Source organism: Ovis aries, chromosome 20 (assembly GCF_016772045.2).
Source record: "Ovis aries strain OAR_USU_Benz2616 breed Rambouillet chromosome 20, ARS-UI_Ramb_v3.0, whole genome shotgun sequence".
Taxonomy (NCBI): Eukaryota; Metazoa; Chordata; class Mammalia; order Artiodactyla; family Bovidae; genus Ovis; species Ovis aries.
This window is the reverse complement of record NC_056073.1, coordinates 28,257,676-28,329,764: the sequence shown is the minus strand read 5'-3', so window position 1 is coordinate 28,329,764 and position 72,089 is coordinate 28,257,676. Positions and strand designations below refer to the sequence as shown.

Here is a 72,089-nt window from a genome sequence, read left to right as displayed (position 1 = left end):
TCTGGTTCTTCTGCCTTTTCTAAAACCAGCTTGACCATCTGGAAGTTCATGGTTCAGGTACTGTTGAAGCCTGACTTGAAGAATTTTGAGTATTACTCTACTAGTGTGTGAGATGAGTGCAATTCTGCAGTAGTTTGAGCATTCTTTGGCATTCCCTTTCTTTGGGATTGGAATGAAAACTGACCTTTTCCAGTCTTGTGGCCACTGCTGAGTTTTCAAATTTGCTGGCATATTGAGTGCAGCATTTTCACAGCATCATCTTTTAGGATTTGAAATAACTCAACTGGAATTCCATCAACTCCCCTAGCTTTGTTCGTAGTGATGCTTCCTAAGGCCCACTTGACTTCACATTCCAGGATGTCTGATTCTAGGTGAGTGATAGCACCATCATGATTATCTGGATTGTGAAGATTTTTTTGTATAGTTCTGTGTATTCTTGCCACCTCTTCTAGTATCTTCTGCTTCTGTTAGGTCCATACCATTTCTGTCCTTTATTGTGCCCATCTTTGCATGAAATGTTCCCTTGGTACCTCTAATTTTCTTGAAGAGCTCTCTGGTCCGTCACATTCTATCAAATGGAAATATTGAATGATAAGCAGGCCAGGCTTTTCAAAGGATGGAGTCACAGCAAAAGCAGCTATTTTGGTTGGGCCACAGAACTTCAACTGGCCCCATCAAGGCCACAACCAATCCATCCACCATTAAGCCAGATAGACAGGCTATGTCCACCAGCTCCAAGTACCATCTGGGAGTGGCGGAGAGGGTAATAATTACTACTAGCGATTATATCCTTTGACAACCACCCAGAAGCATCCAGCTATCCTGGGAGAGTCAAAGATAAAGAACTGGATCAAGCAACCAGTCATAGAAATAAATACCTCCTGCAGGAAGCCCTCTAGCATTTTTGGCATCACTTTAAAGATGTAGGGGAGAAAAAAAAGAAAAGATGTGGAGATTGTCAATGAAGGAGAGAAATACAAATATATGGACTCAGAACAATCATTTACACAATGAGTATACAATAATTCTTATTGATTTGTATTCTATTCATAGCATATCCTAAAACAAGAAATTATTAATGTGATGAATATGTAATGAGTTTCGGCAAAGCAAGAAAAATAAATTGCAGTAGAAAGATACATAAAGTACATGGCATTCATAACTGTAATTAGAAAACTTTGATAGATGTTAGATCACATACAAGTACTCCTTCAATGAATCAGATAAATTATTTTTACCAAAAGGATATACGAAGTGAAGATACACATTGGAGAGACCAGCCTCATTCTCCCAGAGAGAAATGTGAGCTCAGTTCAGTTCAGTTCAGTTCAGTCGCTCAGTCGTGTCCGACTCTTTGCTACCCATGAATTGCAGCACTCCAGGCCTCCCTGTCTGTCACCAACTCCCGGAGTTCACTCACACTCACCTCCATCAAGTCCGTGATGCCATCCAGCCATCTCATCCTCTGTCGTCCCCTTCTCCTCCTGCCCCCAATCCCTCCCAGCATCAGAGTCTTTTCCAATGAGTCAACTCTTCGCATGAGGTGGCCAAAGTACTGGAGTTTCAGCTTTAGCATCATTCCCTCCAAAGAAATCCCAGGGTTGATCTTCAGAATGGACTGGTTGGATCTCCTTGCAGTCCAAGGGACTCTCAAGAGTCTTCTCCAACACCACAGTTCAAAAGCATCAATTCTTCGGCACTCAGCCTTCTTCACAGTCCAACTCTCACATCCATACATGACCACAGGAAAAACCATAGCCTTGACTAGACATACCTTTGTTGGCAAAGTAATGTCTCTGCTTTTCAATATGCTATCTAGGTTGGTCATAACTTTTCTTCCAAGGAGTAGGCGTCTTTTAATTTCACGGCTGCAATCACCATCTGCAGTGATTTTAGAGCCCCCAAAAATGAAGTCTGACACTGTTTCCACTGTTTCCCCATCTATTTGCCATGAAGTGATGGGACCAGATGCCATGATCTTCGTTTGAGCCCAAATTTAAAGAAAATATTTTAGTGTTAATACCAACAGTGAAGAATCAGATTTAGAAGAAACAAAAACAATACTACTTCTCCATATTCCTCTTTTTTTTTTTTTGTTTTCCATAGAACCACAGTAATAAATGAGCAAAATATTTAAAAGGTATTTAAATACAGAAATCTTTCTGTATGGATCAATGGGATATCACTGGCCCTCATTCTTTAACTGTCATTGCTCAGTTTCCTTCCATTTCATACAGAGTTTTTGAAGGAAAGTGCCCAAGATAAGAAAGTGCATCCAAACCTCTGGTCCCAGGAAATGAAAGGTAATTTGAGAAAACACAAGGTCATTGTGAATGGTCTCAAATTCTTTGTGGTTCTAAAACTAAGAAAGAAACACAGTAAACGAAGAAAATAGGAACAACAACAAAAATGGAACTCAAGATAATGAATTCCCCGAGGAGAACTGTTTCATATTGCAAGGAAAGAAAGGTAACATGTTAATTTTTATAATAATCTTCACAAACCCAGGGGACACTCTCTCTTAGGGATGATATGTTTAAAGATCCATGGATCATAAAAACAGGCAGAATTTCAGCAAGAAGAGGTTTTAGAAGATGAAGAGCTTATGCTGTAATCCCAATATAAACCATCACGTCAAATATTTTTCTACTCTTTATTTTTCAAGTATTTTTATACCATTTACTTTTCAGGAGTGTCAACCTGATAATCCTTCTTAACTGTGAATTTGAACACTCAACCAGGTAGGAAAATGAACTAGGAGACAAGCTGGAGAGTTGTTCATATTATGTGTCTTCTTGCCTGTACTAAATTTACAAGCCAAGGATTTAGACTTGTTTCTTATCTTATAATGAACCTTGTGTTTGTAGATTATGAAGGTTCTTTACTGCCTACAATTTTATTTCCATATCTCTAGATAGTCTTAAAAGTAGATATGTAATCTCTAAACATTTATGATGCAGTGAAATAAATCATTTAGTACAGAAAGTTTCATTGTTATTTTTTTAATGTTAGGAAAAGGGTTTTTCTACAAATGAATTTTTGATACTATTATGTTTTGTGTAGAGAACCAAAAATAATATCTGGCATGACAATTATATCTTAAGCAGGAGTGACAGAGTTTAACAATTTACAAAATATACTTGGTTGTTAAGGAAAATTAATAATAATTATTAATTTCCCTGATGCTGGGAAAGATTAAAGGTGGGAGGAGAAGGGGATGACAGAGGATGAGATAGTTGGATGGCATCACTGACTCAATGGACATGAGTTTGAGTAAACTTTGGGAGTTGGTGACGGACAGGGAGGCCTGGCATGCTGCAGTCCATGGGGTCGCAAAGAGCTGGACGTGACTGAGTGACTGAACTGGACTGATTAAGGAAAATTACTCTGAATCCCTTGAAGCCAGTCTTTCAGAAAGGTGTAATAAAAGTTAGATAATTTCTCAAATCTTTATTTAGTTCTAAAGCCTAGAAATCCCCAGGATCCCTAGAAATGTCCCCTAATTCACCTTCTTATTTTAGTCACTTAAAATCTTTTGTCTCTCCTCTCAGGGATTTTCCAAACTTTAAATGATTTCCTTTTTATAGGGAGCACTTTAATGTTTGCATCTCTATCCAGATTCTTATAGCTCTTATTATTCTCTCATTGTCTATTTTTCTGAAGTGAAACCCTTCAGGTGGTTTCCTACTAAGTCAAGAGACAGCAGTGGGGAGTGCTTAAAAGTTTACCCTCTGTTAGAGCTGACTTGGGATGACAAAAGGGAACTTGTATCAGAATGTTGAAGTTCAGAGCCAGATAAGATGGTAGGCTGGCAACATGCTCTGAACCTCTGGGTGAAGGAAAAATAATAATGATAAACCTAATAAAGAAAAAAGTGGTTAGGAAACAGTCCATTACCAACATGTGACCTTAATATTTATGAAGTTAATGGTCCAAATATTATACAACTTCTGGTGCTGTAAATGTTTAAAATAAAAATGCTCTCCCTCAAAATACAGTGTCTAGGTAGGAAAATCCTCAGCAGGAGGCCTTTGGTTCTGATGAAAGTGAAAGTGGCTCGGCCATGTCCAGCTCTTTGAATTCTCCTGGCCAGAATACTGGAGTGGGTAGCTGTTCTCTTCTCCAGGGACTCTTCCCAACCCAGGGATCAAACCTAGGTCTCCCGCATTGCAGGTGGATTCTTTACCAGCTGAGCCACCAGGGAAGCCCATAGGAGATAGCATTTCATTCTTGTTTTGTCTTTTAAGTGATGCTGAATCAAACCTCAGTCACTGAATTTTTCCTCCTGGGAGTGACAGACATCCAAGTACTGCAGCCTGTTCTCTTCGTGGTTTTCCTTACAATTTACTTTCTCAATTTGGCTGGAAATGGAGCCATCCTGATGGTTGTCATCTCTGATTCAAGACTCCATTCTCCTATGTATTTTTTCCTGGGAAACCTGTCATGTCTAGATATCTGCTACTCCACGGTGACTCTGCCAAAGATGCTGGAGAACTTCCTCTCTACACACAAAACAATTTCTTTCTCGGAATGCATAAGTCAGCTTCATTTCTTCCACTTTCTGGGTAGTACAGAGGCCATGCTGGTGCCCGTGATGGCCTTTGACCGCTTTGTGGCTATCTGCAAACCACTTCATTACACTCTTATCATGAGTCATCAGGTCTGTACCCAGATGGCTGTCACTATCTGGATTATTGGGTTTTTCCATGCCCTGCTGCACTCAGTAATGACATCTCGCTTAAACTTCTGTGGTTCCAACCACATCCATCACTTCTTCTGTGACGTTAAGCCATTGCTAGAGTTGGCCTGTGGGAACACTGAGCTCAATGAGTGGCTGCTTCATACTGTCACAGAGACCATTGCCATGGGCTCATTCTTTCTAACCCTTCTCTCCTATTTCTATATTATTATTTATCTTTTCTTTAAGACCCATTCTTGTAGCATGCTTCATAAAGCACTGTCCACTTGCGCCTCTCACTTCATGGTAGTTGTTCTTTTATTCGGTCCTGTTTTCTTCATTTATATTCATCCTGCCTCAGGTAGCTCCATGGACCGGGAACGGTACATTGCCATCATGTACAGTGTGGTCACTCCCGTACTAAATCCACTGATCTATACTTTGAGGAACAAGGAAGTGAAGGAGGCATTGAGGAGGGTGATCAGAAGGAACCTCTAACTTGAAGAAGTCTATGATATCTTCTGAAGTGTAAACAGGCAATGAGACAGTTGAAATGTGAAATTATATTGCTTCTCAAATTGCTTATCAAATATATGAATACATATAGATAGATAGATATGAATACATATATATATATATATATATATATATATATATATGCATACATGCTAAGTCACTTCTGTCATGTCTGACTCTGTGACCCTTTGGACTGTAGCCCTCCAGGCTCCTCTGTCCATGGAATTTTCCAGGCAAGAATACTGGAGTGGATTGCCATTTCCTCCTCCAGGGGATCTTCCAGATCCACAGACTGAATCCACGTCTCTTACTTCTCTTGCATTGCCAGGAGGGTTCTTTACCACTAGCGCCACCTGGGAAGCCCATCTATGCATGTGTACCTGAAAAAGGCTTGTCTAGTGTTCAACAATGCATTCTTAGGTAATAGAAAGGAAATGTGAGCAAATGAAACATCAGCCATGGAAGTCTAATGCTGAGTTTGTTTTTGAGATACCAGTGATAAAATAGATTTGCTATATATATCAACAAACTCTTCTCTGGATTTACTTATAGAAATTTCCCTCTATTGCCCATGTAACGTGTACAGTTTTTAAAGCCTGTCTAAATGACCCCTCCAAGTTAGCACGTTTTAATGTGAGAGGTAAAATTATTATGCTTTCAGATTATGAGAATTTTAATTTAGGACATAATTACTCAGAAAATTAAATGTTAACTCACCATTTAACATACTATTTAAGGGGAATTTTTAAGAGGTACATCATTTCTTGTTATCCAAGCAGGGAGACAAAATAATAAATAAAATTATATTGCAATCATGAATGAACAGAAAATAACCAGTAATTTAACTTCAAATAATTTCAATATTTTTAGAACTCAATGGTCAAACTCTCAATTACTATGAAGTGTTATTAAAAATGGAGGCAGGTTGAAAAGACATCTCAAGAACATCTTCTATCTTATTTGTGGTTTATTTCTTTTTCTCAACTTCTGGTCATGGAAAATGATGATTTACAGAACTTTTTCTAATCTTTTGTTTTGCTTTTATGTTCTACCCTTATTTCAACAAACTGTAAAGCAGTGTGACTTGATGTAATATAAAAGAAATATTAAGAATAAACAAATTATTATATTCTTTCACTTCTCTATTCTTGGTCTTATACTTAGTGGCTTTAACTGGTAACATTTTCATTATCACTGCAGCTTCCATGGATGGCAGTCTCTGTTTACCCATATATTTCTTCCTGAAACATCTCTCCTTCTTGGACCTATGCTATGTTTCTGTGACTGTACCAAGGTTCATTTGCAACTTGACTATGCACAGTAGCAATATTCCCCTCTGAGAATGCATATTGCAGTGCTATGCTTTCACTCTCTGTGGTTCTGCTGAGATGGCCATGCTCACAGTGATGCCTTATGATCGCTACGTGGCCATCTGTCTGCCTTCATCTGCGCTCTGAAATCGTCATGAATGTCAACATCTGTACTCATGAAATCTTAGTCATTTGGATCAGTGAGGTCATCTCTGAAGTTATGCATACATTTGCTACTTTCTCCATCACTTCTATGGTGCCAATATCATTTACAAACTCTTCTGTGATATCTCCCAGCTCCTAAAACTCACTTGTTCCAATGAGTATGTCAGTGAGCTTGGGGTTACTGGCTTCCTGTCCTTGATGGCATTTCTTTGCTTCATTTCCATTTGATTCACACACTCACACACACACACACACACACATATTCTCTGCTGTGTTGAGGATCCTATCTGCTGAGGGCAGAGCAAAGGCCTCTTCCACCTGCCCCCTCCACCAGCTATCATCATACTGTTTTCTCTACTGGTGTCTTTTGAGTTTCTAAAGCCACATACTGACTCTCCGACTGCATTAGACTTTACTTGAAAGTGAAAGTCGTTCAGTCATGTCTGACTTTTTGTGACCCCATGGACTAATGCAGTCATTGGAGTTCTCTAGGCCCGAAAACTGGAGTGGATAGCCTTTCCCTTCTCCGGGGGATCTTCCCAACCCAAGGATCAAACCCCAATCTCCCACATTGCAGGGAGATTCTTTACCAGCTGAACCACAAGGGAAGCCCAAGAATATTGGAGCGAGTAGCCTATCCCTTCTTCAGTGGATCTTCCTGACTCAGGAGTCGAACCATTCTCCTTCATTGCAGGCAAATTCTTTACCAACTGAGAGAAGCCTACTATTTTTATATTGTTTTTTATAATATTTTGCTTCCAACACTTAATCTGATGACCTAAAGCCTGAGAAACAAAGCCATGAAGGCAGCTCTAATAAAGTTTTCAAGAAAAGAAAAGCCTACGTCTTTTGCTGAGTCACATCTATTCATTCCTTACTGAGAAACAAATCAAAATATATTGGAAAAATATGGCAGAGTCAGTCAAGAGCTTAAAGCTTAAGCATAACTCATTATAAGGAAAGTCATACCAATGGACTTTCTCTGAGCAATAATAACATATACATAGAGTTATCTAAAAACTGTTCTTATAAATACAGTAGATTTAAATCTCACTGTACAATGCCAAGGATGAAGAAAATATAAATTTTTTTAACTGTGAAGACTCCAACTTAATTATCCTTTCTGACTCATTTCTTTTTTTCTTTTTTCTCTTTTGGTTTTCCTGTTTAATTTTTTTTATTTTCACTTTGACTCATACTTTATCTCAGGTTATTATTATCTCCTGTGCTTTCTTTCCTTGGTACACATCTGTCTTTTCCTTCATTGTTAATTTTTCTGGGTCCCTTTGCTTTAGTCAAGACTCTTATTAAATAATGTATAGACAGACTTTCGTTCTGTCTCAGCTCTGTTTCTGAAGAGGGTCCCTCTTCAGTAATAAGGTAATTCCTTCAAAATTTCTGTACCACATTTTGTCTAATTTTTGTTCCATTGTTTACTGTGCTTCTAATCTCTTATTTTCTTATCATTGTCTTTGTCATATGTCATTCACCTTTGTCATATTTTATCTTTGTCATATGTTCTTTTTCTTCGAGGACAGTGATTGTAAGGGCATCTGTACATTGCTTTCTGGCTCATCTCTGTCAAAGAAAAGAACAACTCATTCTTTTTTCTGAGTTACAATCAAGTTTGGAATACTATATAGTATGTAAACACATAAGAGAACCACCTGGCCCTCAGTGTTTTCTGTTTAAGGGCCCACCTAATGTTCTATTTATCTTCCAGGTCTTCAGCTGGTAACACACATGGTCACCAGGGAAAAGTCTGGTTATATCACTTGTGTTTCATCCTTGTCTTTCATGTGAGTGAGAAGGTGAAAAAATACAAACAATAAATGACTCATGAAATGCTTATAGGAAGAAATACAAACACAGTTAAACTAATATGTTTTTAAAAGGCAGATTTGAAAAATAAGCAAAAAACATCATGTCAATATAATATACAGTGACCAAAATATAAAAGAATGGATAGTATAAGTATAAGCAGCAGATAAAATGCAAGAAAAGGCAGAAGCCAGCTGACAAATCCAAGAATTTCTCACAGAATGAGAAAAAAAAATTTTAAAGCATGAAAAAGAGCTTAGTTTTTATAAGAGATACAAAAAAATATTCTATATCTGTCTAATAATGGTTCCAGAAAGATCTACTTTCCATGCAATTGAGGGAATGTGTGACAGGCAATATTCAGAGAAATAACTTTAAAGGCTTTTTTCCCAGAATTCATAGAAATGTAGATCATCAGGTTTGAGAAGCACAACAAAAATTGGCAAGTACAAGTAAAATGAGTATAAATGTAGTTATATCTTTCTGAACCTATAAAATAGTGAAAACAGAAATTTTAAAAATCTTAAAGCAGAAAAACTGTTTTAAAAATACCAATGTTATATCCTAGAAGCTTTATTATTTTACCTTTTCTATTTAGTCCCATAATCCATTGAAAAACAATTTTTGTGATGGCATAAGGTGGATGTCATTGTTCACTTTACTCATTGATATCCAGTTAACTACAATAATTAATTGGAAACAAACTTTTCCCCCCAAAGAATTGCAGTTGGTGCCTTTGTAAAAAGTTTAGTAATTGTATATGTATGGGAGTCTCTCGTCTGTTCAATGGATTTATGTATTTATGCTTATTCTATTAAGCTCTATTAATTATTGCAGCTATACAGTTTTTTTGGAGAAGGCAATGGCACCTCACTCCAGTACTTTTGCCTGGAAAATCCCAGGGATGGAGGAGCCTGGTAGGCTGTAGTCCATGGGGTCGCTGAGTCAGACACGACTGAGCAACTTCCCTTTCACTTTTCACTTGCATGCATTGGAGAAGGAAATGGCAACCCACTCCAGTGTTTTTGCCTGGAGAATCTCAGGGACGGGAGAGCCTGGTGGGCTGCCGTCTATGGGGTCACGCAGAGTCGGACACGACTGAAGCGACTTAGCAGCAGCAGCAGCATACAGTTTTTTGTATTAAGTCTGTAAGTTTTCTTACTCTGCTCCTTCAGATCTTATGGTCTACTCCAAGTCTTTTGTTTATCCATATGTTTTAGAAACAATCTTTTAATTAAAAAAAAAAAAAAAAAGATGTTGACTGAAGTACATTGAATCCATAGATCAAACTGAACAATCTTCTTTAAAAGTTTGCATCTTCTAATTTATATAAACAGGATAATTTATGAACAGGGTATTTTTCTGCACTTCTTTAGGTTTTTAAAAATTCTGTCAGAAATTATGTATAATTTTGAACAGAGCAGTTTCAGACATCTTTTATTTGATTTATCTCTATGTATTTGATGATATTTTAAGTTGTAATTTTAAAATTTTAATTGTCTAATTTTTGTGATCAGTATGTAGAAATCCAATAGATTTTTGTACATTAACCTTATATTCATTGATCTTCCCTATATATATATATATATATATATATATATATATATACTTCCTAATAGATCTTTATAGATTCTTTTAAATTTCTATTATACATTGTTATCTGTGAATGAAGAGCTTTATTTCTTAATGTCCAAAATTTAAAACTTTCATTTTTTGCCCTTGCTATTGGGCTGGCTGGGGTCAGATTAGGATCTAATTATGGTTCAGTTATTCCTAACAATGTAATCATGAGCAAACGGCTTATTTTTTCTGAAACTTTTGTTTTCTCTGTAACACATGGATGTGATACTTACCTTGAGAAACAATTGAAATGATGTTTGTGATGTGTTGCACAGATCTTTGCAAAGATCTACTATTTTGTCCCATAAATAGTAGATTCTAGTGGAAAAAATATAGTCAAATGCTGAATATTCTAATATTGTAATGGTGATTAAGTCACTTTAATATGAAAAGATAGAAGTATTTCAAATTACTATAGAAGAGTGATTTCACCAAGATGGCAACATAGATTGTTCCCAACTCTACTCACTCTGGCAAAAAGAACAGCTAACAAGTATTCATGGATAGACATCACTGAGAAAATTATGAATCACAGAATTGAGGCCAAAGCACCACAGAGACCAACACAAACTGTATTAGAAGGGTAAGAGGAATGGCTACCTGCTGACTGCATTGACTCTCCCCCAGGTCAGTGGAGAATCACAGTGAGAGCCTAGGTTTGAGCAATCTTGAGAAAGAACAACAAAGCTGGACATATTACTCTCCCGGATTTCAGATATTACAAACCTATAGTAGTCAAAGCAATATGATAGTGGCATCAAAATGAATGTATAGATCAATGAAACCAAAGAGAGTATCCAGAAATAAGGGATTAAGTTCTAGGCAATTAGATGTGGAAAATTTTCTCCAGGAAAATAGCATGATTACCAAAACTAATACAGCTCCAACCATTGACCTTGAGGATAAAAATCATATGCTAAGGACAGAGAGAGTTTTACTGTATAATGACCCACCACATCCTCACCAGACTACCTACCTTAACTTAACTTACATTAGAGACAAATGAACTTCTACTTGTTTATAACTCCATATTGATAGTCTTCAATGGCTGAATGTGATTCTTTTATGAACTCAAGAAATGATATACCACAAACCTTGTTATTAAAATGGTAAATATCAGACTCAGTTCAGTTCAGTCGCTCAGTCATATCCGACTTTGCAACCCCATGAATCGCAGCACGCCAGGCCTCCCTGTCTGTCACCAACTCCCAGAGTTCACTCAGTCTCATGTCCATTGAGTCAGTGATGTCATCCAGCCATCTCATCCTCTGTCGTCCCCTTCTCCTCCTGCCCCCAATCCCTCCCAGCATCAGAGTCTCTTCCAATGAGTCAACTCTTCGCATGAGGTGGCCAAAGTACTGGAGTTTCAGCTTCAGCATCATTCCCTCCAAAGAAATCCCAGGGCTGATCTCCCTCAGAATGGACTGGTTGGATCTCCTTGCAGTCCAAGCAACTCTCAAGAGTCTTCTCCAACACCACAGTTCAAAAGCATCAATTCTTCAGCGCTCAGCTTTCTTCACAGTCCAACTCTCACATCCATACATGACCACAGGAAAAACCATAGCCTTGACTAGACGGACCTTTGTTGGCAAAGTAATGCCTCTGCTTTTCAATATGCTATCTAGGTTGGTCATAACTTTCTTTCCAAGGAGTAAGTGTCTTTTAATTCCATGGCTGCAATCACCATCTGCAGTGATTTTAGAGCCCCCCAAAATAAAGTCTGACACTGTTTCCACTGTTTCCCCATCTATTTCCCATGAAGTGATGGGACCAGATGCCATAAGTTTAAGAGACTGGGGCATTCTCATTTAGATAGAATTAAAATTGAGATGCTTGTCAGATGTCCAAAGGTAGATGACATATGCACAGTCTTAATATTTCAGTCTCTCAATCTATTTATACAAAAGACAGAAAAAGGATTACTCAAAAAATATATATATGCATGTATATATATATAAATATTAAGGGTTATGAAATGTTATGGTCATATGTTCACCTCTTCAAAATAATCTGACTTAACAAAGCAGAGCAGGAACCAGAGAGAAATTGTGAGTTTTAGATAATCATTCTGATTTTACTTCCGTTATTCTTAGTAACAGACCTCTGTTAATTATCGACTTTATTTCTCAGCACCATTTATAGCCAACTTTTTCTATGGAAAATTCCTCAAAAATTGCCATTAATGAGTAACTCTGGGAACAGTCTCCAAGGACAAGAAAGATTCCTAATGCTAACCAACCCTTTCCAATCCCAAGAGACATGAATATTGTTAATACTCAGCTCCTGAGCTACATCTTTGCTAGCTATGAACATCACCTCACCAATGCAGGCGAAGGATTCTGGAATCTCTGGACTATCCCACTTGCTTAATAATAGCACTGGATAGAAGACATATATCAAATGATAGAACACATAGATCAACTCATGGGTTGAAGATTATGAACGCCAGTAGATAAGTGTGGAAGGTAGCATTTGACAAATAGAGTAACAGGCTCAGACTTCAGAGTGGAACATAGTGGATGAAAGTTCTGTGCTTGAAGTCTACATCTGTATCTGTTTCTAAGAAGTGAAGTGAAGTGAAGTCGCTCTGTCGTGTCCGACTCTTTGCGACCCCATGGACGGATTCTCCAGGCAAGAACACTGGAGTGGGTTACCATTTCCTTCTCCAGGGGATCTTCCCAACCCAGGGATCGAACCTGGGTCTCCCACATTGGAGGCAGATGCTTTAACCTCTTAGCCACCAGGGAAGCCCTGTTTCTAAATCCATATGTAAATCAGTTGAGCTGTAAGAAATGTCTGAGACAGTAAAACTTCTAACAGACATTCATAAGGACATATCTAATAGGAAGTTAAATATACGAGTCTAGAGTTTAGAAAAGAAGATGGATTTGAAGATATCTAGTTAAAAGTTCTCTTTTAACTAGTTATCTAGTTATGACAGAAATAGACTCACACACTTAGAGAACAAACTTACAGTTGCTGGAGGGGAGGGATAGTTAGAGTGTTTGGGATGGACATGTATACACTGCTGTATTTAAAATGGATAATTAACAAGGACCTACTGTATAGCACATAGAACTCTGCTCAATGTTATGTGGCAGCCTAGATGGGAGAGGAGTTTGGGGGAGAATGGATACATGTACATGTCTGACCCACTTCAGTCAGCCTATTGCTCTTAACATTCCATTGAAATCACTCTCATCGATGTCAAAGTTCAATTTTCAGTCCTTAAGTTACTTGATCTCTCAATAAGACTTTTCCCATCTGACTTCTCTTACTTCAAATACTCTTTATTGCTGGCTTTCAGGACATCCTTACAGTCTCCTAGGTATGCCATGATCTCACTGATGGCTCCTTGGTCTCTTTGTCTGGCTCCTCCTCTTTCTTACTATTCATTTTTAGACCTATTCTTTTATTTATAGTTTCAGACTTCAAATGTTTATAAACAAATGGCTTTTTAACTTTTATTTTTGTTTTAGGGTATAGCCAATTAACAATGTTTGTGATAGTTTCAGGTGAACAGCTTGACTGAAGATGGTTTATAAAAAGCATGGAAGGTAAAATAACAAATTTGGAGAGTAATGGACAATGCGTGATGGAGAAAAGTAGCTTTTTGAAGGATCTGTCATAAAGAGTGGAGAAGTGGAGGAGTAGCTGAAGAAGGCTGAGGGGAAACAGTAGGATATTAGGGCATTGTCCATCTGAGGCTGAGATTTTAGACAGTTAGGACGTCACAATTTTAGATAGTTAAGACCTCGTATATTTTCGATGCTGAAATATGATTCTGATAACCTCAGTTTTAAACCACTCCTGGTCTATCTGAGATCCAACACGAATGATTATTTTCAGATGAATTATCAGGAGGTGGATATAAAAGCAGAAAGGTTATTCAAGCAAAAGTATCAGGAAGATTCAACCTGGGAAAGGATGTAAAAATGTGAGAGGTATGGTCAGAGAGAACATGCACTCAACTTCTTGACTGTTGGTTTAAACAAATTATATATATATATATATATATATATATATATATGATTCTACTTTCAGTGTATTTATAATATAATTGATACAAGAAAATCTGTATGTTGTAAACATTTAAAAAACATCCTAAGATAATATTCAATTAAGGACTATATTATCCTGTGTGTATATCAGTGTGTGAAAGCATAAGTGAGAATATTCATGAAGTTATCACATGATCAGCTCGAGGAGAAAGAAGACTAAACAGTGATAAAAAGTAGAAAATCATGTTTATTGGTAAGTGGGTACAAAGATAGAAATTCTCAATAACCAGACACAGATATGTATAAGTGATGCATTTTGTATGCATGCTCATTTGCTCAGTCTTGTCCTACTCTTTGTGACCCCGTGGACTATATAGCCTTCCAGGCTCCTCCATCCATGGAATTTTCCAGGCAAGAATACCAGAGCGAGTTGCCATTTCCTTCTCCAGGGGATCTTTCCAACCCAGTGATGGAATCAGCATCTCTTATGTCTCCTGCATTGGCAGGTGGGTTCTTTACCATTAGTACCACCTGGGAAGTGATACATTAGAAATAAGATATTAGAGATATTCGAGCAAGGGAGCATCAGGCCAAAACCATAAAGCTATATGATTTCTGGAATCAATAAAGCCGGTAAAGCTGCTGATGAAGTAACTGGGAGCGAGTTGTTGAAAGTACAAAGACGGTAACTGTGAAAAAGTTGAGAAAAAGACAAAAATGAGGATCATTTTGTAGTTTAAAAAAAAGTGTTATACTACTAATTAGGGATGAAATAAAAAGATGAATCAGTGATTCCAGTCTTATTAGGAGAATATTTGGAGGAAAAAACTTTTATTCATAAAATATTGAAATGAAAGGAAGAACATTTCAGCAATTGGGGAAGAACACATATGACCCTCTCCGTTCCTCACTCAATTAATTTATTATTCATCTTGTGACAAACACTGTTTCATGGATGCTGACACTGGGGACACAAGGGAGAAGAAAACCAGATACAGTTTTTGCCTTAATGCACTATATGGCCCTGTGAAAGAGTCCAACACTAACTAAATATCTTAAATAAATATTTAAACAAAATAAATATGAACAACGTTGTCCATATGACACCGATAGCAATTCTATGAAGCTGCTACCTGTGGTAGCATATGAAAAGTAGGTTTGACTCAATCAAAGAGGCAAGGGAAAATTTTCCTAAGAAAGTCACTAATTGATCTGAGACTGTGAAAGGATGAACAGGAGTTGACTCAGAATGAAGCAAAGGGACATAGTGCACAGGAAGAAATGCAAGGCAGCCAGAGTGGCGAGCGAGCAGAGAATGAGGGGACTGTAGTGTAAGATGAAGCTGCTGAGACATCACGTGGTCAAGACAGATTGAGCTTTGTTAGATAGGGTGGGGATTTTTGTTCCTTCACAGGCCCAAAGGTTCTCCAGACATCTGATTTTAAGCAAGTAACAGACGTGATCAGAATTTCTTTTTTGAAAAGATCACTCTGGTGGCAGTGTGGAGAATATATTGAATGAGGCAAGAGTGGGACTATTCAAGCAGCTCAGAAGTTAGCAGGATCTAGTCAGTAACAATAACTTAAACTAGAGTAGTGACTGTGTAGATGGGTAGGAGTGTTCACCAAGCTCCTATGATGAGCCAAGCACTAAGCTAAGTACTGAGATGCAGTCTTTGCCTTAGTAGGCTCATGTTCTTGTAATAAAAACTGATTCATATACAAGTACCTATGCCATCCAATAATATGAACTCTTTCACCCTTAAAAGACTCCAAGAAGCTCCGGGTGTTCCCTTCATTCCCTCATCTTTGTGCCTCCTCACTTAGATCATCCTTCAGAAAGTGCAAATTCTGACCCTCTCATTGCTGATTGAGTTTCTTTTCTTCATTCCTCATATTTGTGGTATAAGGAAACCAACTGATAAGAGAACCATCGAGGTTAGCTACAATACATTTCAGTAGCTAACTGTAGTGAATCCTCTTCATGCTGATTCTTTTCCTGTAACCCATCAAGACCTGAAATGAACTGCAGCAAGAACCCTGACTTTGTCCTCTCAGGACTGTCCTCTGACCCAGACAAACCACAGCTCCTCTTTGGTCTCTTCCTGGCCCTCTACTTGCTCAGTCTCTTAGGAAACTCACTACTGCTGCTGGCTATTGGCGCTGACATCCACCTCCACAGCCCCATGTACTTCTTCCTCAGCCAGCTCTCCCTGGTCAAACTCTGCTCCACTACCACCACAGCCACCAAAATGCTGGAGACTTTGTGGACCAGTAATGGACTGATCTCCTCTGAGTGCCTGGCCCAGTTATATTTCTTCACAATTTTGCTGATACGGACAACCTGCTTTTGATGGCCACGGCTATCGACCGCTACGCTGCCATCTGCCATCCCCTGCACTACCCACTCCTAATGACTCCTTGCAGATGTGCACTGCTGGTGGGTGGGTCATGGGGAGTGGCCGACTCTGTCTCTCTTCTCCGTGCCCTGTTGCTACCGCAGCTCTGATTCTATGCTAATCAAGAAATTCCCCACTTTTTCTGTGATTTTGGACCACTCTTTAGACTTTCCTGCTCTGATACCCACCTCAATGAGGACCTGATGATGGTTCTGACAGGACTCTTAGGAATCAGCCCTCTCCTCTGCATCATAAGCTCCTATGCCCATATTTTCCTTGCTGTATCTCAGGTCCCATCAGCACAGGGGAAAACGAAAGCCCTGGCCACATGCAGCTCGCACCTCTCCACGGTCATCCTCTTCTACAGCTCGGTCTTTGCCACCTACCTGAAGTCCCTGTCAGCTTCTCATGCCTCTGGGGAGCTGGGTGCTGCTATCATGTATGCCCTGGTAACCCCCACTCTCAATCCTTTCATTTATAGTCTAAGAAATAAGGAACTGAAGAGATCCCTGAAAAGGATTCTAGGCATAGAGAGTTCATGGCATTAGGAATAATTCCAAAAAACAAGTGTTTGGGGAAAAAAAAAAAAAAACCACATTCTTCACCACCACACTGATAAAGTGAGTCAGTCAACACCAAGGCTTTCACATGTCACACTGTATGATAAGGTATATTGGATATAACACTACATAGAAATTTAGAGAACTAGCTTCCAGGTCCCAGTCTAGGGGCAAGCTTGTATATGTATTCCAGCTATAGGTATATATATTATTTATTATCTATATTATTATCTCAAAACATTGTATCAGTAATATGTCAAAGTGAAAGTGAAAGTGAAGTCATGTCCAACTCTTTGCGACCCCATGGACTGTAGCCTACCAGGCTTCTCCATCCATGGGATTTTCCAGGCAAAAATACTGGAGTGGGTTGCCATTTCCTTCTCCAGGAGATCTTCCTGACCCAGGGATTGAAACCGGATCTCCTGAATTGTAGGCAGACACTTTAACATCTGAGCCACCAGGGAAGTCAAAGGAAGTATAACACACATTACATTATATTATATAATTAAGTATATTATATATATAATATTCTTTAGAGTTGATTGGATGAGCTGCTCTTTAAGTTTCCTTGTAAATATAATACTATTGAGACGTGATCACCTATTCCCATCACTACCAACATTTTGATCACTATTGCCATTTCAATCACCAGTTTAATAATGAAGATCATCACCATCAGCTTTAGTCAATATCATCTTTTTGTCAGCAGAGTCACCTTACAAATTACCTTCTTCAGTTCTCTCCCCATCAGTAACACCAGTATCATCATCATAAGTAAGAGAATAGAAACTGGTCCTATGCACTTTTCCCCCTTTTAATGCCTTATTTTTCAGAATGTTCTATTAATTTGTGTTTTTGTGCTATCTTGATAATTGTGGGAAATATCATCATGGCATGGTGGATAAAAATGTCTTCATAAATTTGAAAGCATAATAAATATTTGCCCTGGGAATACAAGATTACATAACTTACACAGCACAATATATGTGGGCTCCCTAGGTGGTGCAGTAGTAAAGAATCTGCCTGCACAATATATACACAATGTCTAAAATTTTCTTTAAAATTTTCCAGGGAAAAAAAAGGAATGGTAGATGGTAGGCACAATACAGGCAAAACATTGACATCAAAGCTGGATGATAGGTACATAAGGGTCTATTACACTACCAACTCTACTTCTCTGAATGTTTGACATTTTCTACAATAAAAAGTTAAAATGACAATCCCAAGCTCCCCATCTATTCCCTTACTTTCCCCTCTGATAACCATAAATTCATTCTCTAAGTCTGTGAATTTCTTTCTGTTTTGTAAATAAGTTCATTAGCATCCTTTTTAGGCTGTATGAGATATTATATGATATTTGTCTTCGCTGACTTACATCACTCAGTATGATAATCCCCAGATCCATCCATTTTACTGCAAATGGCATTATTTCATTCTTTTGAATGGCTGCTAATATTCCATTGAATGTATGTTCCACTTCACCTTTATCCATTCATCAGTCAATGGACAGATGGGGTTGACATTTAAACACCGCTATATTTAAAATAGATAACCAACAAAGACCTACAGTAAAAAGATAAAACTAAAGCAAAAAGTTAAAATGAATAAGTGAAGTGCATTCAGCTTTAAATATTTTTAAAATATCTGTATACTTAGACATTGCAATCAAACCATGAAGAGTACATTAAAGTAAATTCTGGAAATAATGCTTGTGAAAGAATGGAATGCAGCTAGTGGAATACAACAGTGAAAGAATGGAATACAACTAAAAAACCCAATGGCAAAAGAATATTTAAGAATGTCATGTTTAGCCATATTATAAAGCCCCAAATAATAAAACATTGAATTGGCCACAAAGTTCATTCAGTTTTTTCCTGCCAAACCAGTATGTATTTGTTGATCTTGAGAAAGAATTGTCCTCAAGGTTTTCACTGGAACATCGGATTATAAACTTAATGATCCAACTGCTGTTATTTATACATATGCATAGAATGCAATTCTGATTCCTCCAGTTCCATTCTTCTTTCTCAAGATTGCTTTGGCTATTCGAGGTTTTTTGTATTTCCATACAAATCTTGAAATTATTTGTTCTAGTTCTGTGAAAAATATGGCTGGTAGCTTGATAGGGATTGCATTGAATTTGTAAATTGCTCTGGGTAGTATACTCATTTTCACTATATTGATTCTTCCGATCCATGAACATGGTATATTTCTCCATCTATTAGTGTCCTCTTTGATTTCTTTCATCAGTGTTTTATAGTTTTCTATATATAGGTCTTTAGTTTCTTTAGGTAGATATATTCCTAAGTATTTTATTCTTTTCGTTGCAATGGTGAATGGAATTGTTTCCTTAATTTCTTTTTCTACTTTCTCATTATTCGTGTATAGGAATGCAAGGGATTTCTGTGTGTTGATTTTATATCCTGCAACTTTACTATATTCATTGATGAGCTCTAGTAATTTTCTGGTGGAGTCTGTAGGGTTTTCCATGTAGAGGATCATGTCATCTGCAAACAGTGAGAGTTTTACTTCTTCTTTTCTAATTTGGATTCCTTTTATTTCTTTTTCTGCTCTGATCGCTGTGGCCAAAACTTCCAGAACTATGTTGAATAGTAGCGGTGAAAGTGGACACCTTTGTCTTGTTCCTGACTTTAGGGGAAATGCTTTCAATTTTTCACCCTTGAGGATAATGTTTGCTGTGGGTTTGTCATAGATAGCTTTTATTATGTTGAGGTATGTTCCTTCTATTCCTGCTTTCTGGAGAGTTTTTATCATAAATGGATGTTGAATTTTGTCAAAGGCCTTCTCTGCATCTATTGAGATAATCATATGGTTTTTATTTTTCAATTTGTTAATGTGGTGTATTACATTGATTGATTTGCGGATATTGAAGAATCCTTGCATCCCTGGGATAAAGCCCACTTGGTCATGGTGTATGATCTTTTTAATGTGTTGTTGGATTCTGATTGCTAGAATTTTGTTGAGGATTTTTGCATCTATGTTCATCAGTGATATTGGCCTGTAGTTTTCTTTTTTTGTGACATCTTTGTCAGGTTTTGGTATTAGGGTAATGGTGGCCTCATTGAATGAGTTTGGAAGTTTACCTTCCTCTGCAATTTTCTGGAAGAGTTTGAGGAGGATATTCAGGCTCTACTACAAAGCCACAGTCATCAAGACAGTATGGTACTGGCGCAAAGACAGACATATAGATCAATGGAACAAAATAGAAAGCCCAGAGATAAATCCACACACATATGGACACCTTATCTTTGACAAAGGAGGCAAGAATATACAATGGAGTAAAGACAATCTCTTTAACAAGTGGTGCTGGGAAAACTGGTCAACCACTTGTAAAAGAATGAAACTAGATCACTTTCTAACACCACACACAAAAATAAACTTAAAATGGATTAAAGATCTAAATGTAAGATCAGAAACTATAAAACTCCTAGAGGAGAACATAGGCAAAACACTCTCCGACATAAATCACAGCAGGATCCTCTATGATCCACCTCCCAGAACTCTGGAAATAAAAGCAAAAATAAACAAATGGGATCTAATTAAAATTAAAAGCTTCTGCACAACAAAGGAAAATATAAGCAAGGTGAAAAGACAGCCCTCTGAATGGGAGAAAATAATAGCAAATGAAGCAACTGACAAACAACTAATCTCAAAAATATACAAGCAACTTATGCAGCTCAATTCCAGAAAAATAAACGACCCAATCAAAAAATGGGCCAAAGAACTAAATAGACATTTCTCCAAAGAAGACACACGGATGGCTAACAAACACATGAAAAGATGCTCAACATCACTCATTATTAGAGAAATGCAAATCAAAACCACAATGAGGTACCACTTCACACCAGTCAGAATGGCTGCGATCCAAAAATCTGCAAGCAATAAATGCTGGAAAGGGTGTGGAGAAAGGGAACCCTCCTACACTGTTGGTGGGAATGCAAACTAGTACAGCCACTATGGAGAACAGTGTGGAGATTCCTTAAAAAATTGTAAATAGAACTACCTTATGACCCAGCAATCCCACTGCTGGGCATACACACCGAGGAAACCAGAATTGAAAGAGACACATGTACCCCAATGTTCATTGCAGCACTGTTTATAATAGCCAGGATATGGAAACAACCTAGATGTCCATCAGCAGATGAATGGATAAGAAAGCTGTGGTACATATACACAATGGAATATTACTCAGCCATTAAAAAGAATTCATTTGAATCAGTTCTAATGAGATGGATGAAACTGGAGCCGATTATACAGAGTGAAGTAAGCCAGAAAGAAAAACACCAATACAGTATACTAACACATATATATGGAATTTAGGAAGATTGCAATGACGACCCTGTATGCAAGACAGGAAAAAAGACACAGATGTGTATAACGGACTTTTGGACTCAGAGGGAGAGGGAGAGGGTGGGATGATTTGGGAGAATGGCATTCTATCATGTATACTATCATGTAAGAATTGAATCGCCAGTCTATGTCTGACGCAGGATACAGCATGCTTGGGGCTGGTGCATGGGGATGACCCAGAGAGATGTTATGGGGAGGGAGGTGGGGGTGGGGGGGTTCATGTTTGGGAACGCATGTAAGAATTAAAGATTTTAAAATTTAAAAAATAAAAAACTAAAAAAATTTAAAAAAAAGAATGCAATTCTGATGTCATAAAACAATGCTATAAATAAACAGTATTTCTAGGTTTCTTTTAGTGATACTATTTGTCATTGTTTTTCTATATAAAATATTCATGACCTATTTAATAGAGAAATAATAGAATTTAAAATAAAAAAATTTAATCTAACACAAAAATTACCATACTTGCCTCACTCTTAGAGGAACCATAGAAAGACTAGAGGGGAACAAGAAAATGGACAAAGGTATGGTTTTTTTCAAACATTCTTGGAAGTTTTCTCAGTGGAAAAATCTGCACTCCCCCCCCCAAAAATATCAACACCCTCCTTTATAAGTCAAGTGTGTGTGTTTCCTTATGCGAGCTGCCTCCTCAGTGCTTAATGAGCCAACTTGCTCCAAATAGGGTAGATCAGAGGATTCAAGATGGTGGTGACCATCAAATAGAGCAAGGTAATACGGTTTTTCCAATGGTCATGTGAGTTGGACTGTGAAGAAAGCTGAGCGCTGAAGAATTGATGCTTTTGAACTGTGGTGTTGGAGAAGACTCTTGAGAGTCCCTTGGACTGCAAGGAGATCCAACCAGTTCATTCTGAAGATCATCCCTGGGATTTCTTTGGAAGGAATGATGCTAATGCTGAAACTCCAGTACTTTGGCCACCTCATGCAAAGAGTTGACTCATTGGAAAAGACTGATGCTGGGAGGGATTGGGGGCAGGAGGAGAAGGGGACGACCGAGGATGAGATGGCTGGATGGCATCACTGACTCGATGGATGTGAGTCTGAGTGAACTCCGGGAGTTGGTGCCGGACAGGGAGGCCTGCGAGCTGCGATTCATGTGGTCTCAAAGAGTCGGACACGACTGAGCCACTGAACTGAACTGAACTGAAAAACTTGAATGGGGACTGAGCAGCAGAGACTGTAGTGTAAACAACCATGAGAATTTCACAGCATGTGAACATTATAGCCAGGTAGGAGGACCATGATGGTGAGCCTTTCTCTTGCTGACCACAGCAAGAACTGCCAATACAATCACTACAATCCAGGCATAAGATATCAGAATCAGTCCAAAAGGAATAATGAGATAACCACACAATGAATGAATGAATGTTGTCACCTGGATCACTCACTCTAGGATCTGAGCAGGCCAGTCTTAACAAAGGTGTGAAGTCACAGTAAAATTGGCTAATGTGATTGGGCCACTGGACCTCTGCTAGGCCATCAGGCCCACAACCTAGCCATATACCATGAAGCCAAAGAGCCAGGCTATGCCCACCAGCCCCAAGTACTGTCAGGGAGTGAGTGGCAGTGAGGGTAACAATTATTCAGTACTGATTATATTCCTTTACCACTAGTCAGGAGCATCCAGTTGTCCCTAGAGAGCCAAAGATAAAGAACTGGGTCAAGCAACCAATCATAGAGATGAATGCCTTCTGCAGGAAGTCCTCCAGCACTTTTGACATCACTTTACACATTTAGAAGGAAGGATGGAAATACAAATACATAGACTCAGAAACATCACTTACACAATGAGCACACAATCATTGCTATTCACTTGTATTATATTCATAGCATATACTAGAACAAGAAATTATTAATGTGATGAATATACAATGAACTTCTGCATAGCAAAAGAAAAATGCGATTTGCAATAGAAAGATGGACAAAGGACATGGCATTTACAATTGGAATTAAAGCTTGGATAGATGTCAGAACACATATAGATATCCTTTGGATAAGGCAGATAGAATATTTTTACCTAAACGGTATAGCAAGAAGTAAAGATACACAATGAGAGATCAGCTTCATTCTCCTAGAGGGAAATGTGAGCTTGGGAATTCCAAAATTAAAGGAAATAATTTAGTGTTAATACCAACAGTGAAAAGTCAGATTGAAAAGAAGCAAAGCACTACTACTTTTCCTTATTCCTCTATTTTCCATAGAGCCACAGTAATAAATGAGGGGAATATTGAAAGGTAATCATCTTTCTGTATGGATTAAAGAAATATGACTGACCCTCATGCCTTAAATGTCGTAGCCCAATTTCCTTCCATTTTATAGTTTTTCCAAGGAAGGTTCAAAGATGAGAAAATATATCCATACCTCTGTCCCAGAAAATGAAAGATAATTTAAGAAAATTTGAGGCCACTGAGAATTGTACTGCCTGTGGTTCCGAAACTAAGAAAGAAACAGGAAAGAAAAGAGGAAAAATGGGACAAATGGAACTCAAGATAGGAATTCCCCAAGGAGAATTCTCTTCTATTGCAGGTATAGAAAGGTAACTTGTTTATTCTTACAACACTCCTCTCAAACCCAGGGGACACCCTCTCTCAGAGTTTATGTATCTGAAGAACCATGGATCAAAAACAAAAGGAAGAATTTCAGAGAGAAGAGGTTTTGGAATATGAAGAGCTTATACTATAATCCCAATACAAACTATCACTTCAACATTTTTCTATTCTTTATTTTTCATAGCTTTCTAATGTTTATTTTTCAGAAGTCAACCTTCTGAAAAAGGTAAGAAGTAAAAAGGTAAGAAGTAAACCTGGTCAACTTTCTTAACTATAGCTTTGAACACTGAATCAGGTAGGAGAATGAAACAGGCTCAAAGTTGCCCATAGTCTCCGATTTCTTGTTAGGGTTGAATTTACATACCAAGGACTTAGAGTTGGTTTCTTATTTAATGATGAACATTGTATTGGTGGATTTGAAGGCAATCTACTGCCTACATTTTAGTGGCATACCTGTAAATATTCATCAAAGTAAATGAGTAATCTCTAAAAGATGCAGTGAAATAAATTACTTAGTACAGAAAGTCTGATTACTGTTTTGTTTAAACGTTAGGAAAAGATTTTTTTCCCCAAATGAATTTTTGATACAATTTTGTTTTGTGGGTAGAGAACCAAAAATAACCCTTGGCATATCATGTGTATCTTAAGCAGGAGTGATAACGTTTAACAATATACAAAATACACATGGTTATTAAGGAAAGCTACTCTGAATTCTTGGTGCCAGCCTTCAGTCAAGGTGTAATAAAGGTGAGATAATTACTCAAAATATTCTCTAGCTATAAAGATGAATGTCCCATGGGATCCCTAGAAATGTTTCCTAGTTAATTCACTTTTTTATTGAGGTCGCATCAAATCTTTTTCGTCTCCACTCATGGATTTCCCAGACTTTGTGGATGTGCTCAGTTATGTCCAACTCTTTGCAACCCCATAGACAGTAGCCCTCTAGACTCCCCTGTTCACAGAATTTTCCAGGCAAGAATACTGGAGAGAGTTGCCATTTCCTCCTCCAGGGATTCTTCCTGACCCAGGAGTTGAATCCATGTCCCTTGCATTTATAGGTTGCTTCTTTACCATTGAGCCAGCAGGTAAGCCCCAAAACAACAATGCTCTCCCTCAAAATATTGTTGTCTAGATGGGAAATCCTCAGCTGCAGGATTCTGGTTCCCATGAGAGATATCATTTCATATCTTATTTTGTCTTTTCTTTCAAGTGATGCTGAATCAAACCTCAGTCACTGAATTTCTCCTCCTAGGAGTGACAGACATCCAAGTACTGCAGCCTGTTCTCTTTGGGGTTTTCCTTGCAATTTACATTGTCAATGTGGCTGGGAATGGAGCCATCCTGATGGTTGTCATCTCTGATTCAAGGCTCCATTCTCCTATGTATTTTTTCCTTGGAAACTTGTCATGTCTAGATATCTGCTACTCCACGGTGACTCTGCCAAAGATGCTGGAGAACTTCCTCTCTACCCACAAAACAATTTCTTTCTTGGGATGCATAAGCCAGCTTCATTTCTTCCACTTCTTAGGCAGCACAGAGGCCATGTTGTTGGCCGTGATGGCATTTGACCGCTTTGTGGCTATCTGCAAACCACTTCGTTACACTCTCATCATGAATCATCAGGTCTGTACCCAGATGGCTGTCACTGTCTGGATCATTGGGTTTTCCCATGCCCTACTGCACTCAATAATGACCTCTCGCTTAAACTTCTGTGGTTCCAACCACATCCATCACTTCTTCTGTGATGTTAAGCCATTGCTGGAGTTGGCCTGTGGAAACACTGACCTCAATGAATGGCTACTTCATTCTGTGACAGGGACCATTGCCATGGGCCCATTCTCTCTAACCCTTCTCTCCTATTTCTATATCATTATCTATCTTTTCTTCAAGACCCATTCTTGCAGCATGCTCCATAAAGCACTGTCCACGTGTGCCTCCCACTTCATGGTAGTTGTTCTTTTCTATGCTCCTGTTGTTTTCACTTACATCCGTCCTGCCTCAGATAGCTCCGTGGACCAGGAACGGATCATTGCCATTATGTACAGTGTGATCACTCCTGTACTAAACCCACTGATCTATACTTTGAGGAACAAGGAAGTAGAGGGGGCTTTGAGGAGGGCGATCAGAAGGAGACTCTGACTCTAAGAAATCTAGAGAATTCTTCCAAGGCATCAGTAAAAAAGCTATGATAAAGTTGGGATGTGAAATTATACTGCTTTTCTAATTGTTTACTTGTTTGTGAAGCAGAAGGCATTATATAAAGAAAAATAAACGGGAAAGTCCAGTCTGGTTGTGTTAACAGTGTGTGATTAGGTAATGTAAGGGAAACTTGAACAAATAGGACACTATCCACAAAATCTTTTTTTTTTTTTTTTTTTTTGGCTGTGCTGAGTCTTCATCGCTGCGGCAGCCTTTTCTCTGGTTTTGGCGAGTGGGGGCTCCTCTAGACACGGTGCTCAGGTATCTCCATGCAGTGGCTTCTCCTGTTGTGGCAAGTGGGCTTAACTGCTCCGTGGAAGGTGGAATCTTCCTGGACCAGGGATCAAACTGGTGTCTCCTGCACTGGCAGGCAGATTCTTTACCACTGGCCACTAGGGAATCCCCCTTGAAATTTTAATGTTGAATTTGTGTGGGGGATATAAGCTGATAAAACTATTTGTTTACATATTCTTGTATGTTCTTAAATAAAATCAGATACAGAAATTTGCCTCAAATATGCATATATTGCATAGTTGGATAGTACTAAGGCTTGTTAATCTGCATGTTTCCTGTAAATTAACATATTGTAAGGTGAAAATAAAGTTATTATGCTGTTTTATTTTAAGAATTTGAGGGTAGAGATATGGTTACTCAACTAGAAAAACAAATGTTAACTCATATACGAGGTAAGGGAAATTCTTAAGCAGTATATCATGATTTCTTTTTCTCCAAACAAGGAAGCAAGTAAGTAATTAAAACAATAATACTTTGAGTACAAATTAACAGAGATAAATTGTGAACTCTGACTCCAAAGATGCTTTATAATTCAAGTGGACAACCTGTCAAAGATTACCTTAAAATATTGCTAAAAATGGAGGCAGTGTGAAAAAAAATCTCAGGAATATCTTTCTCGCTCACTGATATGTTATTTTCCCCTCAATTTCTGATCATAGAAAATTGAGCTTCAAAATTCTTCCTTATTATTTATTTTGTTTTTGATTTCTATACTTATTTTCTCAGATTGTAATGTCATAGAATATGATATGATACCAGTGAAATATGAAGAATTCATCAAGTTTGTTTTCCTTACCTATCACCAAATTTATACTAAGTGAAAGCTATCAAATAGTAATTTAGTTCAATTCAATCGCTTAGTTGTATCCAACTCTTTGCGACCCCGTGGACTGCAGCAAGCTAGGCTTCCCTGTCCATCACCAACTCCCGAAGCTTGCTCAAACTCATGTCCATTGGGTCAGTGATGCCATCCAACCATCTCATCCTCTGTCATCCCCTTCTCCTCCTGCCCTCATTCTTTCCCAGCTTCAGGGTCTTTTCTAATGAGTCGGTTCTTCACATCAGGTGGCCAAAGTATTGGACTTTCAGCTTCAGCATCAGTCCTTCCAATGAATATTCAGGGCTGATTTCCTTTAGGATGGACTAGTTGGATCTCCTAGAAGTCCAAGGGACTCTCAAGAGTCTTCTCCAACACAACAGCTCAAAAGTATCAATTCTTCAGTGCCCAGCTTTCTTTGCTGAAGTATTTTTGGAGTTAATAGACAAGAATTACTATGTTCCTCACTTTCTATGTTCCATGAAGTGTCACTGGACCTGAAACCATAATGGATACTGGCATTTCCAACTATTTAAAGATATAGGATTCTCAGGTGTCCAGTGGTTAGCATTCTGCACTTTCGCTGCTAAGGGCCTAAGTTCAAGCCCTTGTCGAGGAACTCTGATCCCACAAGCCACGCAGTGCAACCAACAAATAAATAAATAAGACTACTAAATAAATAATAGAGATACAGACTGAAAAGTTATAAAAGAATATTTTGAGTTCATAAACAGACTATTCAAATTGTTTACATCAACTTTTGTAAAGCAAAGAATTTGATTCTAACTTGGCTCACATAGTTCTTCCATCTCCCGACTCTACTTTCTTTGGTCTCTCTCTCTTTTTTTTTAATATAAATTTATTTAATTGGAGGTTAATTACTTTACAATTTTGTATTGGTTTTGCCACAGTTCCAGTTTTGTTTATAAAAAAAATGTGTGGGGAGAAAGCATTTTATACCCTGAACTATCTCAGACTAGAATTATTGTTAATCAGATTTTTTAATGTAATCCAACATACATGGATATTGTCACCCTGCCTATTCAACTTATATGCAGAGTACATCATATGAAATGGTGGGCTGGATGAAGCACAAGCTGGAATCAAGATTTCCAGGAGAAATATCAATAACCTCAGATACGTATATGACACCACACTTATAGCAGAAAGTGAAGAAAAACTAAAGAGCCTCTTGATGAAAGTGAAAGAGGAGAGTGAGAAACTTGGTTTAAAACTCAACATTCAAAAAACTAAGATCATGGCATCCGGTCCCATTGCTTCATGGCAAATAGATGGGGAAACAATGGAAACAGTAAAAGACTTTATTTTGTGGGCCTCCAAAATCACTGCAGATGGTGACCACAACCATGAAATTAAAAGACACTTGCTTCTTGCAAGAAAAGCTATGATCAACTTAGGCAGCATATTAAAAATCAGAGACATTACTTTGCCAACAAAGGTCTGTCTAGTCAAAGCTATGGTTTTTCCAGTAGTCATGTATGGATGTGAGAGTTGGAATATAAAGAAAGCTGGGCACCAAAGAATTGATGCTTTTAAACTGTGGCATTGAAGAAGACCCTTGAGAGTCCCTGTGACTGCAGGGAGATCAAGCTTGTCAATCCTAAAGGAAATCAGTCCTGAATATTCATTGGAAGGACTGATGCTGAAGCTGAAACTCCAATACTTTGGCCACTTGATGCAAAGAACTGAGTCATTGGAAAAGACCCTGATGCTGGGAAAGATTGAAGGCAGGAGGAGAAGGGGATGACAGAGAATGAGATGGCTGGATGGCATCACTGACTCATGTAATTGCTTTACAATGTGTTTTAATTAGAATATCATTGCTTTACAATGGACTTCCTTGGTGGCTCAGAGGGTAAAGCTATCCCAGCTCTCACTGTATACTAATCGAGAAATTCCCCACTTTTTCTGTGATTTTGGACCACTCTTTAGACTTTAACTATATATAATATATACATGGCTATCAAGGAAAGTTACTTTTAATTCCTTTAAGCCAGCCTTCAATAAACGTGCATTCACTTCAGTTCAGTCGCTCAGTCGTGTCCGACTCTTTGCGACCCATGAATTGCAGCACACAGCCCTCCCTGTCCATCACCAACTCCTGGAGTTCACTCAGACCCACGCCCATCAAGTCAGTGATGCCATCTAGCCATCTCATCCTCTGTCATCCCCTTCTCCTCCTGCCCCCAATCCCTCCCAGCATCAGAGTCTTTGCCAATGAGTCAACTCTCTGCATGAGGTGGCCAAAGTACTGGAGTTTCAGCTTTAGCATCATCCCTTCCAAAAAAATCCCAGGTCTGATCTCCTTCAGAATGAACTGGTTGGATCTCCTTCCAGTCCAAGGGACTCTCAAGAGTCTTCTCCAACACCATATTAACATTAAATAATTTCTCAAAATCCTCACTACATTTAAAGGTGATAATCTCATGGGATTTCTAGAAATGTTCCCTACTAAATTCACTTTTTTATTCTAGTCACATCATATCTTTGTCTTCTCCTTTCAAGAGTTTCCCAAATATTGAATGATTCCTTTTAATAGAAAGCACTCTAATGTTCACGTCTCCATTCAGAGTTCTTTATAGCTCTTATTATTCCCTCACAGTCAATTTTTCTTAGGTTAAAAACCCTTCAAATGATTTTTTACTAAGTCAGGAGACAGTAGTGTGGTGCAGAGCTTAATAATTTACCCTCTGTTATATCTTAGGATTATAAAAGACAAGTCTTTACCAGATAAGATTGGTAGGCTGGCAATTTGCTCTGAATCCCTGGAAAAAAGAAAAGATGTATATATATATTTGAAAAGATATGTCAAATAAAAACAAAAGTGTTTGAGTAACACTCCATAAATGGCATATAATGTTAATATTTAATAATCCAGTGGTCCAAATATTGTATAATCTGTGCTTCTGAGACTATTTAAAACACCACTGCTCTACCTCAAAATATTATTATCTAGATGGGAAAATCCTCAGTTGTGGGACACTGGTTCTCATCAGAGATAACATTCCATATGTTATTTTGTTTCTTCTTTCAAGTGATGTTGAAACAAACCTCAGTCACTGAATTTCTTCTCCTGGGAGTGACAGACATGCAAGAACTGCAGCCTGTTCTCTTTGTGATTTTCCTTGCAATTTACATTGTCAGCTTGGCTGGAAAAGGAGCCATCCTGATGGTTGTCATCTCTGATTCAAGACTCCATTCTCCTATGTATTTTTTCCTGGGAAACCTGTCATGTGTGGATATCTGTATTCCAGCTGGAGAAATTCCTCTCTACCCACAAAGCAATTTCTTTCTTGGGAGGCATAAGCCAGCTTCATTTCTCCCATTTCCTAGGCAGCACAGAGTTCATGTTGCTAGCCATGATGGGCTTTGACCGCTTTGTGGCGATCTGCAAACCATTTCATTATATTCTTATCATGAATCATCAAGTCTGTATCCAGATGGCTGTCACTGTCTGGATCATTGGTTTTTTCCATGCCCTGCTCCACCCAGTAATGACCTCTCGCTTAAACTTCTGTGGTTCCAACCGTATTCATCACTTCTTCTGTGATGTTAAGCCATTGCTGGAGTTGGCCTGTGGGAACTTTGAGCTCAATGAGTGGCTGCTCAATACTGTCACAGGCACCATTGCCATGGGCTCATTCTTTCTAACATTCCTGTGCTATTTCTATATTATTATCTATCTTAGTTCAAGACCCATTCTTGCAGCATGCTTCATAAAGCACTGTCTACTTGTGCCTCCCACTTCTTGGTAGTTGTTCTTTTCTGTTGTTTTTGTTTACATTCATCCTGCCTCAAGTAGCTCCATGGACCAGGATCAGATCAGTGCCATTATGTACAATGTGGTCACTCCTATGCAAAATCCACTGATCTATACTTTGAGGAACAAGGAAGTAAAAGGGGCCTTGAGGAGGGTGATGTGAGGGAGGCTCTGACTTAAAGATATCTGAAGAATTCTTCAGAGGCATAAATAAATAGGTAATGAAAACTGGAGATAGCGAGTTTATACTGCTTCTCAAATTGTTTACTCTTTGTAAAACAGAGTGCACATGTGCTAAGTTGCTTCAATCATGTCTGACTCTTTGCAACCCTAGGACTCTAGCTTATCGGGCTCCTTTGTCCATGGGATTCTCCAGGCAAGAATAGTGGAGTGGGTAGCCATTTCCTCCTCTGGGGGTCTTCCTCACTCAGGGATTGAACCCACGTCTCTTATGTCTCCTGCATTAGCAGGTGGGTTCTTTACCACTAGTCCCACCTGAGAAGCTTATAAAACAGAGAGAATGGTATAAAGAAAAAATAAATGAAAAAGCCCAGTAAGTTGTGTTCAACAGTTCATTTCTAGGGAATATAAGGGAAATTTGAACAAATGTACACTATTCATGGAATCTTAAAGTTGAATTTGTTTGGGAGATATTGGTTGATACAACTGATCTGTCATGTTTGTGCTCTTGAATAAAATCAGGTACAGAAATTTGCCTCAGTTGCTCATACATTGTATAGCTGGAAAGTGCTTAGGCCAGTTTATCTGTGTGTTTCCTGCAAGTTAACATATTATAATGTGAACAATAAAATTATTATGCCATTATATTTTAAAGATTTGAATTTAGGATCATGGGCACAAATGGAAAAGTAAATATTAACTCACACATGAGTGAAAGAACATTTTTAATCAGTATGTCATGATTTCTTTTTCTCTCAGCAGGGAGGCAAGAAATTAAAACAAATATTGCTTAGTTCTAGTTAACAGAGGTACAGTAACCAACGGTTTATCTAAAGAGTTTTGTGAACTCTGACTGCAAAGATGTATTGTAAGTCAACTGACAACCTGTCAAAGATTCATGTAAAATATTGTCAAAAGTATAGTCAGTTTGAAATAAATCTCAGGAATACATTTTTAGCTTTAGCATGTTATTTTCCCCTCAATTTTTGGTCATGAATATTGAGTTTCTAAACTTTCCCTATCATTTATTTTGTTCTTTGATTTCTATACTTATTCTCACAGTTTGTAATGGGATATAATATGATGTAATTCCAGTGAAATATAAAGAATTCCTCAAAAATTTGTCTTGCTGAGTTGGGGAAAGATGGCGGAGGAATAGGACGGGAAGATCACTTTCTCCCTCACAAATTCCTCAAAAGAACATTTCAACGCCGAGCAAACTCCACAAAACAACTTCTGTAGGCTGGCAGAGGACATTAGGCAACCAGAAAAGCAGACCATTGTCTTCAAAAACAGATTTTTAATCTTTGCTCTTAGGTTTTTGTTGTCAATTTTGTACATTTAAAAACCCAAACTTCACTACCCAAGTTTACCTGAGAGCGAGATTACTGGCTTGACCACTCTCTCCTCCTCTGGATTCTCCTTTTTCTCCACCAGGTGGCCTCTGTCTCTTTTCTCCCCCATCTCTTCTCTATCCAACTCTGTCAATCTCTGTGTATTCCAGACGGTAGAGAACACCTAAGGAACTGGTTACTGGCAGGATTTGTCTCTCTCCTACTCATTCCTCTCTCTTATCCTCTTGGTCACCTCTGTCTACTTCCTCCCTCTCCTCTTCCCCATATAACTCTGTAAATACCTCTGAGCGGTCCAGACTATAGAGCGCACATAAGGAAGTGACTACTGGCTAGCTTGCTCTCTCCTCTCTTGATCTCACCGCATCTCATTCCAGTTACCTCTAACTACCCCCTCCATCTTCTCTTCTCCTTGTAACTCAGTGAACCTCTCTGAGTGTCCCTCAATGTGGAGAAACTTGTCATCTTTAACCTAGATGTTTTATCATCGGTGCTGTATAGATGGAGAAGTCTAGAGGCTACTGTAAAAATAAAACTGAAAACCAGAAGCAGGAAGCTTAAATCCAAAGCCTGAAAACATTAGAGAACTCTTGAATTCAGGGAACATTAAGCAATAGGAGCTCATCAAATGCCTTCATACCTACACCGAAACCAAGCTCCACCCAAGGGCCAACAAGTTCCAAAACAAGACATACCACGCAAATTCTCCAGCAACACAGGAACACTCCCCTGAGCTTCAATATACAGGCAGCTCAAAATTATCCCAAAACCTTTGATGTCTCATAACCCATTACTGGTCACTCCACTGCACTCCAGAGAGAAGAAACCCAGCTCCACCCACCAAAACTCCAACACAAGCCTCCCTAACCAGGAAACCTTGACAAGCCACTGATAGAACCCCACCCAAAGTGAGGAAGCTCCATACTAAAGAGAACTCTACAAATTACCAGAATATAAAAAGGCCACCCCAAACGCAGCAATATAACCAAGATGAAGAGACAGAGGAATACTCAGCAGGTAAAGGAACAGGAGAGTTGCCCACCAAACCAAACAAAAGAGGAAGAAGTAGGGAATCTACCAGAGAAGGAATTCCGAATATTGATAGTGAAAATGATCCAAAATCTTGAAATCAAAATGGAAACACAGATAAATAGCCTAGAGACAAGGACTGAGAAGATGCAAGAAAGGTTTAACAAGGACCTAGAAGAAATAAAAAAGAGTCAAAATATAATGAATAACACAATAAATGAGATCAGAAACACAATAAATGAGATCAGGCAACAAATAGTAGAATAACGGAGGCAGAAGATAGGATTAGTGAAATAGAAGATAGAATGGTAGAAATAAATGAATCAGAGAGGAAACAAGAAAAACGAATTAAAAGAAACGAGGACAATCTCAGAGACCTCCAGGACAATATGAAACGCTCCAACATTCGAATTATAGGAGTCCCAGAAGAAGAAGACAGAAAGAAAGATCATGAGAAAATCCTTGAGGAGATAATAGTTGAAAACTTCCCTAAAATGGGGAAGGAAATAATCACCCAAGTCCAAGAAACACAGAGTTCCAAATAGGATAAACCCAAGGCTAAACACCCCCAAGACACATAGTAATCAAATTAACAAAGATCAAACACAAAGAACAAATATTAAAAGCAGCAAGGGAAAAACAACAAATAACACACAAGGGGATTCCCATAAGGATAACAGCTGATCTTTCAATAGAAACTCTTCAGGCCAGGAGGGAATGGCAAGACATACTTAAAGTGATGAAAGACAATAACCTACAGCCCAGATTACTGTACCCAGCAAGGATCTCATTCAAATACGAAGGAGAAATCAAAAGCTTTACAGACAAGCAAAACCTGAGAGAATTCAGCACCACCAAACCAGCTCTCCAACAAATTCTAAAGGATATTCTCTAGACAGGAAACACGAAAAGGGTGTATAAACCCGAACCCAAAACAATAAAGTAAATGGTAATGGGATCATACTTATCAATAATTACCTTAAACGTAAATGGGTTGAACGCCCCAACCAAAAGACAAAGACTGGCTGAATGGATACAAAAACAAGACCCCTCTATATGCTGCTTACAAGAGACCCACCTCAAAACAAGGGACACATACAGACTGAAAGTGAAGGGCTGGAAAAAGATATACCACGCAAAAAGAGACCAAAAGAAAGCAGGAGTGGCAATACTCATATCCGATAAAATAGACTTTAAAACAAAGGCTGTGAAAAGAGACAAAGAAGGCCACTACATAATGATCAAAGGAACAATTCAAGAAGAAGATATAACCATTATAAATATATATGCACCCAATATAGGAGCACCGCAATATGTAAGACAAATGCTAACAAGTATGAAAGGGGAAATCAACAATAACACAATAATAGTGGGAGACTTTAATACCCCACTCACACCTATGGACAGATCAACTAAACAGAAAATTAACAAAGAAACGCAAACTTTAAATGATACATTAGATCAGTTAGACCTAATTGATATCTATAGGACATTTCACCCCAAAACAATGAATTTCACCTTTTTTCAAGTGCTCATGGAACCTTCTCCAGGATAGATCACATCCTGGGCCATAAATCTAACCTTGATAAATTAAAAAAATCGAAATCATTCCAAGCATCTTTTCTGACCATAATGCATTAAGATTAGATCTCAATTACAGGAGAAAAACTATTAAAAATTCCAGCATATCGAGGATGAACAACACACTTCTGAATAACCAACAAATCACAGAAGAAATCAGAAAAGAAATCAAAATATGCATAAAAATGAATGAAAATGAAAACACAACAACCCAAAACCTGTGGGACACTATAAAAGCAGTGCTAAGAGGAAAGTTCATAGCAATACAGGCATACCTCAAGAAACAAGAAAAAAGTCAAATAAATAACCTAACTCTACAACTAAAGCAACTAGAAAAGGAAGAGTTGGAGAACCCCAGAGTTAGGAGAAGGAAAGAAATCTTAAAAATTAGGGCAGAAATAAATGCAAATAAACAAAAGAGACCATAGCAAAAATCAACAAAGCCAAAAGCTGGTTCTTTGAAAGGATAAATAAAATTGACAAACCATTAGCCAGACTCATCAAGAAGCAAAGAGAGAAAAATCAAATCAATAAAATTAGAAATGAAAATGGAGAGATCACAACAGACAACACAGAAATACAAAAGATCATAAGAGACTACTATCACCAGTTGTATGCCAATAAAATGGACAACGTGGAAGAAATGGACAAATTCTTAGAAAAGTACAATATTCCAAAACTGAACCAGGAAGAAATAGAAAATCTTAACAGACCCACCACAAGCATGGAAATTGAAACGGTAATCAGAAATCTTCCAGCAAACAAAAGCCCAGGTCCAGACGGCTTCACAGCTGAATTCTACCAAAAATTTCGAGAAGAGCTAACACCTATCCTCCTCAAACTCTTCCAGAAAATTGCAGAGGAAGGTAAACTTCCAAACTCATTCTATGAGGCCACCATCACCCTAATACCAAAACCTGACAAAGATGCCACAAAAAAAGAAAACTACAGGCCAATATCACTGATGAACATAGATGCAAAAATCCTCAACAAAATTCTAGCAATCAGAATCCAACAACACATTAAAAAGATCATACACCATGACCAAGTGGGCTTTATCCCAGGGATGCAAGGATTCTTCAATATCCACAAATCAATCAATGTAATTCACCACATTAACAAATTGAAAAATAAAAACCATATGATTATCTCAATAGATGCAGAGAAGGCCTTTGACAAAATTCAACATCCATTTATGATAAAAACTCTCCAGAAAGCAGGAATAGAAGGAACATACCTCAACATAATAAAAGCTATCTATGACAAACCCACAGCAAACATTATCCTCAAGGGTGAAAAATTGAAAGCATTTCCCCTAAAGTCAGGAACAAGACAAGGGTGTCCACTTTCACCGCTACTATTCAACATAGTTCTGGAAGTTTTGGCCACAGCAATCAGAGCAGAAAAAGAAATAAAAGGAATCCAAATTGGAAAAGAAGAAGTAAAACTCTCACTGTTTGCAGATGACATGATCCTCTACATGGAAAACCCTAAAGACTCCACCAGAAAATTACTAGCGCTCATCAATGAATATAGTAAAGTTGCAGGATATAAAATCAACACACAGAAATCCCTTGCATTCCTATACACGAATAATGAGAAAGTAGAAAAGAAATTAAGGAAACAATTCCATTCACCATTGCAACGAAAAGAATAAAATACTTAGGAATATATCTACCTAAAGAAACTAAAGACCTATATATAGAAAACTATAAAACACTGATGAAAGAAATCAAAGAGGACACTAATAGATGGAGAAATATACCATGTTCATAGATCAGAAGAATCAATATAGTGAAAATGAGTATACTACCCAAAGCAATTTACAAATTCAATGCAATCCCTATCAAGCTATCAGCCATATTTTTCACAGAACTAGAACAAATAATTTCAAGATTTGTATGGAAATACAAAAAACCTCGAATAGCCAAAGCAATCTTGAGAAAGAAGAATGGAACTGGAGGAATCAACTTGCCTGACTTCAGGCTCTACTACAAAGCCACAGTTATCAAGACAGTACGGTACTGGCACAAAGACAGACATATAGATCAATGGAACAAAATAGAAAGCCCAGAGATAAATCCACACACATATGGACACCTTATCTTTGACAAAGGAGGCAAGAATATACAATGGAGTAAAGACAATCTCTTTAACATGTGGTGCTGGGAAAACTGGTCAACCACTTTTAAAAGAATGAAACTAGATCACTTCCTAACACCGCACACAAAAATAAACTCAAAATGGATTAAAGATCTAAATGTAAGATCAGAAACTATAAAACTCCTAGAGGAGAACATAGGCAAAACACTCTCAGACATAAATCACAGCAGGATCCTCTATGATCCACCTCCCAGAATGCTGGAAATAAAAGCAAAAATAAACAAATGGGATCTAATTAAAATTAAAAGCTTCTGCACAACAAAGGAAAATATAAGCAAGGTGAAAAGACAGCCTTCTGAATGGGAGAAAATAATAGCAAATGAAGCAACTGACAAACTAATCTCAAAAATATACAAGCAACTTATGCAGCTCAATTCCAGAAAAATAAACGACCCAATCAAAAAATGGGCCAAAGAACTAAATAGACCTTTCTCCAAAGACATATGGATGGCTAACAAACACATGAAAAGATGCTCAACATCACTCATTATTAGAGAAATGCAAATCAAAACCACAATGAGGTACCACTTCACACCAGTCAGAATGTCTGGGATCCAAAAATCTGCAAGCAATAAATGCTGGAGAGGGTGTGGAGAAAAGGGAACCCTCCTACAGTGTTGGTGGGAATGCAAACTAGTACAGCCACTATGGAGAACAGTGTGGAGATTCCTTAAAAAATTGCAAATAGAACTACCTTATGACCCAGCAATCCCACTTCTGGGCATATGCACCGAGGAAACCAGAATTGAAAGAGACACATGTACCCCAATGTTCATCGCAGCACTGTTTATAATAGCCAGGACATGGAAACAACCTAGATGTCCATCAGCAGATGAATGGATAAGAAAGCTGTGGTACATATACACAATGGAGTATTACTCAGCCGTTAAAAAGAATTCATTTGAATCAGTTCTGATGAGATGGATGAAACTGGAGCCAATTATACAGAGTGAAGTAAGCCAGAAAGAAAAACACCAATACAGTATACTAACACATATATATGGAATTTAGGAAGATGGCAATGACGACCCTGTATGCAAGACAGGGAAAGAGACACAGATGTGTATAACGGACTTTTGGACTCAGAGGGAGAGGGAGAGGGTGGGATGATTTGGGAGAATGACATTCTAACATGTATACTATCATGTAAGAAATGAATCGCCAGTCTATGTCTGACGCAGGATGCAGCATGCTTGGGGCTGGTGCATGGGAATGACCCAGAGAGATGTTATGGGGAGGGAGGTGGGAGGGGGGTTCATGTTTGGGAACGCATGTAAGAATTAAAGATTTTAAAATTTAAAAAATAAAAAACTAAAATAAAAAAAAAATTTTGTCTTGTTTTCCTTACTTGTCATCAAGCTATACTAAGTGAAAGTTATTAAATAGTAATTGCTGAAGTATATTTGGAGGCTAACAGAGAACAATTACTATGTTCCTCACTTTCTAAGTGCCACTGAATCTGAAACCATGGTGGATGCCAATACTTACAACTTTTTAGAGATACAGAATTCCCTGGTGTCCAGTGTTTAGGACTCCATATTTTCCCTGCTTAAGGCACAGGTTCAATCCCTGGTTGGGGAACTAATATCCCACAAAACAGGTAACAGTCAATAAATAAAAAGCAGGAATAATAAATAAATAAAAGAGAGATACAGACAGATAAGACAAGACTATAAAAGGATATTTTGAGGTCACAGATGGACTCCTGAAATTTTTTACATTCACTTTTGTAAACCCAAGAAATTTGGTTCTAACCTTACTCACATGGTTCTTCCATCTTCCAACTCTACCTTCTTCGGTCTCTTTATTCCAATTTTGTTTATAAAAGAATGTGTGTGGGAGAAGGCATCTTACATCCTGCACTATCTCAGACAGAATTTCTATTGAACAGAATTTTTGACATAATCCAAGCTTCATAGAGGCTGTAAACTACAGAGGAGCACATGGTTACCTACTGCTTTATGACATGCTGTCACCCTAAACACAGATGGTTAAATTCCTATTTAATTAAACTGCATGGATGCTGATGGCATGGGCATTAGTAACAGAGGGTAGAGACAGTGAGCCTGTTACTGCTGATGAAATTAATAATGAAGAAATTATTAATGTGATGAATATATTATGAACTTCAGCAAAAATGAAACACAATCGAAAGATGGACAAAGTACATTGCATTTGTAATGGTAATTAGAAAGTTTGGATAGATGTTGGATTGCATATAGATATCCCTTGGATGAAGCAGATACAATACTACTACTAAAGCAGAGAGCAAGAAGTGAAGAAGACACACACTGGAGATATTGGAGATATCAGCCTCATTCTCCTAGGGAGAAGTGTGAGGTCTGGGATACCAAAATAAAAGAAAATATTTGAGTGTTAATACCAACAGTAGGAGAGTCCTGGTGGTCCAGTGGTTAAGAATCTGCCTGCCAATGCAGGGGACACAGGTTTGATTACTGGTCCAGGAAGATATATGCTGCTGAGCAGCTAATCCTGTGTGCCGCAACTCTTGATCCCAAGCTCTAGAGCCTGCAAACCACAACTACTGAAGCCCCCAGCCTCTAGAGTCCATGCTCTGCAACTCGAGACGCCACCACAATGAGAAGCCCGCGCACCACAATTAGGGAGTAGCCTGGGCTCACCACAGCTGGAGAAAGGCCGTGCATAGCAGTGAAGACTCAGTGTGGCCAAACATAAACAAATAAAATTAAATTAAAAAAAAAAAAACACCAACAGTGAAGTGTCAGACTCAGAAGGAACAAAAGCAATACTGCTTCTCCTCATTCCTCTCTTTTGCATTCCATAGAACCACAGTAATAAATGAGTAGAATACCTAAATGACAATCATCTTTCTGTGCAGATCAATAGGATGTGACTGGCGCTCATTCTTTAACTGTCATTGCCCAATTTCCTTCCATTGTATATAGAATTTTCAGAGTGCAGTCCCCAAGGTGAGAAAGTGTATCCATACCACTGTCTCAAGAAGCGAAAGATAATTTTAGAGAGTGCAGTACCAAGTGAAGTCAGTCAGAGAAAGAGAAATATCATATGACATCCTTTGTATGTGGACTCTCAAAGGAAATGATACACATGAACTTAATTGTGGGACAGAAAAAGACTCACAGACTTAGAAAATGAACTTATGGGTGCCAGGGGAAGGGGTAGTTCGGGACTTTGGTATGGTCATGTACACACTGCTATATTTAAAATGTATAACAACAAGAACCCATTGTATAGCACATGGAACTCTCTCAGTGTTATGTGCTGGCCAGGATGCGAGGGGAATTTGGAAGGGAAAAATGGATGCATTTCCATCTATGACCTGAGTCCCTTCACTCTTCATGTGAAACTACCACAACATTGTTAATTGGCTATACTCCAATTAAAAATAGAAAGTTTAAAGTTTGGGGGAAAAACGAAAATGTAGGCCATTGAGACCTATACTGTCTGTGATTCTTAAACTAGGAGAGAAGTACAGTAAGGAAAGAAAATAGGAATGATGGGAAAAACAAAAATAGAACTCAAGATAGGACTTCCCCGAGGAGAATTCTGTCATACTGCAGGTATAGAAAGATCCTCCCAAACCCCAGGGACATTCTCTCTCAGGGTTTGTCTGAAGATCTGTGCAACATAAAAGACGGGCAGAATTTCAGAAAGAAGAGGTTTGGGAAGATGAAGAGCTTATATGCTCAGTCCCAATATAAGTTGTCACTTCAAATACATTTTTACTCTTTATTTCTCTTAATGTTTTTCTATTATTTACTTTACAGGAGTGTCCACCTGGTAAGCTTTCTTAGCGGTGAATTTGAACACTCAAACAGGTAGGAGAATGAGCCAGGAGACAAGCTGGGGAGTTGCGCTTATTGTCTATCTTCTTGAGGTATTCAAGTTGAATGCCCAGGATTCAAGGCTAGTTTCCTATCTTATGATAGGTAACATTCCCCATCGTGTTTGTGGATTGTGAAGGCTCTTTACTACCTACATTTTTATTGTCTTTCTCTAAGTGTTCTCCAGAGTAAATATGTGATTTTTAAATATTCTGGATGCAGTGAAATAAATCATTTGGTACATAAAGTCTGATTACTATTATCTTTAGATGTTAGGAGATGGTTCTCTTCCCCCAGGATTTTTTAAACAGTTTTGTTTTGAGGGTAGAGAACCAAAAATGATGTTTGGCATATCATGCCTCTCTTAACCAGGAGTGATAAAGTTTAATAATATACAAAACATACATGGTTATCCAGGAAAGCTACTCTGAATACCTGGAAGCCAGCCTTCAATAAAGGTGAAATAATGGTTAGATATTTACTCAAAATTTTTTCTAGCTATAATGGTGAGAATCCCAGGGGATTGCTAGAAATGTTCCCTACTCAATTCACTTTTTAATTCTAGTCACATCAAATCGTTTTCTTCTCCTTTCAAGGATTTCCCAAACTTAAAATGTTTCCTTTTTATAGAAAGCATTCCATGGTTTGCATCTCTGTTTCAATTTCCTTAGAGCTCTTAATGTTCTCTCATTGTTGGTTGCTCTTAAGTAAATCAAATGAGTTCTTACTTTGCTAAGTTAAAGCAGCGCAGTGGAGTATTTAAAAATTTACTTTCTGTTAGATCTTAGGATGATAAAACACAAGTGTTATTAGAGAAGATGGTAGGCTGGCAACATGCTCTGAATTCGTGGAAGAAAGAAAAACATTGATTAATTTTTAAAAAGTGTTTGAGTAACGGTCCAGAAACACCATGTAACCTTAATATTTAATAATCTAGTGGTCCAAATATTGTACAACCTGTGACGCTGGGACTATTTAAATAGCAATGCTCTCTCTCAAAATATTATTGTCTGGGTGAGAAAATTCTCAGCAGGAGGACTCCGGTTCCCGTCAGAGATCACATTCCATGTTATTTTGTCTTTTCTTTCAAGTGATGCTGAATCGAACCTCAGTCACTGAATTTCTCCTCCTGCCAGTGACAGACATCCAAGTACTGCAGCCTGTTCTCTTTGTGGTTTTCCTTGCAATTTACATTGTCAATCTGGCTGCAAATGGAGCCATCCTGAGGGTTGTCATTTCTGATCCAAGACTCCATTCTCCTATGTATTTTTTCCTGGGAAACCTGTCATGTCTGGATATCTGCTTCTCCACAGCGAGTCTGCCGAAGATGATGGAGAACATCCTCTCTACACACAGAGCAATTTCTTTCTCGGGATGCATAAGCCAGCTTCATTTCTTCCACTTCATGGGCAGCACAGAGGCCATGTTGCTGGCCGTGATGGGCTTTGATCGCTTTGTGGCTATCTGCAAACCACTTCATTATACTCTGATCATGAATCCTCAAGTCTGTATCCAGATGGCTCTCACTGTCTGGATCATTGGTTTTTTCCATGCCCTGCTGCACTCAGTAATGACCTCTCACTTAAACTTCTGTGGTTCCAACCATATCCATCACTTCATCTGTGATATGAAGCCGTTGCTGGAGTTGGCCTGTGGGAACATTGAGCTCAACCAGCGGCTGGTCAATACTGTCACAGGCACCATTGCCACGGGTTCATGCTTTCTAACATTCCTGTCTTATTTCTATATTATTATCTATCTTTTCTTCAAGACCCATTCTTGCAGCATGCTACATAAAGCACTGTCTACGTGTGCCTCCCATTTCTTGGTAGTTGTTCTTTTCCACGTCCCTGGTGTCTTTGTTTACATTCATCCTGCCTCAAGTAGCTCCATGGACCAGGATCAGATCAGTGCCATTATGTACAATGTGGTCACTCCTATGCTAAATCCACTGATCTATACTTTGAGGAACAAGGAAGTAAAGGGGGCCTTGAGGAGGGTGATTTCAAGGAGTCAATGACTTGAATAAGTCTAGCGAACTCTTCTCAGGCATAAATCAACAGGCAATGAGAAACGGGAGATGTGGTTTTATACTGCTTGTCAGAGTGTTTACTATCTGTGAAACTAAAGGAATTGTATAAAAGAATAATAAATGGATAAGCCCAGTAAGTCATGTTAAACAATGCATTCTTACATAATATAAGGAAAACTTGAATAATGGGACACTGTCCATTGAATTTTATTGTTCAATTTGTTTTGGACATATCAGTTGATAAAAATGACATCTATATTTTGTGTTCTTGAATAAAATCAGATATAGAAATTTGCCTCAAGTACTCATACACTGTACAGTTGGATAGTACTTAAGTATGTTTACCTATGTGTTCCCTGCAAGTTAACATATCATAATGTGAATAGTATAATTATACTGTTTTAGGGACTTCTCTAGTGGCCCAGTGGTTAAGACTCCAAGCTTCTAGTGCAGAAGATACAGGTTCAGTCCCTAGTCAGGAAAATATGATCCCACATGTTGCATGGCACAGCCAAAAAATAAATAATTTTTTAAAATTATTACACTTTAAATTAAACTGTTTTATTAAACTGCTACACTTTAAGGATTTTAATTTAGGGCATGAACTCCACAAGAAAGTCAATGTAAAGTCACATATGAGTTAAAGGACATTTTTAAGCAATATGTCATGATTTCTTTTTCTCTAAGCAGAGAGGCAAGTAATTAAAATAAATAGTAGTCTGAATTCTAATTAATACAGATAGTGTAACTAATGGTTTAGCTAAAGAGTTTATGAACTCTGACTCCAAAGATATTTAATAATTCAATTGAATAACCTGTCCAGGATTACTGTAAAATATTGTTCAAAGTGGAGTCAGCTTGAAAAAAATCTCAGGAATACCTTTCTAGTTCATTATTATGTTATTTTCCCTTTAATTTCTGATCATGGAAAATTGAGTTTTTATTTAGTTTTTTTATTTCTACACTTATTTTCACAGACTATAACATGGTATATTATGATGTAATACCAATGAAATATGCTGCAGCTGCTGCTGCTAAGTCGCTTGAGTCATGTCCGACTCTGTGTGACCCCATAGACGGTGGCCCACCAGGCTCCCCTGTCCCTGGGATTCTCCAGGCAAGAACGCTGGAGTGGGTTGCCATTTCCTTCTCCAATTCATGAAAGTGAACAGGAAAAATGAAGCCGCTCAGTTGTGTCCAACTCTTAGCGACCCCAAGGACTGCAGCCTACCAGGCTCCTCCATCCATTGGATTTTCGAGGCAGGAGTACTGGAGTGGGTTGCCATTGCCTCCTCTGATTAAATATGAAGAATTCATAAACATTTTTTGTCTTGTTTTTCTTATCAGTCACCAACCTTATACCAAGTGAAAACTATTAAATAGTAATTGCAGAAGTCTTTTTGGAGCTAACTGACAAGAATTACTGTGTTCCTCCCTTTGTAAATTCCTAGCAATGCCACTGGACCTGAAACCATGGTGGGGCAGCGCCTAAAACTACTGAGAGACACAGAATGATGCAGCAGCTCAGCAGTGAAGAGCCTGCACTTTGCCTCTCGAGGGTCCAGGCTCAGTCACTGGTTGGGAAACTAAGATCCCACAAGCCAGGCAGCACAGGAAATAAGTAAATACCGTAAATAGAGTACAGACAAATAAGACTGGAAAAGAATCTTTTGAGCTGATAGACAGACTATTCAAATTGTTCACATTCACTTTTGTAAATCCAAAGGATTTGGTTCTGATCTTACTCACGTTTCTTTTGTCTTCCAACTCTACCTTCTTGGCCTCTTAATTTCAGTTTTGTTAATAAAAGAATGTATGTAGGGGGAAGATATCTTACACTCTGGACTGTCTCAGAATTTCTGTTGAACAAACTTTTTGACATAATCCAACCTACATAGAGGCTGTAAACTGTAGAGGAACACATGATTACCTATAGCTCCATGATACACTGTCACCCTAAACACAGAAGGTTAAACACTTATTTAATTAAACTGCATTATTTTGTGATCCAGAAATTGGGAAGAGTACAGCAGGGAAGCACTGACTCTGTTTAATGATGTTACAGGTCTCAACTGAGATGACTTTGTTTATAGATGTATGAAAATAATTTAATCAACTGCAATATATTTTCATGACAGACATTCTCAGAACAATAAAAATTAAAGGACATATATAACAGTTTATGCCTGTATGTCAGTCTCTTTCAACTATTCTTACTTAAGGAGATAGGGCAGTAATGAGGCAGAAATTGTGAAGTTTTAAGGAATCTTTCTAATTTTATTTCCAGATCAATATTCAGCTTCTGCTTAATTGTTGATTTTATTCCTCAACCCTATCTATAGGAAATTTTCTCAAGAAAAATTTGCTCAGGTTTTTCTCTAATGAGTAACTGTGGGAACAATTGAGGTCTAGTTTCTTAGCAAGTTTAATAACTTTTTTCTTTTTTAAATTGAATTATGGTTTATTTACAATATTATCCTACTATCAAGTGTACAGCATAGTCATTCATTATTTTTACAGACCATGCTCCATTAAAAGTTATTACAGGATAATGGCTATAATTCTATCTGCTATACAGTGTATCCTTGTTGCTTATCTCTTTTCTTTTTTAATGGATAAGCAACAAGGATACATTGTATAGCACAGAGAATTATATTATTGTATACCTTTCCTTTTTCTTTTTATTTATTTCTATTTATTTATTATTTTTTTAGGGCTTCCTTCATAGCTCAGTTGGTAAAGAATGTGCCTGCAATGCAGGAGACCCTGGTTTTACCCCTGGGTTGGGAAGATCTGCTGGAGAAGGGAAAGGCTACCCACTCCAGTATTCTCAGGCTTCGCTGGTAGCTCAGCTGGTAAACAATCTGCCCACAATGCGGGAAATCAGGGTTCACTCTCTGGGTTGGGAAGATCCCCTGGAGAAGGGAAAGGCTACCAACTTCAGTATTCTGGCCTGGAGAATTCCATGGACTATATAGTCCGTGGGGTCGCAAAGAGTCGGACACGACTGAGCAACTTTCACTTTTTTGTTTTTTTAAGTTTTATTTTTGTTGGAGTATAGCTGACTAACAATGTTATGTAGGTTTCAGGTAGACAGCAAAGGGACTCAGCCATACATATATCTGTATTCATTCTTCCCCAAACTCTCCTCCCATTCAGGCTACCACGTAACACTGAGCAGCGATCCATGTGGTAGAGATCAGTCTCTCTCTCTGTCTGGCCCAGTTATATTTCTTTGCAGTTTGCTGACATGGACAACCTGCTTTTGACTGCCATGGCTATCGACTGCTATGCTGCCATCTGCCATCCTCTGCACTAACACTCCTAATGACTCCTTGCAGATGTGGACTGCTGGTGGGTGGGTCATGGGGAGAGGCCCACTCTGACTCTTTGACCCAAAGCTTGATGCTAACTTATCATTCTATAATAATCTAGAGATACCTCACTTGTTGTGTGATTTTAAACCTCTCTTAAGGCTTTCCTTCTCTGATGCCCACCTCAGTGAGGACCTAATGATGGTTCTGACAGGACTCTGAGGAATCAGCCCTCTCTTCTGCATCATAAGCCCTTATGCCCATACTTCCTTTGCTGTAGCTCAGGTCCCATCAGCACAGGGGAAACAGAAAGCCCTGGCCACATGCAGCCCCCACCTCTCCATGGTCATCCTCTTCTATAGCTCGGTCTTTGCCACCTACCTGAAGTCCCCATGCCACTGGGAAGTGGAAGAGATGAAGCTGGCTTATGCATCTGAAGAAACTTTGTGAGTAGACAGGGAGTCTTCCGGCAATTTTGGCATCCCTTTCAACATGTAGAGATTGTCAAGGAAGGACAGAAATACGAACATGTGAAATCAGAACAATAACTTAAACAATGAGTACACAATAATTATTTATTTATATTATATTCATGGCATACTATAACAAGCAATTATTGTGATGAATATATAATGAACTGCAATGCAACAAAAATGAACTGTGATAGATGGACAAAGTACATGGCATTTACGACAATAATTAGAATGCTTGGATCCATGTCAGATTGCATATAGGTATTCTTTGGATGAAGCAGAAAGAATATTGTTACCTAAAGGGTACAGCAATAAGTGAAGATACACATTGGAGAGACCAGCCTCAGTCTCCTAGAGATAAATGTGAGCATTGGGGATCCCAAAATTAAAGAAAATATTTAAATGTTACTACCAGAGGTGAATAGTCAGATTTAGAAGGCACCAAAGCAATACTACTTCTTCCTATTCCTCTTTTTTGTTTTCCATAGAATCACAGCAATAAATGAGTATGATATTCTAATGATGATCAATTTTCTGTATGGATCAATGGGATATGACTGGCCCTCATTCCTTAACTGTCATTGCCTGATTTCCTTCCATTTTTCTATGCAAGTCCTCAACATGAGGAAGTGCATCCAAATCTCTGTCCCAGGAAATGAAAGGTAATTAAAGAAATCCTGAGGTCCTTAGGAACTGTACTGTCTGTGGTTATGAAACTAAGAAAAAAACAGAGTAAGGAAGGAAAATAAAGGAAAACCTGGAACTCAAGATAGAAATTCCCCAAGGAGAATTCTCTTATATTGCAGGTATAGAAAAGTAACTTCTTTATTCTTTCAGTAATCCTCCCAAACCCCAGGGACACTCTCTCTCAGGCTTTGAATATCTAAAGATCTGTGGATCATAAAAGACAGGCAGAATTTCAGAAAGAAGAGGTTTCAGAAGATGAAGAGCTTATGCTGTAATTCCAGTATAAACTATCACATCAAATATTCTTCTACTCCTTATTTTTCAAAAATTTTCCTGTTGGTTTTAATTATTTATTTATTTTTCCTTCCTGTTATGTTGCCCTCTGTGCTTCCAAGGCTCGGCACAGACTTAGCAGCGAGAATGTTTCCTGGTGTTTGGAAACCTCTCTTCTTATGAGTCTCTTCCCAGGACGGGACTCCCTTCCCGGGACGGAGCTCCCTCCCTACCTCCTTTGTCTCTTTTTTTGTCTTTTGTATTTTTTCCTACCTGTTTTTGAAGCCAATGACCTGCTTACACTGTTGGTAGGAATGCAAACTAGTACAGCCACTATGGAGAACAGTGTGGAGATTCCTTAAAAAATTGCAAATAGAATTGCCTTATGACCCAGCAATCCCACTTCTGGGCATACACAGTGAGGAAACCAGAATTGAAAGAGACACATGTACCCCAATGTTCATTGCAGCACTGTTTATAATAGCTAGGACATGGAAACAACCTAGATGTCCATCAGCAGATGAATGGATAAGAAAGCGGTGGTACATATACACAATGGAGTATTACTCAGCCATTAAAAACAATACATTTGAATCAGTTCTAATGAGATGGATGAAACTGGAGAAGGTTATACAGAGTGATGTAAGCCAGAAAGAAAAACACCAGTACAGTATACTGACACATATATATGGAATTTAGAAAGATGATAATGATGACCCTGTTTGCGAGACAGCAAAAGAGACACAGATTTATAGAACGGACTTTTGGACTCTGAAGGAGAGGGAGAGGGAGGGATGATTTGGGAGAATGGCATTGAAATATGTATACTATCATGTAAGAAACGAAGCGCCAGTCTATGTTCAATACAGGATACAGGATGCTTGGGGCTGGTGCACAGGGATGATCCAGAGAGAGGGATGGGGTGGGAGGTGGGAGGGGGGTTCAGGATTGGGAGCTCGTATACACCCGTGGCAGATTCATGTCAATGTATGGCAAAACCAATACAGTATTGTAAAGTAAAATAAAATAAAAATAAAATTAAAAATTTTTTTCTACTATTTACTTTTCAGAAGTGTCAATCTGATAAGCCTTCTTAGCTGTGAATTTGAACACTCAATCAGGTAGGAGAATGAACCAGGAGACAGGCTGGGGAGTTGCCCATATCCTCTGTCTTCTTGCCTGTATTCACAAGTCAAGGATTGAGACCTGTTTCCTATCTTACCATGAACCTTGTCTTTGTGGATTATGAAGACTCTGTTGCCTACATTTTTATTGCCATATCTCTAGGTAGTCTCCAAAGTAAATAAGTTATCAATAAATATTCAAGATGCAATGAAATAAATATTTGGTACAGAAAATCTCATGTTATTTTCTTTAGATGTTAGGGAAAGATTTTGCCCCCAAATGAATTGTTTAATATAATTTTGTTTTGCAAGTAAGGAACCAAAAACGATGTTTGACATATGCGTATCTTGATCAGGAGGGATAAAGTTTGACAGTATACAAAATATACATGGCTATCAAGGAAGACTACTCAGAATTCCTGAAGCCATCTTTACAAAAAAGATGTGCAGGGTCCAGCACAGCGGGCGAGAAAGACCTGAAACCAGGGGGTGGGGGGCCGTGTAATGAAAAGACAGATACATATGATTGGGTAAGTGGGGAGTCAGGGGGCCTTCCTGCTCTCCATGGCAGGAAGACAAAATGGCTCATTTCAGCCCTCACTTTTATTGGCAGAAGTCACATGAGATCATTGGGAAATAGTTATACTAGGGGGGTTGATCAGCGCACCATCAAGAGGGGGTAAAATTAAGGCTCTGCTGTTACTCAGGAAATCTGGATTTGTTTCCATGAGGACGGACACAGGGGCAGTCAGTGAAGCGGAGCAGAGAGCACGTCCAGCTCCACATTGCCCATTGGGCATGCTTACTAGGACAATCTCGGGGGGTGGGGAGCGGGGGGCGCGGTTTGCCGCACACTCCTGTCATGGGGCAGGTTCTGATCTCTGCCCTGCCAGGCTGCAACAAAGATGTAATAAAGGTTAGATAATTTCTCAAAATTTTCTCTAGCTACCAAAGTGATAATCCCATGGGATCTCTGGAAATGTTCCCTACTTGATACACTTTCTAATTCTAGTCAAATCAAATCTTTCTCCTTTCATAGATTTCCCAGACTTTGAATGATTCCTTTTTATAGCAAGTGCTCCAATGTCTGCATCTCTATTCAGATTTCCTTATAGCTCTTATTATTCTCTCATTGTCTATTTTTCCTAAGTAAAAACTTCAGATGGTTTCTTCCTAGGTCAAGAGATAGCACTGTGGTGGAGTGCTTAAAGAGTTCCCTGCTTTTGGAGTTGATTTAGGATGATAAAGGGCAACTTGTATCAGAGAAGATGATAATCTGGCTAAATCCTGGAAGAAAGACAAATATTAATGATAAATCTAATTCTTAAAATGTTTCAGTAACAGTCCATAACCAACACGTGACCTTATTTAAATAGCAATGTTCCTCCAAATATTATTGTCTAGATGGGAAAATCCTCAGCTGTGGGACTCTGTTCCCATCAGAGATTGCATTCCATATGTTATTTTGTCTTTTCTTTCAAGTGATGCTGAATCAAACCTCAGTCACTGAATTTCTCCTCCTGGGAGTGACAGACATCCAAGTATTGCAGCCTGTTCTCTTTGTGGTTTTCCTTGCAACTTACATTGTCAATGTGGCTGGGAATGAAGCCACCCTGATGGTTGTCATCTCTGATTCAAGACTCCATTCTCCTATGTATTTTTTCCTGGGAAACCTGTCATGTCTAGATATCTGCTACTCCACGGTGACTCTGCCAAAGATGCTGGAGAACTTCCTCTCTACACACAAAGCAATTTCTTCCTTGGGATGCATAAGCCAGCTTCATTTCTTCCACTTCCTGGGCAGCACAGAGTCCATGTTGCTGGCCGTGATGGGTTTTGACCGCTTTGTGGCTATCTGCAAACCTCTTGGTTACCCTCTTATCATGAGTCATCAGGTCTGTGTCCAGATGGCTATCTTTGTCTGGATTATTGGGTTTTTCCATGCCCTGTTGTACTCAGTAATGACCTCTCACTTAAACTTCTGTGGTTCCAACCATATCCATCACTTCTTCTGTGATATTAAGCCATTGTTGGAGTTGGCCTGCGGGAGCACTGACCTCAATGAGTGGCTGCTCATACTGTCATGGGGACCTTTGCCATTGGCCCATTTTTTCTAACACTTCTATCTTATTCCTACATTATTATCTATCTTTATTTCAAGACCCACTCTTGCAGCATGCTCCATAAAGCACTGTCTACTTGTGTCTCCCACTTCATGGTAGTTGTTCTTTTCTACGCTCCTGTAGTTTTCACTTATATTCGTCCTGCCACAGGGAGCTCTGTGGAGCAGGAACGGATCATTGCCATTATGTACAGCGTGGTCACCCCTGTACTAAATCCACTGATCTATACTCTGAGGAACAAGGAAGTGAAGGGGGCCTTGAGGAGAGGGATCAGTAGAAGACTCTGACCTGAAGTCGAGAGAATTCTTCTGAGGCATAAAGGGGCAAAGAGAAAACTGACATGTGCAGTCATACTGCTTTTCTAATCGTTTACCATTTGTAAAAACAGAAGGAAGTGTATAAAGGAAATGTAAGTGGGTAAGTCCAGTATATTTTGTTAAATAATGCATTTCTAGATAATATAATGAAAACTTGAACAAACTACATGGAATCTTAATGCTGAATCTGTTTGGGGGATATCAATTGATAAAACTGATTTGTTATGTATTCTTTCATGTTCTTGAATAAAATTAGATACAGAAATTTGTCTTAGTTACCCATGAACTCTGTAATTGAATAGTATTTAGGTCTGTTTACCTGTGTGTTCCCTGTAAGTTTATATATCAAAATGTGAACAACAAAATCTTATGCTGTAATATTTTAAGGTATTGAATTAATGGCCCTGATTACTTAATTGGAAAAATAAATGGTAACTCACATATGAGCCAAAGGATATTTTTAAGTGATAAATCAATATGTCATGATTTGTTTTTCTCCAATCTGGAAGCAAGTAAGTAATTAAAGCAAAAAATATTTTGAGTATTAATTAAGAGATAAAATAACCAATGGTTTATCTAAAGAATTTTTTGAACTCTGACTCCAAATATGTTTTATAAGTCAATTGGACCAGCTGTCAAAGATAGTTGTAAAATATTCTTATAAGTGGCTGCTGCTAAGTCACTTCAGTCATGTCCGACTCTGTGTGACCCCATAGACGGAAGCCCACCAGGCTCCCCCGTCCCTGGGATTCTCCAGTGGCAAGAACACTGGAGTGGGTTGCCATTTCCTTCCTCAGTGCATGAAAGTGAAAAGTGAAAGTGAAGTCGTTCAGTCGTGTCCAACCCTTAGCATGGACTGCAGCCTACCAGGCTCCTCCATCCATGGGATTTTCCAGGCAAGAGTCCTGGATTGGGGTGACAATTCTTAAAAAAAAAAAAACTCAGGAATACCTTTCTTGCCCATTGGTATATTTTCCCCTCAATTATTGGGATCTTGAAAATTGAGTTTCATGACTTTTCCTTTTAATATATTTTCTTTTTTATTTCTATATTTACTTTCACAGATTACAGTATGATATAGTATGATGTAATATTGGTGAAATATAAAGAATTCATCCAAAATTTCTCTTGTTTTCCTTACCTGTCATCAAGCTTATACTAAGTGAAAACTATTAAACAGTAACTGCTGAAGTATTTTTGGAGGTAATAGGCAACAATTACTATGTTCCTCACTTTCTAAGTTCTTAGAAGTGTCACTGTACCTGAAACCATGGGAAGTGCCAGCACGTACAACTATTAGAGATACAGGATGCCCTGGTGTCCCTGCAGTGGTTAAGACTATGCACTTCCACTGCCAAGGGCTGGGATTCAATCCCTGGTTAGGGAACTAAGACTCCACAAGCTGGGCAGCACAACCACAGATAAATAATAGTAATAATAATAAATAAGTAAAATAGAGATATATACAGCTAAGAATATAGGAGGATATTTTGAGGTTATGGACTGATCATTCACACTGTTTACATTCACTTTTGTAGATCCAAAGAATTTGGTCTTAATTTACTCACATGGTTCTCCAACTCTACCTTCTTTGGTCCAGTTTTGTTCTAGTGACAAAACAGTGACAATTCCAGTTTTGTTTATAAAAGAAAGTGTATGGGAGAAGGCATCTTAACCCTGAACTATCTCAGACCAGAATTTCTATGGATCAGAATTTTTTACATAATCTAACCTTCATAGAGACTAAACTATAGAGGAGCACATGGTTACCTACTGCTGCATAACACACTGTTACCCAAAACACAGACGTTTAAACACATTTAATTAAGCTGCATTATTCTGTGGTTCAGAAATTGGGAAGAGTACAGTAGGGAGGCATTAACTCCATTTAATATATTTCAGATCTCAACTGAGATGACTTTATCAATAGATGTATGAAAATAATTTTATAGACTTCAATATATTTTATGACAAAAGTTCAGAGCACTGAAAATAAAAGGACACATATGATATATTGTAGCTGTATATCAGTCTCTTCAAGTTATTCTTACATCAGGAGACAGAGTAGTGAATAGCAGAAGTTTTGCGTTTTAAGTAATTTTTCTAAGTTATTTCTAAATCAATGTTAGGCTTCTGTTTAATTGTTAATTTTCATCTTCAACCCTATCTATAGGAAACTTTCTCAACAGAAAATTCCTCTAGGTTTTTCACTAATGAGTAACTTTGGGAACTGAGTCTCCAAGGCCAGAAAGATTTATTTTGAGGCAAACTCTTTCTGGTCCCAAGAGAAATGAAGATTGATAATGCTCAGCTCCTAAATGCATTGTCTTTAGCTGGTACATCAGAATATTCCAAGGCCCTAAAATTCTTTGTTCTTTCCCATCCGCCTACCAATAACATTGGATAGAATGAATATTTCTAAGGTCATCATTTACAGAGTAAAGATTAGAGAAACCAGAGGCAGGGGTTGAAGATGTCATGTGGCAAATGGAGTAATGGGATCAGCTTTCAAAGTGGACCTAGAGAGGTCAAGTTCTGTACTTGGTGGGCTATATAACATAGAAAGTCTCTTTTGATTTGTGTATCTGTTTCCAGGACAGTATATAAATCAAACCAGCTGAAAGAGCATATCTTAAATGGTAAAACTGCTATGGTAGAAATGTTTAGTTGGAAATTAAATATATATGTCTAGAGTTAGAAATATAAGTTGAAATTAAAGGTATAATTTGAGAGCTATGTGTTTATAGATACGTGAAGCATAAAAGACCGAAAGAGGAGAGGTACAAAAGTGAATAAGAAGAAGGAGGGGCAGCAAGCAGCCAATGAGGCTGAAAACAAGTCTGCACTGGAAAGTGAGAGCTGGGTGGGTATTCTGAAAGCAAGGTGTTTTTGTTTTTGTTTTTAAGTATTTAAGGTAAGAAAAAAAAGATCAAGTCTGTTAAGTGTTACTGAGAAGTCAAGTAATTTAAAGACTGAGAATTGAACTTTGACATTGACAAGAATGAATTCAGTGGAATGGTGAGACCAAAAGTTTCATTTAACTCAGTTCAAGAGAAGATTAAAGGCAAACGGTTTGAAAGGTAATTGGCAACAAGTAGTGGAGACACTGAGCTTTTTGAAGACTTTGCTTTAAAATCAGAGAAGTGGGCCATCATCTGGAGAAGGCTACAGGAACTCACCAGGTTGAGGGTATGCTCTATCTGAGGCCAAAATTTTAAAGATGGTTAGAAAACCCTCATTACTTTGAGATGTTAAAACAGTATTCAGGTAATTTGTCTTGAGACCTCAGGTAAACCACATATTCTCTAGAGTTTTAAATATATATACATACATATAATAGTATAATTCTCTCATTTATACTATAATTGAGAGATGGATACAATATAAACCTACAGGTGGGTATAATAACAGTGAGACTATTCAGTAATAGTCAAGAAGGCATAACCTGAGAGATTTGGAATGTGAGAATTACAGCCCTGTCTGAGCTGAAGAAGTAATATTCTAAAGCAGTAAGTGGAGAAGGAAATGGGAACCCACTCCTGTATTCTTGCCTGGAAAATCCCATGGACAGAGGAACCTGGCCGGCTAGAGTCCACGGGGTCCCAAAGAGTAGGACACAACTGAGTGACTGAACTGAAAGAGATAAAGGAGTACAGGAAGACTTAATCTTGTAAAAAGTGGGAAATCTTTCAGTTCTCAATAAAAATGATAGAGAAAATGAAAGCAAAAAAGAGCAATACAGATGACAAAAGAATATATTTTGCTATATTTGAATTCTACACAGCACATTAATGATATCCGCATCATCTGATGTTGGAGAATGATAGAAAAGCAAATTCTCATGTCCCGCCTCAGAACTCTTAAATCAGAACCTCTGATCCTTAAGCATGCTAAGGTTTCAGAATCTCTGGTGTTACGTATTTAAAAATGCTGGGCTTGAAGAAGGAAAGTGTTAAGTCTCTTTATCCTGAGTCAGTTAACATTGGAACATTTAAAGTTTACATTTAAAGTAACAAGGGAGAAATGATATATCAGTGGAAAAGTCGCTCAGTCGTGTCTGACTCTTTGTGATCCCATGGGCTGTAGCCTACCAGGCTCCTCAGCCCATGGAATTTTCCAGACAAGAGTACTGGAGTGGGTTGCCATTTCCTTCTCCAGGGGATCATCCCAACCCAGGGACTGAACCCGGGTCTCCTGCACTGCAAGCGACGCTTTACCGTCTGAGCCACCAGGGAAGCCCCCATTTAAAAATGCTTGGCTTGAAGAAGAAAAGTGTTAAGTCTCTTTATCCTGAGTCAGTTAACACTGGAACATTTAAAGTTTACATTTAAAGAAACAAGGGAGAAATGATATATCAGTGGAAAAGAAAATGTAACTGTGCCTATCACAAGATTCCTTATAAGGCTTTGATTATAGATGCCACAGACTGCAAAAATGTTGAAGAGCATCTGCCTTACACAACTCATTATTAACAGACACAAATAAAACTTTTATTCAGGTGTAATTGATTATTTCCAAGAAAAAGAGTATAGTTCATCTCTTCACAGTGGTTGACACAAAGGGCATTTTCTCCTCTACTCACACATGAGAAAGACATAGATGTCCTTACGTTTTGAGAGCAACTACTGAACAATAATCCTTGGAAACAACCATATACTCATGACCTAGGTGGTGCTTAAAATAGTTTAAAGAACCCTCATCCCTACTGGGCTTCTCAGGGGACACTAGTAGTAAAGAACCTGCCTGCAAATGCAGAAGATATAATGTATCTTCAATCCCTAGGTCAGGAAGACCTCCTGGAGGGCATGACAACCCATTCTGGTATTCCTGCCTGGAGAATCCCATGGACAGAGGCGTCTGGCAGGCTACAATCTATATGATTGCAGAGTCAGACACGACTGAGCGACTTAGCATGCTTGCACTCATGCATGGTCTCTACTCCCAGGAATTTATACTATAATTGAGAAAAGGAGAATGAATGCTGCTGAGTAATAGAAAATCCTATCTTATTGATAGGAGGATAAAGATGCAGAAGTTCTTGATAAAGAGAGGCACCAGTGGATATGTGATGCAACACAAAAAAAGATATTAGAAAGATGTAAACCAGGGAGAATCAAGCCCAAAGAAGAAAGCCCTAAAATTTACGGCAGATGCTGACAGCTTGGATCTTAGCAACTAGAGGTAGAGACAGTGAAGCCTGTTAGCTGCTGGTGAAACTAACTGGGAATGAGTTGACTAGAGAAAGCTCAAAAAGAATGACAATTTAAAAGTGAGAAACAGTCTGAAATGAAGGACGTTCCATAGGAAATAAAACTTATTGTACTTGGTCTCAACTTGATGAAGGAATTAGATGAATCTATGTTTCCACCCCATGTTACCAGGACAGTTTTCGTAGGAAAGAAATTTTATTCTCGAAATGGAGAAATACTTTTAGGGGAAGACAACCCATCGTCCTCTCCTACCTTCACTTACCATTTATTTCATTTTCTGACATACACCATACTTTGATCTCCAAGTTTTGGAGAGGAAAATCTGATTCAATCTCAGACATAATGATCCTATCATTTTGTTAGAGAGACCAACATTAACTAAATAACCTAAATATTTAAATAAATGTGATTACATCCTCCATATTACAACTGCAGTAAACTACCATGACACCACCCTTATGGCAGAAAGTGAACAGGAGCTAAAGAGCCTCTTGATGAAAGTGAAAGAGGAGAGTGAAAAAGTTGGCTTAAAGCTCAACATTCAGAAAACAAAGATCATGGCATCTGGTCCCATCACTTCATGGGAAATAGATGGGGAAACAGTGGAAACAGTGGCAGATTGTATTTTTCTGGGCTCCAAAATTACTGCAGATGGTGACTGCAGCCATGAAATTAAAAGATGCTTGCTCCTGGAAGGAAAGTGATGACCAACCTAGATAGCATATTCAAAAGCAGAGACATTACTTTGCCGACTAAGGTCCGTCTAGTCAAGGCTATGGTTTTCCCAGTGGTCATGTATGGATGTGAGAGTTGGACTGTAAAGAAACCTGAGCACTGAAGAATTGATGCTTCTGAACTGTGGTGTTGGAGAAGACTCTTGAGAGTCCCTCGGACTGCAAGGAGATCCAACCACTCTATTCTAAAGGAGATCAGTCCTGGGTGTTCTGGAAGGACCGATGCTAAAGCTGAAACTCCAATACTTTCGCCACCTCATGCGGAGAGTTGACTCATTGGAAGGGAGGCCTGGCGTGTTACGATTCTTGGGGTCACAAAGAGTCACGCACGACTGAGCGACTGAACTGAATTGAACTAAATATTCCATTGTGTTCCATGTTTACAACATCTTCTTTCTCCATTCATCTGTCACTAGGTATTTAGGTTTTTCCATGGCTTTGTTATTGTGGATAGCATTTCTGTGAACATAGGGGTACATGTGACTTTTTTCATCATAGTTTTGTCTGGGTATATGCCCAGAAGTGAAACTGCTGGGTCATATGGCAACTCTACTTTTAGTTTTGGGAGGAACCTCCATACTGTTTTCCACAGTGGATGCAACAATATACATTCCCACCAACAGTGTAAGAGGGTTGCTTTTGCTCCATGTTCTACCCAGCATTGATCACTTTATATACTTTTTAATGGTGGGCATTCTTAGTCATGTAAGGTGGTACCTCATTGTAGTTTTGATATGCATTTCTCTAATAATTAGCAATCCTGAGCATCTTTTCATGCACCTACTGGCCATTTGTATGTAGAAACCCATTTTTTAAACAATGAAGTGACATGATGAGATCTTCTATTTTGAAAAGATCATAGTATGGAGAATGTATTGGATGGGGGCATGATCCTTGTGAAAACAGTAAGGACGACACTGACTGTGTAGGTGGGTAGGTATTTATTGAGCCCCTTCTATGTGCCAGGCTTTAAGCTAAGTATTGAAACACAGCCTGTGCCTTGAAAGACTCATGGTCTTGTGAAGAAAACAGATTAACAAGCAAGTAGTTAAATCACCAATTATACAAAGTATCATTAAGAAAACTCTTTACACTTTAATACCTCCAGGAAATCTTTGTTTCTCTCATTCTCTTCCCTTGATATTTCCTTAATTTGACCATCTTTTGTGAGGTACACCTCTTGAATTCCCCACTGTTATTTTGTTTATCCATTCTTCCCATTGGTAGTATAAGTAAAACTCATTGCCAAGAGAAAGGATCCAAGGTTTTATCCATCTGTAGCTAACTAAGTGAATCCTATCCATGCTGCTTCTTTTCCTGTAGTCCATCAAGACCTGAAATGAACTGCAGCAAGAACCCTGACTTTGTCCTCTCAGGAATGTCCAGTGACCTGACAAGCCACAGCTCCTCTTTGGTCTCTTCCTGGCCCTCTATTTGCTGAGTCTCTTAGGAAACTTGCTACTGTTGCTGGCTATTGGTGCTGACATCCACCTCCACAGCCCCATGTACTTCTTCCTCAGCCAGCTCTCCCTGGTCGACCTCTGCTCCACTACCACCACAGCCCCCCAAATGCTGGAGACGTTGTGGACCAGCAACGGATCGATCTCCTTCTCTGAGTGTCTAGCCCAATTATATTTCTTCGTAGTTTTTGCTAACATGGACAACCTGCTTTTGACTGCCATGGCTATCGACTGCTACGCTACCATCTGCCATCCCCTACACTATGCACTCCTAATGACTCCTTGCAGATGTGCACTGCTGGTGGGTGGGGCATGGGGAGTGGCCCATTCTATCTCTCTTGTCCTTGCCCTGTTGCTATGCCAGCTCTCATTCTATACTAATCAAAAAATTCCCCACTTTTTCTGTGATTTCGGACCACTCTTTGGCCTTTCTGCTCTGATACCCACCTCAGTGAGGACTTGATGATGGTTCTGACAGGACTCTTAGGAATCAGCCCTCTCCTCTGCATCATAAGCTCCTATGCCCATATTTTCCTTGCTGTAGCTCAGGATCCAGCAGCACAGGGGAAAAAACAAAGCCCTGGCTACATGCAGCTCCCACCTCTCCACAGTCATCCTCTTCTACAGCTCAGTCTTTTCCACCTACCTGAAGTCCCTGTTAGCTCCTGATGCCTCTGGGGGCTGGGTGCTGCTGTCATGTATGCCCAGGTAACCCCCACTCTCAATCCTTTCATTTATAGTCTAAGAAATAAGGATGTGGAGAGTTCCCTGAACAGGATTCTGGGCATAGAGAGTTCATGGCTGCTGCTACTGCTAAGTTGCTTCAGTCGTGTCCGACTCTGTGTGATCGCATAGACGGCAGCCCACCAGGCTCTGCTGTCCCTGGGATTCTCCAGGCAAGAACACCGGAGTGGGTTGCCATCTCCCTCTCCAATGCATGAAAGTGAAAAGTGAAAGTGAGGTCACTGAGTCGTGTCCAACTCTCAGCGATCCCATGGACTACAGCTACCAGGCTCCTCCGTCCATGGGATTTTCCAGGCAAGAGTACTGGAGTGGGGTGCCATTGCCTTCCTCAAGAGAGTTCATGATATTAGGAATAATTCCAAGAAACAAGTGTTTTAGGGAAAAGAAAAATCACACTCTTCACCACCACACTGATAAAATGAGTCAGTTAACACCAAGGCTTTCACATGTCACACTGTATGATAAGGTACATTGGATATAACATTACATAGAAATTTGGAGAACTAGCTTCCAGGTCCCACTCTAGGTGCAAGCTTGTATACGTATTCCAGCTATAAGTATCTATATTATTTGTTATCTATATTATTATCTCAAAATGTTATATCAGTAATATGTCAAAGTGAAAGTGAAGTCATGTCTGACTCTTTGCGACCCCATGGACTATAGCCTACCAGGCTTCTTCATCCATGGGATTTTCCAGGCAAGAATAATGGAGTGGGTTGCAATTTCCTTCACCAGGAGATCTTCCTGACCCAGGAATTGAAGCCAAGTCTCCCAAATTGTAGGCAGACGCTTTACCATCTGAGCCACCAGGGAAGTCAAAGGAAGTATAATATACATTACATTATATTATATAATTAAGTATATTATATATATAAAATATTCTTTAGAGTTGATTGGACTAGCTGCTCTTTAAATTGCTTTGTAAATAAAATACTATTGAGACGTCATCATCTATTCCCATCATTACCAACATTTTGATCACTATTGCCATTTCTATCAGCAGTTTAATAATGAAGATCATCACCATCAGCTTTAGTCAATATCATCTTTTTGTCAGCAGAGTCACCTTACAAATTACCTTCTTCAGTTCTCTCCCCATCAGTAACACCAGTATCATCATCATAAGTAAGAGAATAGAAACTGGTCCTATGCACTTTTTCCCCTTTTAATGCCTTATTTTTCAGAATGTTCTATTAATTTGTGTTTTTGCGCTATCTTGATAATTGTGGGAAATATCATCATGGCATGGTAGATAAAAATGTCTTCATAAATTTGAAAGCATAACAAATATTTGCCCTGGGAATACAAGATTACATAACTTATACAGCACAATATATATGGGCTCCCTAGGTGGTGCAGTAGTAAAGAATCTGCCTGCACAATATATACACAATGTCTAAAATTTTCTTTAAAATTATCCAGGAAAAAAAAAGGAATGGTAGATGGTAGGCACAATATTGGCAAAACATTGACATCAAAGCTGGATGATAGGTACATAAGGGTCTATTACACTACCAACTCTACTTCTCTGAATGTTTGACATTTTCTACAATAAAAAGTTAAAATGACAATCCCAAGCTCCTCATCTATTCCTCCCCCTTACTTGCCCCCTCTGATAACCATAAATTCATTCTCTAAGTCTGTGAGTTCTTTCTATTTTGTAAATAAGTTCATTAGCATCCTTTTTAGGCTGTATGAGATATTATATGATATTTGTCTTTGCTGACTTACTTCACTCAGTATGATAATCCCCAGGTCCATCCATTTTGCTGCAATTGGCATTATTTTATTCTTTTGAATGACTGGGTAATATTCCACTGAATGTATGTTCCACTTCACCTTTATCCATTCATCAGCCAATGGACAGATGGGATTGACATGTACATTCCGCTATATTTAAAATAGATAACCAACAAAGACCTACAGTAAAAAGATAAAAAATAAAGCAAAAAGTTAAATTGAATAAGTGAAGTGCATTCACCTTTAAATATTTTTAAAATATCCATATACTTAGACATTGCAATCAAACCACAAAGAACACATTAAAGTAAATTCTAGAAATAGACAATGCTTGTGAAAGAATGGACTACAACAGTGAAAGAATGGAATACAACTAAAAATTCCCAGTGACAAAAGAATATTTAAGAATGTCATGTATAGCCATATTATAAAGCCCCAAAGAATAAAACATTGAATTGGCCACAGAGTTCATTCAGTGTTTTTTCTGCCAAGCCAGTATGTATTTGTTGATCTTGAAAAAGAATTGTCCTAAAAGATTTCACTGGAAAATCGGATTATAAACGTAATGATCCAACTTCTGTTATTTATACATATGCTTAAAATGCAATTCTGATGTCATAAAACATTGCTATAAATAAACAGTATTTCTAGGTTTCTTTTAGTGACGCTATTTGTGTTTGTTTTTTATATAAAATATTCATGACCTATTTAATACAGAAATAATAGAATTTAAAATAAAAAAATTTAATCTAACACTTAAAATTACCATACTTGCCTCACTTTTAGAGGAACCATAGAAAGATTAGAGGGGAACAAGAGAATAGACAAAGATATGCTTTTTCAAACATTCTTGGAAGACTTCTCACCATGTGGGTGAGCCTTTCTCTTGCTGACCACAGCAAGAACTGCCAATACAATCACTACAATCCAGGCATAAGATATCAGAATCAGTCCAAAAGGAATAGTGAGATAACCACACAATGAATGAATGAGTGTTGTCATCTGGACCACTCACTCCAGGATCTGAGCAGGCCAGTCATAACAAAGGCTCTAAAGTCACAGTAAAATTGGTTAATGTGGTTGTGCCGCTGGACCTCTGCTGGGCCATCAGGGCCACAACCTAGCCATATACCATGAAGCCAAAGAGCCAGGCTATGCCCACCAGCCCCAAGTACTGTCTGGGAGTGAGTGGCAGCGAGAGTAACAATTATTCAGTACTGATTATATTCCTTGACCACCAGTCAGGAGCATCCAGTTGTCCCTAGAGAGCCAAAGATAAAGAACTGGGTCAAGTAACCAGTCATAGAGATGAATGCCTTCTGCAGGAAGTCCTCCAGCACTTTTGACATCACTTTACACATAGAGAAGAAAGGATGGAATTACAAATACATAGACTCAGAAACATCACTTACACAATGAGCACACAATCATTGCTATTCACTTGTATTATATTCATAGCATATACTAGAACAAGAAATTATTAATGTGATGAATATACAATGAACTGCTGCATAGCAAAAATAAAAGTGATTTGCAATAGAAAGATGGACAAAGGACACGGCATTTACATTGGAATTAAAGCTTGGATAGATGTCAGAACACATATAAATATCCTTTGGATGAGGCAGATAGTATATTTGTACCTAAAGGGTATAGCAAGAAGCAGAGATACACAATGAGAGACCAGCTTCATTCTCCTAGAGGGAAATGTGAGCTTGGGAATTCCAAAATTAAAGGAAATAATTTAGTGTTAACACCAACATTGAAAAGTCAGATTGAAAAGAAACAAAGCACGAATATTTTTCCCTAGTCCTCTATTTTCCACAAAGCCACAGTAATAAAGGAGGGGAATATTGAAAGATAATCATGTTTCCGTATGGATTAAAGAAATATGACTGACCCTCATGCCTTAAATGTCATAGCCCAATTTCCTTCCATTTTATAGTTTTTCCAAGGAAGGTCCCAAGATGAGAAAGTATATCCATACCTCTGTCCCAGGAAATGAAAGATAATTTAAGAAAATTTGAGGCCACTGAGAATTGTACTGCCTGTGGTTCTGAAACTAAGAAAGAAACAGGAAAGAAAAGAGGAAAAATGAGAAAAATGGAACTCAAGATAGGAATTCCCCAAGGAGAATTCTCTTAAATTGCAGGTATAGAAAGGTATCTTGTTTATTCTTGCAATACTCCTCTCAAACCCAGGGGACACCCTCTCTGAGAGTTTATATATCTAGAGAACCATGGATCATAAACAAAAGGAAGAATTTCAGAAAGAAGAGGTTTTGGAATATGAAGAGCTTATACTATAATCCCAATATAAACTATCACTTCAAACATTTTTCTACTCTTTATTTTTCATAGTTTTCTACTGTTTATTTTTCTTCTGAAAAAGGTAAGAAGTAAATCTGGTCAACTTTCTTTTTTTTTTTTTCAAGGTACACTAATGCTTCTTTTAATGGCGGCGCAATAAGGAAGTACAAGATGTTACTAGCTTGAGCTAAGAGAGGTTTTAAAAGATGCCCACTGACACTATCACGTAGCCTGACGGCAGAATTGACTCTCAGGCTGCCACGGTTGCAGAAAATGTGCAGGACGGAGCGAGACTACAGCTTGTGTTTAAGATTAAGGGGGTAGAGGAGTTAACTGCTAACCCAGCACTACGACTGTACTTATTGGGGGGGGTGGGGAACGGCTCTGTTTCAGCGATGGCTTCGTCTCTCATTACTCTTAGGCGGGTAGGGAGTTTGCTTCCTCGAGTTTCACCTGTTCTTGTTGATAGACCTTTTGTCTCAGTAGGCTGCCATCTGCTGGGATGGCTGCGGGAGTCCTCCGGGAGTCTCTGAAGTGCGTTGTGTACAAGTGTGTCTGAGAGCTCACACAACTCCTTTCCTTCCAGCGTGTAGTCCTCATTTGCTCTCTGGTTGAATAAAAGTACTCGCAATGTCTCCTTTCCATATTCCCTGCCATCAAACCCAGTCAGGTCCAAAATCCTCAATCAACACCGGGTTTTAAAACTTGAGAGATGGGAATAAGGGGGGGACAAAAAGGTTTGTGCACAAGCCTCCCGCTCCTGAGCCCAGACCTGTGCTCTGAGATTTCCCCACAGCTGTCCACTTTCCTTCTGGTAGCTGACCGTTCAGCTCTGCCCCCGAGGGGAACACGCCACGGGGAGGAGGCACACGCTCCTCTTCCTCCAGTCCTCGCTTCCGGTGTCAGCTGCCCCGCCACAGCCCCTCAGTCTGCCACGTGTCCTTTTCCATCTGGACTAAGCAGTGCCCTTCGGGAGCTGGCCGTGCTGCTCAGACCCGCCATGTGCATGCTGCGGGGACCCCCGAGTGGAGTCGGGGGCGGGCGGCCGGGGTCCGGGTGGACACTAACGCACTTTCCTCTCCACACAGCCGCAGGAACCCCCACCCCAGCCCCCGCGCTCTCTGGAGTAGACGACCCCAGGCAGGCCGGCTCCCTGTTCAGGCAGCTGGTCGATGACGAGAAAGACTGGGCTGCACCCTCGTTGTTCAAACTCGGGTGGCTCTCCAGCATGACCAAGTGAGGAGGACGCTCCATCTCTCTAAATACCCCTGAGTTATTTCTCCTAGAAGTGACTCTGCCCCTTTGTTTCTGAGCCACACCAGTCTCTGCCGTGGCCGCGGTGGCATGTGGCCCCCTCCTTCAATTGGGGTGGAGAAGACTTTAAGCCTAGAGCCAGTGAAGTGCTGAGTTCACAGCACTCAGGACTCCAGACCTCAGTTCCTATCGCTTAGACTGCATCAGCCTTCACTGGTGCCTTCACTTGCGCCTTCTCACACAGCAAGGCGGAATTAACCAGGGAGCTCACACCAGCTGCTGGGGGACAAGGTGGTGCCTTAGACCGGAAGTCACTTACATATTCCGTAACTGTCCGAGCTGAGCAGGGTTTCCTAAGTCTGAGACGCAAGCTCTGGAGGAGTAACAGTTAACGAGCTATCTGGGGTCCATGAATCAGAAAGTCCCTTCTCTCTGGAGATACAAATATATAGCAGAGAGAAGACAGCTACCAGCTACGGGGAGGGAGCTGACTCACTCACAGTCTATCCGGGGTCTGATCGTCCTGTCCCAGAGGACAGCACTTTCAACAGGACGTCCATATTCTAAGAGGTAGCATGGCAGTTCGCTTCAGTGCAAGACTGGTCCAGCTTTCTATGTTCTGGAAAATGGAAAGAAGATCCTCTTTACTAGTTTATTAAAAAAAAATTGAAGATCCTGCAGTTTTAAAAGGCCTTTTTATATAAAGTAGAATTTCTAACTGACAGACCTGGAGAGCAGTCTAAACTGGACAGACTACGGGTTCAACACACAGATGGTGTGTCCTCCTATGGCTCCCTTGAGACCCACCCTTAGAAGAATCCTATAAAAACTGCTCCAAAGCCCCTTGGAAATCGCAATAGTGCAGCAAACCACGAGTAAACAACAGCCTGTTAACCTATTATCTCAAATATAGACTGAAAAGCCAACAGGCATTTTTTGTGCAATTTTTTTTTAAACATCAATTACTTGAAATATCAAATCTGCACAGTACTGTCCCTTCACAGAAGGCAAGAGTTTCCTGGCTACACATGGATATTAAGGAAAGCTACTCTGAATTCTTTGGTGCCAGCCTTCAGTCAAGGTGTAATAAAGGTTAGATAATTACTCAAAATATTCTCTAGCTATAAAGATGAATGTCCCATGGGATCCCTAGAAATGTTTCCTAGTTACTTCACTTTTTTATTGAGGTCACATCAGATCTTTTCCTTCTCCACTCATGGGTTTCCCAGACTTTGTGGATGTGCTCAGTTATGTCCAACTCTTTGCAACCCCATAGACAGTAGCCCTCTAGACTCCCCTGTTCACAGAATTTTCCAAGCAAGAATATTGGAGAGAGTTGCCATTTCCTCCTCCAGGTGATCTTCCTGACCCAGGAGTTGAATCCATGTCTCTTACGTTTATAGGTTGCTTCTTTACCATTGAGCCAGCAGGTAAGCCCCAAAACAACAATGTTCTCCCTCAAAATATTATTGACTAGATGGGAAATCCTCAGCTGCAGGATTCTGGTCCCCTTGAGAGATATCATTTCATATCTTATTTTATCTTTTCTTTCAAGTGATGCTGAATCAAACCTCAGTCACTGAATTTCTCCTCCTAGGAGTGACAGACATCCAAGTACTGCAGCCTGTTCTCTTTGTGGTTTTCCTTGCAATTTACATTGTCAATGTGGCTGGGAATGGAGTCATCCTGATGGTTGTCGTCTCTGATTCAAGACTCCATTCTCCTATGTATTTTTTCCTGGGAAACCTGTCATGTCTAGATATCTGCTACTCCACAGTGACTCTGCCAAAGATGCTGGAGAACTTCCTGTCTACCCACAAAATAATTTCTTTCTTGGGATGCATAAGCCAGCTTCATTTCTTCCACTTCCTAGGCAGCACAGAAACCATGTTGTTGGCCGTGATGGGCTTTGACCGCTTTGTGGCTATCTGCAAACCACTTCGTTACACTCTCATCATGAATCATCAGGTCTGTACCCAGATGGCTGTCACTATCTGGATCACTGGGTTTTTCCATGCCCTACTGCACTCAGTAATGACCTCTCGCTTAAACTCCTGTGGCTCCAACCATATCCATCACTTCTTCTGTGATGTTAAGCCATTGCTAGAGTTGGCCTGTGGAAACACTGACCTCAATGAACGGCTACTTCATTCTGTGACAGGGACCATTGCCATGGGCTCATTCTCTCTAACCCTTCTCTCCTATTTCTATATCATTATCTATCTTTTCTTCAAGACCCATTCTTGCAGCATGCTTCATAAAGCACTGTCTACATGTGCCTCCCACTTCATGGTAGTTGTTCTTTTCTATGCTCCTGTTATCTTCACTTACATTCCTCCTGCCACAGGTAGCTCCATGGACCAAGAACGGATCATTGCCATTATGTACAGTGTGATCACTCCTGTACTAAACCCACTGATCTATACTTTGAGGAACAAGGAAGTAGAGGGGGCTTTGAGGAGGGCGATCAGAAGGAGACTCTGACCCTAAGAAATCTAGAGAATTCTTCCAAAGCATCAGTAAAAAGGCTATGAGAAAGTTGAGATGTGAAATTATACTGCTTTTCTAATTGTTTACTGTTTGTGAAGCAGAAGGCATTATATAAAGAAAAATAAACGAGAAAGTCCAGTTTGGTTGTGTTAACAGTGTGCGACTAGGTAATGTAAGGGAAACTTGAACAAATAGGACACTATCCACAAAATCTTTTTTTTTTTTTTTTTTTTGGCTGTGCTGAGTCTTCATTGCTGTGGCAGCCTTTCCTCTGGTTTCGGCAACTGGGAGCTTTCATTCATGGTGCTCAGGTGTCTGCATGCAGTGGCTTCTCCTGTTGTGACAAGTGGGCTTAACCGCTCCATGGAATGTGGGATCTTCCCGGATCAGGGATCAAACTGGTGTCTCCTGCATTGGCAGGCAGATTCTTTACCACTGAGGCACTAGGGAAGCCCCCTTGGAATTTTAATGTTGAATTTGTGTGGGGGATATAAGTTGATAAAACTATTTGTTTACATATTCTTGTGTGTTCTTGAATAAAATCAGATACCGAAACTTGCCTCAAATATGCATATATTGTATAGTTGGATAATACTAAGGCTTGTTAATCTGCATGTTTCCCCGTAAATTAACATATTATAATGTGAATAATAAAGTTATTATGTTGTTTTATTTTAAGAATTTGAGTGTAGGGCTATGGTTACTCAACTAGAAAAACAAATGTTAACTCATATATGAGTTAAGGGAAATTTTTAAGCAGTATATCATGACTTCTTTTTCTCCAAGCAAGGAAGCAAGTAAGTAATTAAAGCAAATAATGCTTTGAGTACTAATTAACAGAGATAAATTGTGAACTCTGATTCCAAAGATACTTCATAATTCAAATGGACAACCTGTCAAACATTACCTTAAAATATTGCTAAAAATGGAGGCAGAGTGAAAAAAAAAAATCTCAGGAATATCGCTCTTGCTCGATATGTTATTTTCCCTTCAATTTCTGGTCATAGAAAATTGAGCTTCAAAATTCTTCCTTATTATTTATTTTGTTTTTTATTTCTATACTTATTTCACAGATTGTACTGTGATATAATATGATATAATACCAGTGAAATATGAAGAATTCATCAAGTTTGTTTTCCTTACCTATCACCAAATTTATACTAAGTGAAAGCTATCAAATAGTAATTCAATTCAGTTCAGTCATTCACTCTTATCCGATTCTTTGCAACCTCATGAACTTCAGCACACCAGGCTTCCCTGTCCATCACCAATTCCCGAAGCCTACTCAAACTCATGTACGTGGATTCAGTGATGCCATCCAATCATCTCATCCACTGTCGTCCCATCCTACTGGCTTCAATCTCTCCCAGCATCAGTAGGTTTTCCAGTGAGTCAGTTCTTTGCATCAGGTGGCCAAAGTATCGGACTTTCAGCTTTAACATCATTCCTTCCAATGAATATGCAGGACTGATTTCCTTTAGGATTGACTGGTTGGATTTCCTTGCATTCCAAGGTACTCTCAAGATTCTTCTCCAACATCACAGTTCAAAAGCATCAATTCTTCAGCACTCAGCTTTCTTTGCGGAAGTATTTTTGGAGCTAATAGACAAGAATTACTATGTTCCTCACTTTCTATGTTCTATGAAGTGTCACTGACCTGAAACAGCATTTCCAACTATTTAGAGATATAGGATTCCCTGGTGTCCAGTGGTTAGCATTCTGCACTTTTGCTGCCAAGGGCCTAGGTTCAACCCCTGGTTGGAGAACTAAGATCCCATAAGCCAGGGAGTGCAAACAACACATAAATAAATAAATAAGACTACTAAATAAACAATACAGATACAGACTGAAAAGTTATAAAAGGATATTTTGGGTTCATGAACAAACTATTCAAACTGTTTACATCCACTTTTGTAAAGCAAAGAATTTGGTTTTAAACTAGCTCACATAGTTCTTCCATCTTCCTACTCTACCTTCTTTGGTCTCTTAATTCCAGTTTTGTTTATAAAAGAATGTATGGGGAGATGGCATTTTATACCCTGAATTATCTCAGACTAGAATTTCTATTGATCAGAATTTTTCCTGTAATCCAACATACATAGATATTGTCACCCTGCTTATTCAACTTATATGCAGAGTACATCATGCAAAATGCTGGGATGGATGAAGCACAAGCTGGAATCAAGATTTCTGGGAGAAATATCAATAACCTCAGATGCGTATATGACACCACCCTTATAGCAGAAAGTGAAGAAGAACTAAAGAGCCTCTTGATGAAAGTGAAAGCGGAGAGTGGGGAACTTGGCTTAAAACTCAACATTCAAAAAACTAAGATCATGGCATCTGGTCCCATTGCTTCATGGCAAATAGATGGGGAAACAATGGAAACAGTAAAAGATTTTATTTTGAGGGCCTCCAAAATCACTGCACATGGTGACTGCAGCCATGAAGTTAAAAGACACTTGCTTCTTGGAAGAAAATCTATTACCAATCTAGGCAGCATATTAAAAATCACAGACACTACTTTGCCAACAAAGGTCTGTCTAGTCAAAGCTATGGTTTTTCCAGTAGTCATGTATGAATGTGAGAGTTGGACCATAAAGAAAGCTGAATGTCAAAGAATTGATGCTTTTAAACTGTGGTGTTGAAGAAGACCCTTGAGAGTCCCTGTGACTGCAGGGAGATCAAGCCTGTCAATACTAGAGGAAATCAGTCCTGAATATTCATTGGAAGGACTGATGCTGAAACTGAAATTCCGATACTTTGGCCACCTGATGCAAAGAATTGACTCATTGGGAAAGACCCTGATGGTGAGCAAGATTGAAGGCAGGAGGAGAAGGGGATGACAGAGGATGAAATGGTTGGAAGGCATCACAGACTGGATGGACATGAGTTTGAGTAAGCTCTGGGAGCTGGTGATGGACAGGGAAGCCTGGCGTCCTGCAGTGCATGGGGTTGCAAACAGTCGGACATGATAGAGCAACTGAACTGACTGACTGAACATACTTGGAGGCTGTAAATTATAGAAGAGTACACGGTTACCTATTGCTGCATGACACACTATAACACAGATGGTTAAACATTTATTTAATTAAATTGCATTATTCAGTGATTCAGAAATTGGCAAGAGTACAGCAGAGAAACACTGACGCTGTTTAATGTTTCAAGTCTCAACTGAGATGACTTTATCAACAGATGTATGAAACAATTCGTTAAATTTCAGTATATTTGTATGTCAAACGTTCTCAGAAAAATAAAAACAAAAGGACACACATAACATATTATGGATGGCTGTATGTTAGTCTGCAAACTATTCTCATATAAGGAGAAAGGGCAGTGACTAGACAAAATTGTGAGTTTTAAGTCATCTTTCTAATTCCACATCCAAATCAATGTTAGACTTCTGTTTAATTGTTGATTTCATTCCTCAACCCTATCTATAGGAAATTTTCTCAACAGAAAATTCCTACAGGTTTTTTTCTAATGAGTAACTTTGGGCACTGTCTCTAAGGCCAAAATGATTTCTTCTGCTGCTAAAATCTTTCTGATCCCAAAAGAGATAAATATTGATAACACTCAGCTTCTAAACTACATTTTCTTTCCCTGGTCTCATCAATGTATGCCAAGGCCCTGGATTCTTTGTTCTTTCCCATCTACTCAGCAATATCACTGGATAGAATGAATATTTCTAAGGCCACCATTTATAGAGATTAGGGAAGCCAGAAGCAGGAGCTGAAGACATCATTTGGCAAATGGAGTAATGGGATCAGCTTTCCAAGTGGACCATAGAGAGTTCAAGTTCTGCACTTGATGGACTGCATAACGTTTTGTGTATCTGTTTCCAATGTGGTACATAAATCAAGCCATCTGTAAAATATATTAAAACGTTAAAGTGCTACTGTAGAACTGTGTAGCTGGGAGTTAAATATGTAAGTCTAGAGTTAGGAAAATAAGTTGAAATTAAAGGTATAATTAGAGAATTATATCTTTATATATCTATAAACAAAAGAAGAACTAGAAGACAGAGAAGAGGAGATGCACAAAAGTGGATAATAAGGAGGAAGAGCAGTAACCAGCCAAGGAGATTGGAAAGGAGTCAACATGGTGGGTCTCCTGAATGCAGATTTTTTAAAATTAAAATATAATTGCTTTAAATGTGTTTTAATTAGAATATAATTGCTTTACAATGGACTTCCCTGGTGGCTCAGAGAGTAAAGCGTCTGCCTGCAATGTAGCAGACCTGGGTTCAATCCCTGGGTTGGGAAGATCCCCTGGAGAAGGAAATGGCAACACACTCCACTATTCTTGCCTGGAACTCCGATGGATGGAGGAGCCTGGTAGGCTACAGTCCATGGGGTCACAAAGAGTCAGACATGACTGAGCAACTTCACTTTCACTTTCTTTCACAATGTTGTGTTAGTTTCTGCTGTACACAAATGTGAATAAGCTATATGTATGCACATATCCCCTCAAAATTTGTTTCAGATGCTGATGGCATAGATGCCAGTGGCGTGGATTTTAGTTACTAGAGAATAGGAACAGTGAAGCATGTTAAGCTGCTGATGAAACGTG

The 72,089-nt window shown here is 38.8% G+C and overlaps 4 protein-coding genes and 5 pseudogenes across 4 annotated transcripts; all 9 read left to right on the top strand.

Annotated features, from left to right (window-relative positions):
• Nucleotides 1-4,249: 4,249 nt before the first annotated feature.
• On the top strand, nucleotides 4,250-5,176 carry LOC101113633 (olfactory receptor 12D1-like). The gene has a single exon (XM_004019286.3). The coding sequence runs from the start codon at nucleotides 4,250-4,252 to the stop codon at nucleotides 5,174-5,176; it is 927 nt and encodes a 308-aa protein (XP_004019335.1).
• Nucleotides 5,177-16,131: 10,955 nt separating this feature from the next.
• On the top strand, nucleotides 16,132-17,057 carry LOC101113370 (olfactory receptor 1M1-like; annotated as a pseudogene).
• Nucleotides 17,058-25,198: 8,141 nt separating this feature from the next.
• On the top strand, nucleotides 25,199-26,146 carry LOC101113109 (olfactory receptor 12D1-like). Its single transcript, XM_027959123.2, has one exon. It carries the CDS (start codon nucleotides 25,220-25,222, stop codon nucleotides 26,144-26,146), a length of 927 nt encoding a protein of 308 aa, XP_027814924.1. The 5' UTR covers nucleotides 25,199-25,219.
• A 4,202-nt stretch (nucleotides 26,147-30,348) lies between these two features.
• On the top strand, nucleotides 30,349-31,261 carry LOC101115237 (olfactory receptor 12D1-like; annotated as a pseudogene).
• An 11,035-nt stretch (nucleotides 31,262-42,296) lies between these two features.
• LOC101112857 (olfactory receptor 12D2-like) lies at nucleotides 42,297-43,250 on the top strand. Its single transcript, XM_004019284.5, has one exon. The coding sequence runs from the start codon at nucleotides 42,297-42,299 to the stop codon at nucleotides 43,248-43,250; it is 954 nt and encodes a 317-aa protein (XP_004019333.3).
• A 3,083-nt stretch (nucleotides 43,251-46,333) lies between these two features.
• Nucleotides 46,334-47,026, top strand: LOC101112607 (putative olfactory receptor 1F2; annotated as a pseudogene).
• Nucleotides 47,027-50,590: 3,564 nt separating this feature from the next.
• On the top strand, nucleotides 50,591-51,543 carry LOC101114983 (olfactory receptor 12D2-like; annotated as a pseudogene).
• A 7,313-nt stretch (nucleotides 51,544-58,856) lies between these two features.
• On the top strand, nucleotides 58,857-63,959 carry LOC114109562 (olfactory receptor 1361-like; annotated as a pseudogene).
• Nucleotides 63,960-66,563: 2,604 nt separating this feature from the next.
• Nucleotides 66,564-67,511, top strand: LOC101119380 (olfactory receptor 12D1-like). The gene has a single exon (XM_004022878.3). The coding sequence runs from the start codon at nucleotides 66,585-66,587 to the stop codon at nucleotides 67,509-67,511; it is 927 nt and encodes a 308-aa protein (XP_004022927.3). The 5' UTR covers nucleotides 66,564-66,584.
• Nucleotides 67,512-72,089: the final 4,578 nt, after the last annotated feature.

Excerpts from the sequence above, each read along its gene's own strand:
- LOC101113109 (XM_027959123.2), top strand. The coding sequence starts at position 25,220 with ATGCTGAATCAAACCTCAGTCACTGAATTTCTCCTCCTAGGAGTGACA.
- LOC101119380 (XM_004022878.3), top strand. The coding sequence starts at position 66,585 with ATGCTGAATCAAACCTCAGTCACTGAATTTCTCCTCCTAGGAGTGACA.
- LOC101112857 (XM_004019284.5), top strand. The coding sequence starts at position 42,297 with ATGTTATTTTGTCTTTTCTTTCAAGTGATGCTGAATCGAACCTCAGTC.
- LOC101113633 (XM_004019286.3), top strand. The coding sequence starts at position 4,250 with ATGCTGAATCAAACCTCAGTCACTGAATTTTTCCTCCTGGGAGTGACA.